The 72,089-nt window shown below is 41.7% G+C and overlaps 2 protein-coding genes across 2 annotated transcripts in view; both read right to left on the reverse strand.

Annotated features, from left to right (window-relative positions):
* Positions 1–658: 658 nt before the first annotated feature.
* Positions 659–42,862, reverse strand: sn (fascin domain-containing protein singed). Its single transcript, XM_089247637.1, has 5 exons — positions 42,725–42,862; positions 28,364–29,219; positions 7,597–7,753; positions 3,561–3,859; positions 659–2,015 (listed from the first exon to the last, which is right to left on the reverse strand). The coding sequence occupies exons 2-5, from the start codon at positions 29,208–29,210 to the stop codon at positions 1,810–1,812; spliced, it is 1,509 nt and encodes a 502-aa protein (XP_089103763.1). The 5' UTR covers positions 29,211–29,219; positions 42,725–42,862; the 3' UTR covers positions 659–1,809.
* Positions 42,863–50,113: 7,251 nt separating this feature from the next.
* LOC149071677 (bestrophin-2a-like) overlaps positions 50,114–72,089 on the reverse strand; it is a 28,170-nt gene continuing 6,194 nt past the window's right edge. Inside the window, exons 2-9 of the mRNA XM_089247797.1 lie at positions 71,148–71,282; positions 65,158–65,324; positions 64,908–65,062; positions 63,302–63,379; positions 63,058–63,210; positions 54,999–55,079; positions 53,521–53,672; positions 50,114–53,419 (exon numbers count right to left, since the gene is read on the reverse strand). Coding sequence (XP_089103923.1) covers positions 52,369–53,419; positions 53,521–53,672; positions 54,999–55,079; positions 63,058–63,210; positions 63,302–63,379; positions 64,908–65,062; positions 65,158–65,324; positions 71,148–71,282 — 1,972 coding nt within the window. The 3' untranslated portion in view covers positions 50,114–52,368. The remainder of the gene's footprint in view (positions 53,420–53,520; positions 53,673–54,998; positions 55,080–63,057; positions 63,211–63,301; positions 63,380–64,907; positions 65,063–65,157; positions 65,325–71,147; positions 71,283–72,089) is intronic.

Here is a 72,089-nt window from a genome sequence, read left to right on the forward strand (position 1 = left end):
CATGAAACATAGCATAAGTGGAAGAACGAAAGACAATACCCGTCTACCACTAAAACCCTCAGTGCTGAACTGCCCCCTCCCCATTAGAGGAGCATATATATCTGCCTTTGCACTGGAGTCCAGCAAATCACCACACGCATCATACTAACGGTTTAGCAAATACCCCCATAAATAAGACAAGATGTGAGGTGGTCTGTAGAGAAACTATTTATAGGAATGCTATGCCCACGGACACTGCGGGAATGGGGAAATCAGTTTTAAAAGGGCCGCAAAGCTGCTTTTGCACCAGCTAGTAAGTGCCCACAAAAACTAGGGAAGGTTTTTCTCGATTCATTTTGACATTCCTAGTAACGATGGAAAGTAAAGCCATTAAGAATATTTCATACTTTAATAAATTGGTGTTTAAGTAATCATCATACAAACCCCTCCCCTCTCGATGCCGACGAAATACTTGAATGGCTTCACTGTAGGTTCAAGCATCATCTCAGGCTTCATAGATTTTTTCTTGGCCCTTCGGTAATGGCTAAACCCTGCCACAGAAAATGTTGATGAATCTTGCTTTAATAACACAGTCACTTTTGTTTTAGTTTCTACAGCAGAAATCCATATAATAGCTTTTCATGAGAATAGATTGGAACGAAAAAATTTGAAATGTGTCTAAGGTCATGAATATTTGTCAATCAAGACATTTAATTACTAGGACAAATTACATATGGTATATATACCTCAAATTTACACAGCTAGCAAAATTTGAGTACTTAAAAAGGTCACGAGTTACACACACATCTGAAACAGTTGTCATTTCACAACTGCATACAAAAGAGGAAAGATTCAAATCGCTATAACGTATTATATTTAAAAAAAAAAAAAAAAAAATCGCCTTGTGCAGGTTATTTTTTACAAACTTGAATACATGTATAAAAAAAAAGGAACAGGATTTTTTTTTGGCAAATATATTCTGCGTATAAAATTCATTACATTATACAAAAAAATTTAGTCTTTGGCTATGTAAATTGTGACTCTTGCAAACTTGAATAAATAATCGCCAAAAAAATTTCCAATGGCAAAACATTGAATTATTGCGTCATATAAAATTGAAAAATACTGGTAATAATGCAGACGATTTAAGACAAGATATTACGATACAGCTTTGAAATTTGGCTATACTATTTTGATGTAGAACGGGCGTTTATATCAAATTGTTAAAGTGTAAAAATTTGAAAGTTTCATGATCAAAAATTGGGAAGATTTCAAAGCCTAGTCGCAAACATTCAGATATTTCTTTCTAACTTGACACCATTATGGCACATAATATACGTGTGTACGACTTATTGCATTTCTCTTGACCCTAGAATGTCTCATACACAGGAAACGAGGCCAAAACATGTCTGAGACGAGTGTTAGAAGCAGAGTGGTAAAAAATATTGAAAAATGTTTGTCTTTTCGTCAAAAAATGGTGTGATAATTCATGGCTGTATACGTATCAATAACAAAAATTGGCGATAAATATAAAGGTGTTCAAAAGTATCTTTAAAAAAAATTATTGCAAAAATTATGCGGCCACCAAACACCAAAAAATTGTGAAATATCGCAATAGGAATCTTCAGCATACAGGGGGGGAAGAAACAAAAAAAATTAACCATTCATCTCTACATCAGTTAAGGAAGGGTACCACTTATAACGCAAATTCTTCCGACAGTACTCTGGAACAAGTAAAAATCTAATCCAGCACACACAATGCACATCAATATTCACACGTGAGCAAATACAAGTTCACTTTTCAACTTTTTCCCCCGAAGTAGTCAGAAATCAATATTCCCATTGAGTAGCCGTCTCGGTAGAAGTACCGCCAGTCTTGAAAAGTCCGTTCTTTTCTGCCATTAGATATTCCCCAGATGTTGTCTTGATGCAGAGCTTAGATGGTTCTCGTAATTCAATATAGAATCCTTGTCTGTTGTCAGAATCTACCGCTATTGTACCGTCTCCTGTTACATTCCAGTATTTTTCGTTATTTCCTGTTAAGAGAGGAAAGCATCAATTCATTAGCGTGTTAAAACTATTTCTGTGTATTTAATATAGGGGTAAAATATCAAGTACACTTGAATTCAAATACTTTGCACTTTAAATGCAAGTTCAATGTACCCGTTTTATAGTGGATATCATCCAAATAATTTATATGTAACCATAACCTAATTAAGAGTCACTAGTTGTAATTATTTAATAATTATAACTTAATAATCAACTAACTTTATTGGTCTTCACGAGGAAGCTGATTTTATGATTAAATAATGAGCTAATCAATAACTTTTCATTATTTTATTACGGACAATATTTACACCGACTCATTCCCAGCATGTTATTTGCTCTCGTTGCCACCCTTGTACAACATAATAACTACTTGTTTTTCCGGTGTTGCCAAGATACATAACACTAATGAATTAAACACTATAATTAATTTTCTCAGAACAGTAAAAGCCTGCTTTTAATGAATGAAGCTGATACGAAACTGACTTACGAATTAATAATCATAATTCAATATTTAACTGATTCTATGTTATCACATTTTAGTATCAATCGTTTTGTGTCATTCTCTAAGATGCGTTACTGATTCATGCACGATCTTGCTGCCCACTTCTTGGGGGGGGGGGGGCACTGGTGCATGGCCGTCTCAATCAAGCATATAATCCTATCTATATCCCATATTAAATCTTAATTTGAATATAAAATCCTAAATCGCATATTGAAATAAATAATAAATCGTGAAATTCATAATCGATTTCATCCTCAATTTAAATCATTTGATTTCCATGCTGGTGGTAATAACCATACCACCTGGTCCGGATAACGGTTAATCGAAGTTTTACTGTATATACAGTCCAGCCCCACTGGATTCTAAAAGTAGTTATGTTTTCCCTACCATGTTTCATTTGATAGCTTTATTTTTTCCACAGCTCTCCGTGGCCTCCTTAGAATATACCAGGGTCACATGGGCCCCAGGTTCAGAAACAGTGATCTATGGGACATTATCAATCGGGTTGTTCTTCCTGTAGACCAGTGTTTCTCTAAGTGGGCAATATCGCCCTCTGATAGGCGATTGAATTGTCGGGACAGGACGGGGATAGAAGCTGTGAGGATAACATAAGATCCCACGAGTTAGTTTGAGTCAGGGCGATGAGAAAAAAAAAATTTCTGCACGAGGGAATGATGGAACAAAAATTTTGGGAAACACTGCTATAGACCCTAGCAGCTGCAAACTACTTCAGTCAGCATAGCTTCACATCCCTGTGAATAGGCCTACTTTCCAGCACCTTATCAAGTTCCTCCCAGTTTGTCTAACTACTGTTCGGGCTGCATATTATATGGCTGCTCTGAATTTTAACAGTTGGCTACATTAATGCGAGTCAGCTGTGTAAAATATTTACTTTTTCTATTTACATGTATTCTGCCTCTTCTTCAGTTCCTAGAAATCACTACCAGGTATCATTTGAACATCACCTCCCCTTGAAACTGGATAAGCATTCTCATATGAAACATTTAAATGATACCTGAGCAAAACTCACCCTTGAAATAACAAATCCCTTTCTCGTCTCTTTCCATATATATGCTCTCATAAGTAGCTTTGTTACATTCAAGCTTGGGCGATGCAGCACTTTTATAACCAACAAAGCCCTGGTCACACTTCAACACTAACGTATTCCTGTTGATAAGGTAGAAATAAAATTTTTCCATGTCCTCTATCTTGTCGCTATTGGCATAAAGATGGCCACTCTTCTTTGCGGCCACATACTTGCCATTGTTTGCCAGGAAGGCAACACTTCCTTCTGGAAGCCATTGCAAGTTGAAAAGACAGCTGGTCGATCTATGAAGAAAATATAAAACAAATCTATTCAGCAATAAAATTTAAATATACAAATGCAAACACAACAAATTGCCAAATGAGATGGCTGAAAAAAAGATGCCCATAAAAAAATATGGATGTCAAATATAACTAAAATACAGCAACTCAATATAAATAAAAGCATATATCTTGAAAATAATACTATATAATACACTGCCCATAAAACAAATTATGGTTGTCTTATCTAAGTAGGGATAACTTCTTGATTTTTCCCAATACATTTACTGTAATCCTTTCAAACATGTCAATTGCATTAGAAATCACGAACCCTGGAGATAAGCTATTCCGTTTATTCCCAACCCCATTAGTGAAAAACTCCCTTCAACATCAAACATCACAATTGACAATGTATTAATGACTCGTGGTCCATCCTACCCATCCCATTGAAAATTTTAAATAGTATGATCATACCCCGCAAATGAAATCTTTCTTCATAGCTCTTCCCTGCAACAAAGTCTATGTTCCTCTGTAGGTATGGTCTCCAAAATCTTATGGCATACTGCAGTCCAAGACGAACTAAGCCCCTCAAAGTGGAAGAACCACTTTAGGAGAACACAAAGACTCTCTTTAAGGTCTGGACACACATATCCGCACCGTGCCCGACACGTGCATCGTCCGAGTGTAGGCCATCACACGGTCAAAGAATAATTCTTTACTAAGCAATGCAGCCGTTCACACATATCCGCACCGTAGCCGAGCACCGTCACCGCGTCCGCACCGTCACCAACTAGTTTATTTTATATTTTTACGGTGACGGTGCGGTCTCGGGAGAGAGAGAGAGCGCAGATTTTTTAAAAAAAGAGAGAGGAGAGAGCTCATTTATTTTATGTCGCTTCTCAATTTTCATCAATTGCTGAATTATTAATTCCATTTATTTCTTGATTTTAATCAATTTCTGCATTATTTCTTTTATTAATTCTGAATTTTCATTGGTACTGAAGTAATTTCTTTCAATTATTTTTAATCCATCGATTCTAAAGTTTTCCTTAATTTCGGAAATGGTTTCTCACATTCGTTTAAAATTACCTCCATTAATTTTTGTGTTAATTCACATTTGTGTAGTTGTTATTTTTTTTGTATGGGGGGTATTTCTTAGCGTTCGTGTATATTCAGTATGCCGATTCCCTCTTTCCACAAAATATATGAAATCTTGTTAAAGAGAGGGGGTGTCCTAAACTTTTTTTGTGCCCGAAATTGTTTGGACACACCTGGCCCCGCTTCTGTGGTACTAGCGTAATATGTAGAAAACATATGGATAAACATTTTCACAACTTTGATGGGAAAACAAAGTTTTAAAATTATGTTTCACATAGCATATAACGAAATTTTGCCGGGGAGATTTTTGTTAAAATAATAATGTAAACTTGGAAAACTAACTGGGTTTAATTTCCGATGCTCTATAAATGAATCATTGTTTTGGTTTTAACATAAGTTATATATATAAATAGAAAACGGTTCGAAAATTTTTGGATTTTTTCTTATGGGAAAATATAGGAGGCATTTTAAATTTGGTACTCACATCAGATGCAACATGTTAAGCCATAAATGCTTAACCCATGTCCTGTGCTCCAAATGCGGCCCTCGGAAGCATTTGATGTGGCCCGTGACAACAAAAAACAAAACAAGGCTCTCGAGCACATTTCAAAATCACTTGAGCGACTAACGGCACACCTCCAGTTCACTTAAGTGGATCGTGATACATTTGCAGATTATCCTATTTGAATGGTTAGTGGCACATTTGCAGATTATCCTATTTGAGTGGTTAGTGGCACATTTGCAGATTATCCTATTTGAGTGGTTAGTGCCACATTTGCAGATTATCCTATTTGAGTGGTTAGTGGCACATTTGCAGATTATCCTATTTGAGTGGTTAGTGGCACATTTCCAGATCTCTCGAATGGCCCGCGGCAAGCTTGCAGATCACTTAAGCGACACGTGCCACTTCTTTTTAGATAATTTTGGAGGATCGAGACTCATTTCTGGATAACTTAAGAAGCCCGCGAAATATTTCAAAACAATGAAGTGGCCCACCACCTTCCAAAAAGTGGAGCACCTTTGTGCTAAATGTCTTTAAATTACTATCGAATACTGGTGAGGCTTTATCATTGAATCAAGCCCCCGCAAACTAAACACCCCAATTGTTATTGATTTTAATATCCATTTGCCATCTGCAGAGGAGCCAATTTTCAGTTTAGAAGATTCCATGAACACACACACACACACACACACACACACAGTAAAAGATATGCTCGCTCTTTGCTCTACAATATGCTCCTACTGAGCTGAGATACACTTCTTGGAGGTGTTATCTTGTTATCTGTTATGGGAGTTTGACACCACCTGCCCCTACAGATGATTATATTTATGATGGCTGTAGACTCTGAATAAAAAAAAAAAGAGTGTGTAGGTGAGGAAGAGACAGTACCCCTCTCCCCCACAGATTGTTTTAATTTCTATATGACTTTTTTTTTCTCTCTCCCCTTTCATCACTCCGTAAATAATCTCCTCTCTCCAAACTATAAACAAGAATGCATATAGTCAAACTAAGCAAATGGCCATCTTTTTATTTTCAGCTGCATTTAAAGATTCTATCCTTTTTTGTGGGTTTGTTACTTACAAAAAATCTATCGGAGATCAATCCAAAATAAAAATAAAATTAAAATTTCTATAAAAAACACATGCACACACACATATACAGACAGATAAAAGATTTATATACATGTATAGATTATTTACAGAAATGTTTAGAACAATTAATTATTGTTAATTTACTCTAGGGTTATTATATCCAAATCACTCTTGTTAATTAATTTACTGAACATTTTGATTACACCGAACTGGCTGCGTTAAAGACTTGAAGCAATCGACACAGCTTCGTAGTCAGTATACGGCAGCGACACGGGCAACACACGGAAAGGTGTGGTCTGAAGAGGAACGAGCCGAGCCACGGCCAACTGACGCCCGAACTACGGTCCTGGCACGGTGCGGATATGTGTGTCCAGACCTTTAGAAAGAAACCAAGCATTTTACAGTTGATCTTTTGACCACCGTTGAACAATGTTCAGAAAACCGAAGCTGCTTGTCAATGAGAAGTTCAAAATCATTGATATCCTAGTTACATTCGGGATGATACCTCCATTCAACTAACCATACACTTGCCAAAGCCACGCTCCATTCATTTGCCCATGCTACAATCCTATTTAACCTGGTCTGAAGCAACTCCCTATCACTTTGATTCTCAACCCCCCACTATTAGTTTCATGTCATCTGCAAATTTGTTAATAATCCCATTGATACTCCGATCAAGTTTATAGATATAAAGTTAAAACAGAATGGGACCAAAGGCACTTCCTGGAGGGACTCCACTTGTGACAAATGTCTGACTAGAAAATTCCATTTGAACTCATTCCAATAAATGCCCTTTTCAGATTCCCCCGCCCCTGCTTCCTTTAAGTTTTTCCACAATTTGTCTTTTATGAATTTATATACCTCGCCATTGTCAGACATTAACGTCCCTGGCTATAAGCGTTTGAGCTACGAAAGAAGTAAAAAAATCTCTGGGAAACAGTATTACCAGACTATATATACGTATATATTATACTGTTGAAAACTATTTGACTATTTTCGTTCTGCCGTAAAATTCTGGCTTAAAAGAACATTCAAGCCGCCTTTGATATTGGTCTGTATGACTGACTTACCCTTTAGATGCATTTGCCTGAATCCCACCGCTGTTATCCAAAGACCAATACTTGTCTTGCATTGTTCGAATGTGCCAACTTTTCGAAGCTTCATTGTACTCCAACTGAAATGTCTCATGATCCGAAATCTCATCTTGATTGGCAGTGACATCAACTCCTACAAGGTAAATTGAAAACATCTCTCAGTAACATACTCATTTTTACAAGCGAATGGAAACATTCAACAAAACTTAAAATTTCTCGCCATTTTTTTCTCAATTACATTCTTTTAGTGCAGGGGTTCTTAACCCTTTGTTTTCCACGCCAATCAGATGAAGGCCTTCATGTCACCTCTGGTTAAGAACCACTGTTTTAGCAATAAAAACAACTCTACAAACTTATAATTTAAAAACCATGTCTGAAATTTCTTTAAAATTTGACTGAAAAAAATCAGAGAAATTCTTTCGAATAAAGTGAGTACGAATTCTGTTAATTCAACACAGATTAAATACACAAATGATGTGACCTTTACACTGTTTTCAAGCGTATTTATCCATAAAGGTCTTGACAAGCGCCAGGTTATCATGGCAACTAAAAAAAAAATCTGCATTGGCACTAAATATTTTGGGTGTGCGATGACTAAATTGGAATGCAAGGACAATGTGAAAATTTCAAAATTTATGTTTCTACCCATTCGCTTGTTAGCATAGGCAGAGATAGACTTGGAAGTCTGGGGAGGGGGGTGGGGCACGATGATGTCAATTCATATATACATTTATACATTAGATCAGTCGACTCCACCTTTGACACTTGCACCAGCGTCAAAGGTGGAGGCATCTAAAATTTTAGGTGCCTGCACAAATTTTATAGTCGCAATGGCGACCGGGTGCCTGGGATTTGTCAAGCACTGTTTAGATACTATTATATGATAATCATCCAAGTTCCCTAAAACTTGTATTGTGCTGTTAGCTTTTCACGGTAAACTACTGCCATTTGAAGAGTTGACCAACTTTTCCCGTGAATATTAAGAATACACCAACGAATTGGAATCATTCATTCTGACCACGATGTTTGAAGTGAACAGACGTACTTCTTCCGCTGAGCAACTGAGCATTAAGATTTGGTATTCAACCCAAGTGGGAAACTCGGTCAGCGTGACAAGTGGTTGAATTTTCCTCTGAAGACGGCACCCACTGGTGTTGAAATGCATTAGGACTTGTTATTTTCGTGTATTTGCCTTATTCGTCGGTGTCTTCTTAATACTGCCATTTGTTTCTCAAAATGTTTTCGTCTCCTAACGTTTTTCATATGAACAGAAAGATAACTGCATGGCATAAGCGAAGGTGAATCACTGAAGAAGTGAATGGGGAGGGAGGGGGTTATACGCATATTACTGCCATCAAATTTTGCTTTAAAAAAGGAAATCCTGATTGAAAACCAGTGCAATGACAGCTCCTAAGGCAATTTTTCTCCAAAACAACTCTCAATACATACTTTAATTGCATGTATTGAGTTGCTTTGGAGGAAAAATTGTCTACATAATTGTAGGCCATGTGTCCCCATAAAATTTATCTTTCAACTAGTATGGATCCTATAAGATGCCTTGATGGATTTCTTCTGTGTTCATTATTGTTACACAACATTTTTCCCCCCATTTTTCACTTTGCTTATTAAAGTTTTTAATCCATAATCAACGAGACTAGTCTAGAGGAGCCCGGAAATGAACCTTATTTTACAACAAAATATTACACTATCAAGGTACTGGGAAAAATGAATGAGGGAAGGGGGAAAAGAATGTTCATTAAACTTTCTGCCCCACCTTCAAGACTCCCCAAACCTAGCCCTAGAAGTAAAAATCAGCAAAATTGTTTTTAAATCACATGGCTAATGAGTATAAGATTAAAGCTGTAAAGCCACACACGCTCAATGGCCATCGGAGTCATCTTATGTGACCCGCGACCTCAAACCTAATTTTGTAAAAATGATCCAAGCGATACATTTACAGATCACTCAAGTTACCCGCGGCACGGTTCCAGATCACTCAAACGGCCCACGGAGACATTTCCGTATCACTTAAGTGACTCGCGGCATATTTAACCCATTGAAATCATTTGACTCCCTGACGTCGTCATGGGATATTTTGGCATATAAATCATGTGACATACGTACAGCTGTATGACGCCCTGAGGATATGTCCCCAACCACGCTGCTAGGGTTATTTAAATCCGATTACTCAGTCCACTTTAAGGGTATTTAAATATGGCATCATTGGGCTAATGATCACCAACAGTTAGTCAATGAGTGACCAACTGCACAATTCGAGAGTACTCAAGCGGCAAATTCCCATATCACTTAAGTGAGCCGCGGTATATTTAATGATCACTCGAGTGGCCCACGGCACATTTAAGTGGCCCGCACTTCGCTAAAGGTTGAAAAACGTAATCGTCCAACTCTCAATGTCTGATTTTAAATGAGTATCAACCGAGAAAAAAGATGAGAGCGCGGTTTCTTGGGAGTTCTCAAACATATGCGATGTCACAGCTCCTCACTCGAAAATAAGAGCGGGCTCTTCCTCAATGGATCCGACACCCAACGCGTTTCCTCCCTTTAATTACAACTGACACCTACAAAGCTCAAGATGCAATTCCGAGAAAGAAACGAGAGAGCCCACAAAATCCCAGTCAACGCCATCAAATAAAATGGGAAAAGACATCAAATGTCGTTCATGATACCATGATGTCCTCCTCACGTGATGTGTGAGAGGGAGCTTCGCCCTTTTTCTCATTTTTTTTATTATTATTCCACTCAGAATGGCGTGTTCACTTAGCGGTATACTGTAACACAGCATCGATCCGTTATTTCAGGGTCGACGCCATCTTCAATACGCATGCGCATTCCAATAAGCTAGATTACTGCCTCTTTTCCATGAATCGGGTTTTCCCTCGCTCGATTCCGATTCTACTACGACAGCCAACTCAACCCCCAGGCACGAAATCCCCCCTCTCCTGGTTATGCAGCACGCATAGCATATCCGTTCACGGTATGCCAATATAGATGGGCTATTCCAGCAGTACCGCAGGTGCCGCCCCGTGAAAACAGGCGAATATACAGAACCGATGGTTCGTGACGAGAAATTTCAGGACGAAAATTTCCAGCAAGACGTTCAATCAGGTGCTATAAACGGCTGCAAAGTCGAAAAATTGAGAAACATGTCGCGTAATTTCGCAATAATGATCATACTCGGCATCTTAGGAGAAGCGCATGACGTATACAAAAGCTGGTGGTAGAATGGTATCTATGGTTTGTTTTTTTGTTCAGTTAAGTCCAATGATACCTCACGCATTTGAACGTGTCTAGGAGTTTGAGTACAAGATCAGCCATATTGTACTGTCACGAAGATAGGCCTATACGGTATAGAAAAAAAAATTTCACTGGTATCTACGGTTATATCGCATCAAGAAAAAAATCCAACGGCATTTTTTTTTACATGAATGAATCTGACTTTAGGCAGAGGCGGCGGCTCGAGCAGGGTTGTAATTTTAGCAGGTGAAAATTTGTTTTGACCAGGCCACCGGCTAAAAATGGTTTTAATAGGCCAAAAGTAGATAAAACTGGTCGAAACTATTGAAATACATTGAAATGGTCTTAACTGATATAGTAACAGTTTTAACTGTTTTTTCATTATTAAATTTAAAATTAAGATAGGTTTTTACTTTTAACAAGCATCAGAATGTTTTATAAAAAAAAAACGGGGTTGCATCACCATGCAACTATAAAAGGGGGGGGGTGTCTAGTGCCCTGGGCACTGGATCAGGAAGGGCACCGAGTTTACTGTTTTCCGTTTAAAATTACGGGAAGGAGTGCCAAAATAGACTCAATTTAAAAAATAGAGCTTGTTTCCAGTTGCAACTGACAGCATGTTTTACAACTACTAGCCTATTTGAATTCACTTAATTACCACATTTATTGATTATTTTAATAAAATAAAAGTAATAGGAGAAACATTTTGAAAACTATTACTAAATCAGTTTTAAGACCATATCTGACCCACATCTAGATCCCACCTGGTCAAAATGTCAAAGCCTCCCTCTGTTATAAATAATCCTAATCCAAATATTCATACTTCATTTCTTCAGCAATTACTTTAATTGAGCATTAAGTAACTACTTTTTAAGAATTAATGAGAAAAAATTAGAAGTGACAAACTATTATCGACCAGGTCGATTTAAATCACCCCTAGTTAAAACCGACAACCCTGGGGGGCTTGTGACAAAATTTCCATCCGCAAGAGACGTCTTTTCGGCGATCCTACAATGTTATAAGCCGCATCACGAGGAAAATACAATGGCCCAGTGGTTCTCAAACTTTTGCCAACCGCGACTCCCTTACCCCAGTAAATGTTCATCTCCGCGGTTCTTCAGAATAGTTTACAGAACCGATTCAAAGAACTGAAGTCATACATTAACATCGAAAGTTCACTGCGACACCCCTGACCAGAGGCGTACGATGAAAGGGGGGGGGGCAGTACGCCTATGCGCCCCCTCCCCATCATCCCTTTAATCTTGCCTTCAATATTATAAAGAAGCGCCAAAATGCATGCTTGTCCCGGCGGAACCAAGCATCTAGTTGTTGCCCTAAAAGTCGTTATACGCAGTACAGAAAATATATTACATGATCTATTGCCCACGTGTAGGGCTGATAGGGCTCCAGCCCTCTCCCGAGATGATTCTTTGTTTTTTCATACTATGGAGAGGCCCGTGAAAAATCTGACTAGACGCCCGCTAAAGATCCCAGTCTAGGGACCCTGCAGTAGGGAGTGTCAGCAATTGTGAGCTTTGGCCTGAGTTGTGGGGGGCAATGACCACGACTTCTCTCGCGTGGATTTGGTAATATGAAAATTCTATCTTACGGCCCTTTTAAGAGCTCAATTTCGAAAAATCCCTTCTTTAAGTGAGCCTCTACTACTAAACCATACATGCACCTCGTCCGTATTTCTCTGCGGAACCTCTAACGAATTGGTAAATGTTGGAATGTGCGTGTCCGTGTTGTGAAGCTAATGTGAAGCTTGTTGGTGTGTAATGCTTGTTATAGTGCTGCCATCTGCCTCCTATTTTTCGAACTATGAGTGAAATTGTAATGATTGAAGATTTTACTGTTGTATGCCTGTTGCTCTCTGGCGAGACTTTTTAATGGGGAGATCGGCTTGCATTCTCACCTCGAAGTTGGGAACCACAGAAAACCAACTTCAGCCGACCACCACTGTGGCGACGATGGGGGTTTGAGCCCGGGCCCTCGCGATGAGAGTCCGTCACTATGGCCACTCGACCACCACAGCGGCTTAGTGAGCCTCTGCAATATCAAATAAAACTACTGACCAAATTTCATGTTCATAACTTCAGCAGTTTCGGCTCCGCGACGATGAATGAATGTATCAGTTCAGTAAAGACACGTTATTTTATATAAATAGGCAAACAGTCCATCTCACTTACGTTTTCCAGCTTTGCACAACTTGCGTATAAAAAAATTTTCGTGATCCCAACTCAAGATTTCCCGTTCAAAAAAGTGTTATCCCACTCGAGTGTTTTTTCATGACGACTTTTTGAATAACGTTATAAGCGGTATCCACTGTAGATGTATTTTAATGGTGTCTAGTGATGATAATGTCGCAACATTTGATGAGTAATTGGACGGTATAAACTTCAAAAAAGATCACGGATGTGTACAAAAATGGACCATTTTTCCATGTGATATTTCAGATATGGATACATATTAGATTTTAATAATTCACTATGGCAGCGGTTCTCAACCGGTGCTCCGCGGCCGAAAATAAAAAAGAAACCCAGTAAATTTTTGAAAAAATAATTATAAATATTTTTGAATAATAAAAAGTCAGTCAGTAACTTTGATGAATAAATAGAAAATATGCCTATACACGGGGCTCCGCCATAGAAATTATATACCCAGAAAGGGCTCCGTGGGTCAAAAAAGGTTGAGAACCGCTGCACTATGGTATCGTCAGCACAAACTACTACGCTATTATATAGATTTTTCCTTTTCATATAGAAAATCTTGGAGAAGACAGTCCAGCGCTTGCACAGGAGCAAACGAGGCGTATATTACCAATAGGTAATGTAGTGACTGTAACAGACAGACCATTTTCCCGATTAGTATGGTTTTTACGGTCTGATGCAGATTCAACGATATCACACTATGATGTAAGGACGTCTTCGAGTATCAAGCTGAGATGAGTACCACAGTGAGGAAAACGAAGTTATCACGTCCAAATTTCACGCCTCTTGTCGATGTGACAGCCCACCCAAAGCGATTTTTTTTCAAGTAAAAATAATTTTTTTTGGGGGGAGGGGAGGGAATCCGAGTTTACAGTTATCTGAGCTCAGTTCCATTCACCTCGGATTATCGATTCTATTGTACTTTGGTATCGATCCACCAGGAAGACAAAAAAAAAAAGCTGTATGTTAAAATGCAGTATTACAGCATGCTCACAGTTCTCCCCCCTGCACATGAAGAATGGAAATGATCCGACCACATCCGTCCTCGATGCCGTCGAAAAGAGGAAGTTCATTTTGTTATTCTTGTGACGGGAAAATCATTTTCCTCTGTATTTGGTGCGGCAAAAAAAAAGTCCATTTTATGCGTTTTGTTGCAACAGAACACGACCGACCTTGACTGACACACAAACGACAAAAACTTCAATTACGGAATTCTTACAGTAATTGATGCCTGTGCCGCGCTCCAAGTTTCTGAGCTGACACCTCTTCCCTTTTCCACTGTTGCAAATCACTTTTGAAAGAAGCCATTGTTGAACGCACGTCTTACGATAATCGAGACGGGGCAGTCTAAAATTCTGGCAGGCTCGAAGTATTTTTTGGGGTCATCGAGCCAAATTCAAGTAAAAAAACAAACGAATATCATTTAGGTATTACCAATTACAAGCAGGGGTTTAGCTATGACAGGGCCGCAACTAGAAGTTTGATCACCCAAGGCAAGCGCGCATTTTGACGCCCCCCCCCCCCCTGTAATGTCGAAGGAGAGGTTTCGGAATGAAATTTGCCCCCCCCCCCCGGCTCCAGAACCCGGTGCATGAGACCTACCTGCTCCCCCTAGTTATGATTGCCGGTGGCATTTATACAGACCATAACAGTGATCTTTTTGGACCTTAAAACCTGGGGGGGGGGGGCTGTTTTTTCCGTATTTTATGGACGATGGCGGTTAAACGAGTGACGGTTAATCGAAGTTTCACTCTAATTAAAAATTGATAGAAATGCGACACACACGTAAAACCTCCCTTGCAAACGAAGTCAGTGTGTCACTGTTTTCATCCACCTTTTTATAAACATTTCGTTTACTGTAAATTTACTGAAAAACATCAATTCAATGAATGGACGGTCTCTTTCCTGAATGAGGGTGATGGGGGGATAAGACGGGGGGGGGGGGCACAAGATGTGGTCCAATGTGGTCATGGAAGAAAAAAAGGCTAAGAAGCACAGGTGTATATCTTATATATAAAATTGATTTTGTGTGTGTGTGTGTGTGTGTGTGTTCTCTATACAAATCTACAATTTTAGATCGATCGTCGCCAAATTTTGCATATATACCAAATGGGACCCGACTTGAACGATAGGCTACTTTAAAATTTCGTCAGACCAGGGCAAATGCCCCAAATGGGCAAAAAACTGTCCGGCAACAATGGTTTTTGGCCTCAACTATGACTTTCCGAACGTTTACTTTGGTTACCGTGGTTCCCTAGCGATGAGTTTCAGACGTGTTTATGTCTTTACAATGGTTTGTCACTTCTTTAATCCTGTTAGTATATGTATAATAGTTTATGCCTTTATAATGGTTTGCCACATTTTCAATATACTCTCAGTCATGAGGCTTTTTGAATACACGTCATAATCATCATCAGCATCGCTTTGAGAGTCAGGAAAAGGGTGATCCTCATAGAAATCAGTGCTAAAATTGTCGATTTTACTGTAGAAATGCGGAAATTAGTGCTATTTTCCACCCCATCAATAATTTTAAAAATTGTATTGAATTCTCGATTTTTGAAATATTCAATTCGCTTAGAGATATACGAAGCCCAGGAGATTAAATATGAAGTAATTAGCCAAACCTATACTTTTGAGTTGGATATTCGAGCAATATCATTGATTTCATTTATATCTTCTCAAGTATGAAAATTAATGTCTCCATATTGTCTCTTTTGATATTTATTTGCATAAATTCATGTGGGTTAGGATATTTTAAAATTAATTATGAGCCCGTGAAAAGTGCATCGAATAAATTCCACAGCTTTAACTAATGATTTTTGGAAGCTGGAACAGACAGATGGATAACTTGAAGTTCGGGGGGCGGGGGGAGGGGATCGAAATACCTAGCGCCCCTTAAAAAAAGAAAAATATATATTCATTTCTACGTTTCTGTGTAAATCTAGATTTGTTTATTTCATGAATCGCGCAGGTCGCCATATTGGTTAACTTGGTCACGGTTTGTATGTCCCTCAAGAAAAAGAGGGAGATATCACGGGATCCAAAAAAGCCTCATTGAAGAAAACCCGGGCAGCGCCGGGTATTATAGCTAGTATACTATATGATGTGATGTAGTGATTACTTAAGTCACTCGGCCGCATTTTACTGGCAAACCGTTGATACTACAAGCATACTTCCAATTAGAAAAAGCACCCAAATTACGTGTAGACCTCAGATACGTCATTTATATTGGAAGGGGCCGTATAGTTATTAAAATAGAAAAAAAATTTATTTGGCCATCCTGTTCTGAAAACCCCAATTAAAGAAAGTTTTAGCCATTTCTCTCCTGAGCCTAACAAAAAAAAAAAAAAAAAAAAAAAATCACGTTTCTAAGTGCAATATTCGCCGAGGTATCTGAATTTTAAAAAAAAATCGCTGAAAAGGTAAAAGGTGGGAAAGAACAGCATAATGAACTTATCCGTTAATGGGGCCATTCAAGTATTACGTAAGCAGATTTTTAGCCATTTTTGACCCCCCCCCCCTTGTGAGCAAAATTTCGTCAGCAGCTTAGTATATTTCATATCTTCAAAAAGGGTGGTTGATGACGTAAGCAATCTTCAAATTCCCCCTCCCCCCTTGTCATCAAAAGTCAGCAAATCCGAACCCCCCCCCTCGATGCTGACGCAATAATTGAATGACCCCTAAATAATTAACGGATAAGTAATCGTTGAATTCAAATTTCTCAGCGGATACTGCAATTGTAGATTCCCCCCCCCCCCCAGGAGACACATTGCAATAACTTTATAATTGGGTTTCTTAAAACCAGAGAAGTTTTTTTTTTAATATCAATTTCTTTACATCAACTTCTTCGAATATGAATGAAGTATCCGAGATCTATACGTTATTCGGATAATTTTTTTAACTGGAAGCATGCCTCTAGGATCAACAGTTCACCAGCAATCCAAGGTACTTACCCTGTATACTACACCACTGAATCGCGAAGGCGTGTTATAAAACCCAAGTTGTTTAAACGCATATGTACACACGGACACGTGCGGAGACGAGTCCATGATCACACTCAGAGATAAGCAAACAACAAAAAAAGGGCTAAAGATAACACATTCGTCCATGTTTTTACATTTCTTTCTCCCAAAAGCGAATAACAAATCTTAACCATACCGAGCTTAAAAAAAAAAAAAAAAAAAAAAAAAAAAGGGCTCGAGGAGCTAATTAGCATGAAAAACACAGGCCTCGACCCAAACCAATTAGAGCCCTTCCTTCCCGAGAAAAATATATAGCAAAATCTCCCACAGCCATATATGGCGAGCATCATCATCAACAGAAAACTCGGCCATTAATCAAACGGTTTTATTAGCCCGGGCCAGGGGGGGTGGCCTCATTCACTCTCGACTCGAACCTGCGAATGCAACGGGAATACGTATTCATGTATTCTTGCACCCATTCATTCACGTAAATATATATAAAACTAGAACAGCTGCTTTGGCTCTTTATATTATTGCAGACTTTTATGGTCTCGAGAGCTTTGCAACGATGACTCATCCTGCTCGTGGATGGATGGCCGTAATAATGGCAACAAACAGGGCCACACGCAAAACAATCGTCCTGCATTATTAGTGCGAGTTTTTTGCATCCGTCATTATTGTTTGGGCAAAATACATCAGTAATTTTATATCACGGCTGCTTATAATACAGGACACTGACTTGCCAATTGTGGATATGTCGAGTGTGGCATATAACCTCCATTCAATTTGGATCGACCCAGACTAATTTAAAATGACGAATGCTTGGTAGCATTCTGCATAGGTATGCCAGATTTGGCCTCGTTGACAAGCATTTTAACGGGCGAGTTTCCAAATTATTAATCCATTAAGCGGCTTTCAAAATTTCACTGATTCGAAATTATGAATGGCCACAGTGTGGAAATCACTGAATCCTCTGCAAAATATGCCACCTGTTTTCAAGAATATATTTTTTATCCGATCCAGCATAGCTGATAAATGCCGTGCCACCAGCTGCAATCTGCTATAGCCGATGTTGGTATAGCCTATTTCACAGGGGTGTCAAACTCGTGGCCGCATGCGATCACCAAAGCACCTAGTGACGGCCCTTGATTTCTCAACGAGAATTTCTCAATTTTTTTTAAAAATCGAACTTTTATGAATCAAGAGATTTTTAATTACTTTTTTCCGATAATTGGCGTCCCCCTTGAGATATAATTTAGAAGCAAATGGCTCAAGGTCTAATTGAATCTGACACTCCTGACTCACTTGAACATTTCGTTGCATCCACACCATTCAAGTTTGTCTATACAAATATTGTACGAATGAGAAACTCGTCTGTTCGGGATTGAATACTCATCTGATATACCGATTGTTCATGCACACACGTTCAGGTTTGCTTACGCAGGTAAACTTGAACGTGTGTGGTGGACCAATACCTCCTAGACACTACGTCTAAGCTATCTGGAGGTATTGGGTGGACACGAATATTATCTGGTTATCTACGGCATAAGAATACCCAGAATATTTTCGGGGGTGGGGGGAAGAGGTTCAAATGTTTTTTTGCTTCTGAAGGGGTTTTTTACGTTTTTCCTGCGAAATAAGATTATAATCTCAGCTTGAGAGAAGGGTTCTAAACAGCCCCCCCCCCAACTTTTGCGTACGCCAGTGATATATGGTATATAGTGTTGTAACATACGATATATTTAAAATCAGTAAATAATAATAGCGGGGCTTTTTTTTTCCAGTTTAGAGGAAAAGCACCAGTATAACACTAAAACAAACATATCTCGGGAAACATAAATACAGTATGCTACGGTCACGCATACACTCACAGAGAAGTCATTCCTGCATGTACCTCATGTACTGGGCACCCTCCTTAAGCGGATTCATGGTTTTTCCGCCAGTGGGCGAAAAAAAATTTGCCGTCCTTCATCCATTCTAGTCGTTTTCTCCAGGGTTCTAGTCATATTTTAAATCAACTGATTTAAAATAAAAAAAATCACTGATTTAAATCAATTTATTTCAGATTTGAAAAATGTTTTAAATCAAATAAAATTATTTATGCCTTTTAAAAGTTAATATTTTCTTGTTGTTCTTTATATATATATATATATATATATATATATATATATATATATATATATATATATATTAAATATCAGAGACACCATAGTCGTACTGTTCTGGGTGATAAATGGTTACCCAAGATTTACAATGATGAAGTTATGGGATGCATATCTGACGGAGAATCAGACGGTTTGCATGGCAATCGATGGATGGACGAACATCCATAACGAACCAATTGTGTGAGTAAGTGTTATCAAACAGTGTGGTAAAGTCATCCATGTTGATACTTGATACAGATTGACACACATCCGGCACATATTATTTACAAATTTGATTTTTTGTTCAGTGAAATCAACAGAAGAAAACTTCAAAAATGTAAAATATCAAGTTTTGTTACAGACAATAACTGCAAATATGGTTTCTTCCAGAAAAGACTGGGTGAGAAGCTGGGCTTTTCGGAGCTTACATATTGGGTGTAGTGCCGACATTTTAAACCTGCTAGCCAAAGATTTGGTTAAAACTGATGTAACAAAGCATGTTGCACGTACAATATATATTTAAATATTTTTGCAATCATCATATCTCGAAAGCATGGTATCATACAGAAGGTGGAAGTGCATTGATACTTCCTGTAGATTCACGATGGAATACTTATTGTCATTCTCTTGAGTCGTGTTAAAATTGGTCAGCTGTTACCAAAGTTTGTGAAGACCCCAGGTAGTAACTCGCTTGCTTTGATATATCTCAGATAGTGTAGTAAATAGACAAGTAAAATCCTAAATACTGGTTTAAAAAGAAATGTCGAAGACACGATTGCGATTTTGAAATCCATAGCCAAAACTACTGATTTTGTACAAAAGAACAACTGCTGAATGGGTATTCCTAACTAGCATGGAAAAAGCTGCAATTGAAGATCAAAGACGTATCAACATCAAACAATAAAAAGGTCTTGTCTTCAGCATGTAAAAATAGATATGAACAATCGCATCAACAGATGCACACTTTGATGCATTTATTCTAAGCCCATCACTCATCGGTGTTAATTTCTAATACGAGCATAGATGTCACAAAAGAAGAAAGAAACAAGGGTCTGGGGGAATTTATCAAACATAACTGTGGCTCTAGGTTCCTGGCAATTGCATTAAAATTTTTGCGGAAGTTGCAGCCGTTTTTCATGCCGAATTTTTTTTTTTTACCCTAAGGTTGTTAGTACAATATCTCATTTTGAGTGGTGGATAAGTTTTTATAATGTGTTATGGGTAAAGATGTAATTACAGAGAGTGATATGCGATTTCTGAACATACTAACCACAGCCAAAGCATCGACTGCCTGTGCTGAAAGGATTTTTTCAGCACATTTGGTGTAGTTCATTCTAAACAGCAAAACAGATCAGGAGTTGACAAATCATCAAAACTAGCGTTTCTAATGAAGCAAATGAGCAATTATTTAGGGTAAAGTAATTCAATATGATATACGTAAGATTATTATTTAAGATTTTTTCTTAATAAAATGTTCTGATATATTTCGCAAGTATTTTTTTGATCATTTATTTTGCAAATATATTTTAAATAGTCGTTATTTGTATAAATTAAAATTTCTTTAAATTTTTTTTCATATTCTAAGAAAATGTAGATTAATGGCTAGTGTGTTAGGTATATATTTAAATATATATTTTGTAAAAAAAAAAAAATCAATAAAATCGAAAAAAATCAACAACCCTGGTTTTCACTTATTCCTCCAAATAAGCTGCCCTAAGCTATAACCCGCTTACCCCTTCCTCCTCCCCGTAAACATGCCTCTAAGTCACTCTTTTGATCTTTTACATGCTTTCACTCTAGTCACTGCTTTCGTCCCCCGCTCACCAGGTCACTCTTTTAGTCACTACGTGCAGTTTTGGTCACTCACATGCTGGCACACTCTATAGAGGGATTTCCAACGTAAAACATCTCACGGAACCCTGATAATGAGGCTGATCCTCGAGTTGTGCTTGGATGGAACTCGCACGTTAAGATCGCCCCGGGTGTATCGGAAAATGTATATAAATTCTGCAATTTAAGAATCCTCACTGTCGAGAATATCACTAGCAGGGCTGGACAAGTCCCATGCTTTAGGTCGTCATGGCGACTAAAAATTGGCACTAGAGCCTAAAATTTTCTTTGTGTAGCTACTGAATGAATGCCAGAACTTTGCCACTGGACTTATCCGAGATCTCTTCCAGCCCAGCTTTTTGTGTAGCTACTGAATTGCAGGCTGAGAGCAGCACAAAATGTTTGGATTTTATAGCAGCATATCTGCCAACACAAAAGAGGGTCACCGTGCCCCCTGAAAAAGTCAAAAGCATCATTATTTTGGACCTTTTTCTTCGGGTAAAAATTGTTTTGGCACAATAAAAATTGTTCTGGAGAGAAGATTTATTATTTTTTTTTTTTGGGATTTGTCCAGTCCTGATCACTTAGTGGATAAAAGGTTCCAGAAAAAATATCCTTTTTACAATTTAAAATTTCCTGATGCAATGAAAAACTACATGAATTCATGAATTTCTCGAAGTGAAAAAATGTAATGTCACTGTTTCGAGTTCTTTAACCGTTTCGCTCACAAGAGATTGGCGAGAAATTCGGATGATCTCGGACGAATCGGCGATAAATACGATACAAGTTTTGATAACCTTGTTCTAACGTAATGGCATGTTAGAAAAAACAAATGAAAGTAAAATAGTATATTACTATACTCTCTCGATATATAGTACGTATGAAGTATATTTCTACTTTTCATCCTCACCTACCAGTTTCTTTCCCCTCTTATGTACTTGTAAACTGAAGAGCCAAAAAAACTGGTACAGGCATGCGTATGCAAATAAAGAGATATAGAACCAATCAGACTACGGTGCTGCGGTCGGCAACGCCTATATAACACAACAAGTGTCTGGTATAGTTGTTAGATCGGTTACTGCTGCTACAATGGCAGGTTATCGAGATTTAAGTGAGTTTGAACGTGGTGTTATAGTCGGCGCACGAGAGATGGGACATAGCATCTCCGAGGTAGCGATGAAATTTTGATTTTCACGTACGACCATTTCACGAGTGTACCGTGAATATCGGGAATCCGGTAAAAAATTAAATCTACGACATCGCTGTGGCCGGAAAAAGATCATGCAAGAACGGGACCAACGACGACTGACGAGAATCATTAAACGTGACAGACGTGCAACCCTTCCGCAAATTGCAGCAGATTTCAATGCTGGGCCATCAACAAGTGTCAGCGTGCGAACCATTCAACGAAACATCATCGATATGGGCTTTCGGAGCCGAAGGCCCACTCGTGTACCCTTGATGACTGCACGACACAAAGCTCTACGCCTCGCCTGGGACCGACAACACCGACATTGGACTGTTGAGGACTGGAAACACGTTGCCTGGTCTGACGAGTCTCGGTTCCAATTGCTTCGAGCTGATGGACGTGTACGGGTATGGAGACAACCTCATGAATCCATGGACCCTACATGTCAACAGGGGACTGTTCAAGCTGGTGGAGGCTCGGTGATAGTATGGGGCGTGTGCAGTTGGGGTGATATGGGCCCCTAATACGTCTAGATACGACTGACAGGTGACAAGTACATAAGCATCCTGTCTGATCACCTGCACCCATTCAAGCCCATTGTGCATTCCGACGGACTTGGACAATTTCAGCAGGACAATGCGACACCCCACACGTCCAGAATGGCTACAAAGTGGCTCCAGGAACACTCTTCTGACTTTAGACACTTCCGCTGGCCACCTAAATCCCCAGACATGAACATTATTGAACATATCTGGGATGCCTTGCAACGTGCTGTTCAGAAGAGATCTCCACCCCCTCTTACTCCTACGGATTTATGGACAGCCCTGCAGGATTCATGGTGTCAATTACCTTCATCACTACTTCAGACATTAATCGAGTCCATGCCACGTCGTGTTGCGGCACTTCTGCGTGCTCACGGAGACCCTACACGATATTAGGCAGGTGCACCAGTTTTTTTTGGCTCTTCAGTGTATATAGTAGAACCTATTTAACCTTAGAATAGAAGCTGTTTACCTCTTCATCACGGGGATCAAAAGAGAACTTTTTCCCATAGGGTTGCAACAAAGTTTCGTGGTGGTGAAGGAAGACGAAAACAGACTTGTCTGAATTTATTCTACTGGCTTTTGGACGCAATATTACGTCCTTGATCGTAAAGTGGTTAGTCGTCGAAGAAAGTGGTCTGGATTTTTTTTTTTTAAACAACACAATTTCGTTAAAATACGAAATAACGCTTTGCGAGTGTCAGTCACAAGAAAGTTTTCTTTAAAAAGTTGCCCGGGATAATTAATGGGTCCCGTGGCGTTGATCTCGTGTTCGAACCCCTAACAATCGTAATAAAAAAAACTCACGTAACCCTAGGGTTCCATGGAAAACAAGTTGGAAACCAATGAGCTAGTGCTCAGAAGTTGCTTTGCTGTACCGGAAGCGACGAAAACTTCAAGAAATTCACTTCAAATGGGAAGATTTAAAAAGAGCGTACTTTTCATGGTGTGCTTCGTTCGAGTTCTTAGCGTCAAAAAAAAAGATAAAAATATAAGCACTAAGAAAGAAAACTTGAAATAACCTTTGTGGTGATGTTGGAAGGCATCTGCACAACAATAGACACGTACCATTCATATCTGATGGATAAACGCGGATTAATATTAAGATGACGTGCTGAAGTAAATACATCTTGAAAGTTCTACGACCTTTACACGAACAAAAGGGCACGGCGAGAGAGGAAGGAGGAAAAACGCTTTTGTGCTTGATCAGTTCTATTCAACACAAAAATCCGATGCATCACACAGAATTTACTCTTCCCCCCCCCCCCAATCTCGTAATGACAAAAGATCCATCAGCGACTTCAAGGAATTGGTATACCAGTTCAACAAGATGGAGCTCAAAAATCTGACCTGAATAAGCACGCAATGTCTTCATTTCAGCATGCAAAAATAAGAAAAGGAGGAATTTACCCAGCAGCACCTTTTCCCCCATTCGTCAATAACATTTACTTGTCGCTGACTAACTTATCTTTGACAGAAGTCGCGAACGCCTACCAATATACTGCTTTGCTCAGCCCCCCCCCCCCCCACCTTCCCGAGTGAGAGTTCGAACCCCTTGAAATTCTGAGCAATCGCTGGGACTGGACAACTTCCTCGCTAGTCGATGGTATTTCTCGAGATCGGTCACGGGCTCGGTGAAATCAGCCTGATATTGAGGGGCGTAAAATTATAATGAAATTACGAATAGGGGCTGTACGTCACGGCAGTTGGGGGAGAGGACTACGAAAGATCTTATAAATCTATGTGGGAGAAGCAGCGAGAAAAATTCTCTTCACTCTTTCCCAAGGTTTGCCCTGTAGCATTCTTTCCGCTGTATACAGCGGAATGTATACATAATGCATCCGCTGTATACATAAAACCGCTGTATACAGATGTTGTGGGTTTCGGAATGTACTACCACTACTCAACCGCACATGCGCCTCGTAAACATTCCCCTGGGAAATTTCTATCGAATTCGTACCTGCCGGAATGTATGTTCCCAGTGTATGTGTGGTAAAAGGCTTACATCCCGGAAGGGACAGCCTGGGTCGTGTCTGGTCTGACAGTATATGTGTGGTCCTAACGTAGTTTAACGCGTTTCCCCCATATTTTAAAGTGAAAATGGCCAATGCCTGAATTTCCATGTAAGTAAGTTGAAGGCATGCGCGGATCCAGAAGGGGGGGGGGGGGGGGCGATCACCCTTCCAAGAAATGGGGAAAATTTTTATCTGTTCCGTAAAATACGGGACGATTCAACGAACCTAAATGGTAAATCGCCCTTCTCAACACATCCCCTTAGATAGGAGCCTGGTTGAAGGTAAGTATTCTCTCTGTGGGGTATTTTTAGAAATGGGAGACCCGCTCTCATTCACACCGATGCCCACACGACCACACAGTAACTTTAGAATGTGCTGTATTATAAATAAGGAGCTCCGGTTAGGGCCGTCTTAACAGCATCATGGGCCCAAGGACCAGGTGATTTTTCTGAGGCCATAACTGGCAAATTCTAGAAAATTTCAACCGGTTCTCATTTTTGTGAGGCCCCCTCTTCCCTTGAGATGCCCCCGGGTGAGCCCATGCGTTAAGACGGCACTTGCTCCGATAAGGGAAAAACATCGGTTGAGGACGGTGGGAAGTGCATGCTTCCCTTCCCCCAAGTTGTTTTGAGCCTATGCTGCTGAAAATACAGATGTGCAATGGTCAACGCAGAGGCGATTCTAGAGAAATGCGACCCGTGTATTTACTACGTATCATCACACACGAGGGTGCAACTCTAGGAGGGGTGCCGAATCCATGAAAAAAGGAAATAATTGACAGAAAACTTGAAATTTTAAGGCTATTTTTTTTTTCACTACGAATTTTTGATAATAAAATGTAAGATATGTCAAAAAACTGATAGTGGGTGAAATTTGCAGCATTTCCCGGTCTTTTCCACATGCAGCTTATACGCCGGAGGGGTCCCGACTATGTTTCATATAGGTGAAAAAATTTTCAAGGGCAGCCCCTGGGTCAATAAATAGTAAATGCTTCCGATCGGGATCCGCTTTCTCCATGGACAGACATATCATGCATGTTCCCATTAAGGGAAATGTTAATTACATTTATTCGCTGGCCAACTAATCATGTCGAACCTAGTTGTGGGGGGACCCCCTCCCCCCCAAATGCATGCTTTCCCTCAAAGTTTACATAGTAACAATGTAAAAACCTGGAATTCCTCTATAACGAAGGGATTTCTCTGGTCTCTTGGAGTTCGTTACAACGGGATTCGACTGTATCTACAACCATTGACGGTGGTCAACATTTTCTCACTCATCTTGGGGGGGGGGGGGGGGGGATGCCATCGTAATCCTTGAAATCGCATTGTGTGTGTGTGTTCGAGATACGCGTTTCTTTTTAAAAGATAAATTTACTACGTATCATCACGAGAGTTCTCAGAAACTGGATTCCCGCTGCCCCCATTGTTTTAATACACGTCAGTCGGAACTCTTTTTCACGCGACGTGCTACAAAAGAATGATGCCATTCAGCTATTACGCAACTGACATCAAACAATGGCACGTCATACCTACATCAAAATTTCCTCGTCACATTTCCCCTCACCGAAACAAGTAGCGTGTATCCACCTTCAAAAGGATCCGCGGCTGGCGCTCGCTAATGACCAAATTTTATTGTCAAATACGGGCTACTTCATCAACTGTAACATGACAACTCGTTTGTCGCTCACGGACACCGTGGTTGTTCCATACCTTAAGTACCGCGTGTATAAGAGATTGATAAGTCATCTATTGACGTTCAAAACCCAACAACCCCGCGAACGGCACAATGGTGTTTGGCAAGGAAATTTAAGCGCCAGCCAAATTTATTTATATATATATATATATATGAAGCAAAGAATGATTTTAATCTAAAAAAAAACACGGCCCTAAATATTTTTCCAACCTTTCCGGACTTTATATATTGTTCCGGATAATTTCTCTTACTAGTCCTTGAAATGAGCTGAGGATATAACAAAATGCAGGACGTCACAGATATATTCACAGAGATTTTGACGGATCGTGACCTACAAAGAAAAGTTCTCGTCTTGGGGGATGAAGTCCAACAGACTGACTATAACACTTTTGTAGGGGGAAGCACTGTATATAAAAGGTGGTTCTGTAAATTTCTGGCACGTTCTCGCGATCTCCACTTTTTTGCGTTGGCAACACATCGCCGAATCAGAGCTTTGACCAAATGTGCCAAATTTGTCGTCAACTTGGCGCGATTTACAGAGAACAGCGCAACCGATTATTTACACGTGAAAGATGACATTGGTAAATAATCACTATTCACATAATTTTCGTAACAATATCCTTTCCCCTACGTTAAAACCACACTGCCATTAAACAAATCTTTTTGTTATACAATCTAATTTAGCAACAGATATTTTTAGGAGTTAATACCGATTTTCATAGTCGCCATGGCGACCGGGATTTTTATCAAGTCCCGTTGTTTGGCTGAAAGTGGTTTCAATCTACTTCGATACGCGAATACGAATCGGTCCCTCTTGGAGGAAAAAAAAATAACACAGTGACCAGCACACCCATGAATATTTAACCAATCAGTCAGTCTCTCACTTCCGATAGTAGATGACAGCACTTTCTTAAACCAAAAGACCAAATGTGGCTCAAAACAAAACTCATGTTTCAACCAAACGGAGCTCAATCACACGAGTTCCCCCCCCCCCGACTCGCCCCAAGCACGAGTCGTGTGAATAAAAATTGACAATGTCTTCTAGACGCACGCCAGCCATCTGCATCACGGTGCTCTTTTAAACACCAAGAGTACTTAATGCTTGTGTCCGATTCCGTGCTCACGAGCACACTTGATCAATTCCCTCAATTAAACACCCTGTATAAATTCAAGGATCGCAATTCTGCTTATTTCAGGCATATGTTCGGTTCGTCAAACTTGCCATAAGGGTGCTCTCGAGTCGAAAAAACGTTAAGGGCCTCTGATGTACGTTTAGTGCACAAAAAATGTGCCGCAGTCTTTCATTATAATTAATGTGGCACACAAAGTATAGTTCCTTTTATTCATTCCATCAAATCCCTTTTTCAAAAAAACCTATAGAATCCCATATTTAAAACCACCACCCCCCATACCCGTTCCATCGTCCCCCAGGAAGAGAAATCGCCCATCTTGGGAAACATTGACGAAAAGAGGGGAAAGCTGGTAGTGCAGGAGTACACAAAATTCCCTGTTTACAAGCCATGAAAGGCGACTACGGTCCTCCTTACACGGAGATACTGATATCGTTCAGATACCAGAAAGACTGTATCTAGGTGACCCAACATAACTTTCTATACGGTGCCAGTCCGACGAGGAAATTAAAATAGCCTATTGGCAACTAGTTGACTAGCGACTTCGCATACCAGTCTCTCAATTCTGAGAAGAGACTTGTTTCTTTCAAACCGAGCACTACTCAGGTCTATCACCATCTATGGACGATTTGCTACCTTGTGAGTTGGGCCGGAACTGTGCGTGTGTACCTAACAGTCTGAGTATGTAGTGTTTGATTTTTCAGTGCCCGGGGGGGGGGGGGGGAAGCCCATGATGATATTCAAAATATGGAGGATATTGCATCAAACACTCACCTTGTTTAACAGATACGTATTTCCCGTTGAATCCAGCGAAAGAGGCTTGAGGTATGGAGTCCTCCAGGGAGAAAAGTTCGTCCTTCGTCACCGTCTGGGACCTGGTCCTGAGGACCGCCTTGCTGCCGATGGGAGACACGTACCTCGTCTGGGAATCCCTGAGCGCGAGGTACCCGTTGTGGAACTCCAGGGTGAAGAGACACTCCTTGGGATTGCACGTCTCGGACAGCTTGCCGTCCCCCTGAAGGTACCGGCCGTTCGAGGTGTGAACGGCGTATTTGCCGTCGTGGAACTCCAGCGTGAAGAGCGTGTCCTCGCCCCAGGGCGTGTTGGCGTCCACCTGGATCTCGTCCATCTCGGCGGACAACCTGGCGTAACGACGGCGCCCAACGGAACGGATGTTGATCTGGGGCCTGGCCGCCAGGTGGACGGTCCACAGTTCGGCGGCGCCGGGACTCTTACCGGCGCAGACCAGCTTGTCGTTGCTCGCGCCTAGGAAGTAACCGCGGATGGCGTTCTTCAGAGCCCAGCGGCCCGTCGCGTCGTCGGACACTATGACCTGGAACTTGGCACCAGGCTGCTTTTCGGACGAATCGCAGGTCACGTTACCGAACTGGTCGACGGCCAGGTACTTTCCCAGGTGGCTCTTCAGACAGACGGCCTCCTCATCGCCGCCGAACGGCTCCAACATCCACATCTGCTTCTTCTTAAGAGCCGTGCCGTTCGCGTTGACTTTGCAGCCGAAGGTCTCGGCCGTCAGGTACTTGTACTGGGCATTCAAAAGCCCAACGTTCCAGTGCAGGCCGTTCGGGTGGTCACCCGACGTACCGTTCATTTGATTGGACATCTCCGTTACCTACAGAGAATATAGCAGTTGTTAATACAAAAAACAGTACATCAAAAAAAGGAAAAAATACACCAAATCATAGCACTGGATTCTCTACAGCAGTGGCTCTCAACCTTGGCAAGCCCACGGGCCAGTTTCATTCATTTTTGTGAGTGGAAGGCTCAGTCAAACACAAGACCAACGGCAAACAAATGAGGAAAAATGAAATGGCTGATCATACGCGGCCCGGTATGAATGAGGTCAGGGCCCGGTACTGGGCCGCGGCCCGGCGGTTGAGAAACACTGCTCTACAGGGAGATCAGGACTTTCAAATTGAAATACAATTTAGGCGCCAAGCATGTTTTTTCTCTCATGGAAAAAAGTTCCTAAATGATGCTCTTCCGACTTTTCCTGGACTTACGACCCTTTTTCATGTTGGAAGATCCACCGTGTCATGAATTCGGGGAATTTCGTGCAAACGCCGAAGTTTCTCGGGAAGCAGTTGAGAAACGCCGGATTATATATTATTACACCGCGTATGCAAACTTTCCGATGTCATAACAATAATAAACTTCTCAAAAACGATTGACCCTTGCGTGCGTTTACGATGATGAAAATTGGCTATTTAATATTTCACGGTTGCGATTACGTGCAGCCAGAAACCCATCAATAACATCATAAAACAAAGGAGACACACTTCGCTGGCCAGTTCCTAAGAAATGTCACGAACTACTGACCCTTGAAGCACCAACAACGCGTGTCCGAGCTTTTTTTCCAAGTCATCAAATTCATAGCCATGTCCCAAATGGTGCTCATTTTCAGAAAGTACATCTCAATCACGAGAAGACTCACACTCACCAATAAAATCGCGTCATCGAGAAGCATTGTTGTAATTTTGACCAGTCAAAACCTATTTCGACCAGGACATTGGTCAAAAGTTGTTTCAACCTGCAAATGTGGTATTTTAAAAAGTAAAACTATTGACACTGAAATGGTCTTAAAACTGAAGTAATGATATCTTTCAACTGTTTCTTTCATAGGGGCCATTCAAGTATTACGTAAGCTGATTTTCAGCTATTTTTAACCCCCCCCCCCCGTCAGCAAAACACTGTCAGAACACCCTTCTTCCCAGCAAAATTTCGTCAGCAGCTTAGAATATTTCATATCTTCAAGCATATCCGAACCCCCCCCCCCCATCGATGCTGACGTAATACTTGAATGACCCCATATCGAATTTTAAATTGAAATCAGCTTTTACTTTTAGCAAGTATCAGAATATTTTTGTTAGAAAATAGGGTTGCATTCATTTTGACCGAGGGTGGCCTTCAACTACTACAATTCCGACTTATTGCTCAATATCAGTCTTGCTTTATATAAGATTCTCCATGGTCATCTAAACATTGATGCTTCAGGTATCCTAGTGTTATCTCCAATATAGCCTCGACTATCCCCAAAAAATACAACCAACCTATTTCTGCTTCTACTGACTGCTTTGTGAATACAGCTTCTTTCCTCATACCGTAGTTGGCGAAAAATATCGTATAAATATATAGTTATCAGTTTTGATCATTTCGAGTGGTTCACCATAAGTGTCTCAAAATGGTCGAAAGAAACAAACAGCAACCAATTTTTCCTTGTTAAAAATGTTTTGTCTATTTTAAATTTATTTTTTATCTGCTTTACATATTTTAACTTCATGTTATATTTTTATGTACGGTTGAGGTGGAGGTTATGGACAGTTTAGGATACAAGGGTTGTGGGCAATATGGGAAAAAAAAACATGGTAAATGCTCTAGTTTTTAATTTCATGTCCAAAACCTTGCCGACACCGATTTGTGTAGGGGATCATTCAAGTATTACGTCAGCATCGAGGGGGGGTTTCGGATTTGCTGACTTTTGATAAGGGGGGGGGGGGGGTTGAAGGTGCTTACGTCATCAACCCCACCCCCTTTTGAAGATATGAAATATTCTAAGCTGCTGGGGGGGGGGGGAAGGGGGGTCAGTGTTTTGCTGACAGGGGGGTCAAAAATGGTTGAAAATCTCCTTACGTAACACTTGAATAGCCCCTAAGTATTGATTATTCTTTGGTTTTTTTTATGGCTTCAATTCATTTCAAGTTACCACTTTAACGACCGCTCACGAGATTTCTCATGTTTCAATGCTGAGACGTAAAAGATCGGCAACGCGATTTCTCGATTTTTAATTTCTCTTATATGTATTTGTTTTTCATTTCCAAACGAGAAAATCGCCGGTCTTAAGAGTAAGCCTACGGGAAATAATATGCGGTCATTTAAGTGTTAATAGTACATCTTTACTGAGATACAATTAACTAATCTGCATTAATAGAATCAATTAAACGGCAGTCTCATGTAACGACTTTTCAACATCTTAACAAAAAAGGATAGCTGGAAGGGGAAAAACTGGAAAAGTAGCTCAACTTCAGAATTGGGGCAGCTTTTCCCGCTCGCCGAAGACAAAGTTCATTCAAGAGCTGTCAGTTTTCTGTAGAGACCAGGATTTCTCGAATCGAGATTATCGCCTCCAGCCACTGGATGACTTGGTCGAGAGTTAGCTATGACCGTAAAAAAACTTACCACCGCACCATTTTCATTCACATCGCGATAATAATAAAAAAAGATTGTTACGGGGGGGGGGGGGGGGGGGAAATCCATTTCAAACAATTTTTGAACGTTATTACAAGATAAAGAAGAGGGTCAGCTATATTTTATTGAAAAAGTGAAGTGGTTAACCTCTGGGAAAAAGGTTCTTTGAATATTCTTCCGACCGTGAAGTTGGAGTGAGAGAGAAAAAAGCACCATCGAGACTTGTTCAGCAGCTGCCATCGCGTTTCGCACCAATGAATCAAAATTAGATCCTAAAAGAGTGAGGAGCCATCTCCACATATGCTGTTCCTCGAAATACATATTTTATATATCTGTATGACGGCGGTGAAGTTCATTTTAAATCAATATTGGGATAACGCTATTGATTTGCAGTACTTTCGTTACAATGCACATAGGTATATACGACACAAAGTCCCTTATTTCAATAAATAACGGATATTCACATTATAAAACAAGGGAGCTCCATAGAAACACAAAAAATCTTTAAACGGCTCTCCTGTAAATTTTCTCTTTTGTGACCCTTTACCTCCAGCATGAAGATATATAACTCACTTATCATGGCTAAATACAGTCGTTCCCGCTTAAAGCTCAGAACTTTTCCCGCTTAGTACGACTTATTTTCGTGGTCCGAACTCCAAGTAATTCTCATTTATATTTCCCGTTTAACACTTTATATCCTTACGGTTACATTGAAGTACCAGGTTAGATAATTTGTTTTGAACTAATGTTTCAAAAAAACATTGTTTTTTTTGTCTTTAATTAGAACTAAAATTGACCTACTAAATAATTTACATCATAACTATTATTATCGCTACATTTATACTTATATTTTAATTTATTATGATTTTCTTCTTATTCTACTGTTCATAATGTCGGATATACGTTTTTTTGAAAAACGTTATAATCAGGATCCACTGTATAATAAATATTCCAGCCACAGACGAATGAACACAAAAACCATTTACGGTAGCGGTTCTCAACCAGGGCTTTGACAGATCAAAGGAAAATTTACGCGCCAGCCAAATTTCTAAATCAAACATGGGGGTTTTTGCTCAAGAAAAACGGTTCTACACAATGTTTTCTTCGACTCTATTCTGGGTGTCGATATTCCTTTCTCGTGCTAAAAACGAACGCCATGAAATCAGAAAATTGTGTTACCCATTGACTCCAATTTAGCAATCGCTTATGGGGAATTTTAGGCGCCAATACACCGATTTTCTACGCATCATGGCGATTTGCCAAGGCCTGTTCTTAACCAAGGGTCCGTGGAGGGGCTTCGGGGAGTCCGTGAGCGCTCGGATGAGAAAACAATTCACTTGCCTGGTGAACTTGGGAGACAATTTTTTCCTTCCGAAGTTCATTTCGGCACATACGTCCATAAAATCTCTTTTCCTAACCCTTTAAGCGGCAATGACGAGATATGTCACATCCAGCCTCTCATTTTAGCATTGACAAGCCCAGATATTTTGTAAAAATGATTTCTCAATGGAAAACCTTTTCCTACATCCCCTTAGTCTGCTCCTGCTGAAAATCGGAAGAAAGCCTACTTCATTACAAAATATATGGCATTTTAGGAGTAGAGGGTTAGTGATTTCTAGTTGCATTCACTTATTGTTTCTACATTTTTATGTGCTGAAATATTATTCTATAACGGGGGAGGGGGGGGGGGAAGAGATACGTGGGTAATGGGTAAGTGGCCATCGAATTAGCGAAGAGAGGTCTCTGACCTGTATCTTACTGCAGGGCCGGAACTAGAGGTGGGGAGCAACTGCCCAGACGGCAAAATTTAGGTGGGAACACAGAACACACAAAAATCAAATTTTAAAGTTGTGAGGGCGGCAATATAGTTTACCTCGAGTGGCAAAAATCCTAGTTACGGCACTGCTTACTGGGCATGACGAGTCCGTGGAACATAAAAGTTAAGAACCCCTGATTTACGGAGATCCGGAGCAAGGAAAAAAAACAGTTCTTACCACAGCTGTTGGTAGCAAGGAATAGGGCAATGGACACTCCTAGCAACGAGTAGTGTTATTAGGGTTTTCCGAATGACATGATAAAATCGGACATTCCGCGGCAAAACAAACATCAACGTTCGACACGCCTGCAAGAGATTTCGAACGCGCCATCCGAACAAATACACACAAGAAACAGCAAATACCATCACATAAAAACGTCAGCATTTTTCGCCTACATTAAATGTTGTCAAATCCATCTGGAAACACCCTCCACCCCTACGCTTTAATTCCAGTAGGTAAGACGGTAGCAGGTAATAAAAGCTACCTGTAAGTTAAGTCCGATAAACACGAGAGAGGAAAAAAAATACGTGGGATTAAAAGGGGAAGGGGGAAGTAGGATTACACACGTTCTTATCGGGCTAAGATTACCTTGTCACAGGGAGAGGGATATATGTAAAGCCTCTCTTTCACACAGAACCTGACAAGAATTATTTCCCCCTCCCCCCTCATCCTTATCTGCCCCAAAACACACAAGATTAAGCTGTTCGACAGCCAAGACATCGGTCGTGTCATCAGGTGACGTCCCTCTCCCTTGTTTTTATCGGATCTTCCTGCGGCTTTAAATGCGTATTTTATTTAAATACGCGGTCAAGTTACCTTCAAAGACAAAAAAAAAAGCCTCCGTAATCTAATACAGGGCTTGAAGAAGAAAAAACATGCCAGTAACATTTTCTTAGGGGGTGGGGGGGAAGCGAGCATTTAAATTTTTTTCGACAAAAGTCTTTTCGAAAATGACCCCTTTTCCTTGACTTGGTGACAGGACCGTCATTTCAATTTTTCCTGGGGTGGGGGGGGGGGGGGGCAAAGAGCATATACTCGATATATATATACACACATCATTGACAACAAGTCATTAATTGTGTGTAATACACCATTAATCACCCCCCCCCCCAAATGACGGGCCTGCTTGGTGACCCCCTTTCCATGTTACCAGACAGGCATAATTTCTCAAAAATTTGTTTTCCTCAGACAGGGGACTTTTACTCAGGATCGATCTTCCTGGGAAGTAGGAGGGGGCACAAGGAATTTCTACCACAGAAATTTTGAGTTAGGGGCCATTCAAGTATGTTACGTCATCATCGATGGATGGGTGGGTGGGGTTCCGATTTGCTGACTTTTGATGACAAACGGGAGAGGGGTTTGGATAATGCTTACGTCATCAACCACCCTTTATGAAAGTATGAAATATTTTTAATTGCATCTTACTCGGTGCGCCAAAAACGAGAAAAACCTTTCGATAGTTTGTGGGCACTTGAAATAACATCCCCCCCCCCCAACAGTAATAAGTGCCCTACAGAGCCACTTTAGTGATCTCTAAATGTTTCGCGAATCCAAGTGATCTGGAAATGTGTCCGGGCCGCTTAAGTGCTCTGGAACTGTGCCACGCATCACTCAAGTGATCCGTCATTATATGTCGCGGATCACTTAAATAATCTGAGAATGTACCGCGGGTAACTTGAGTGATGTAGAACCGCACTGGGGGCCACTTAAGTGCTCTAAAACTACGTCACATGTTACTCAATGGATCTCCAAATGTGTCACGGATCGCTTAAGTGTTCTGGAACTGTGTCACGGGTCATTTAAGTGATCTGAAAATGTGGCACTTACTACATTTTTACAAAATTAGGTTTGAGGAGGGCAGGCCGCATCAGATAACTGCCAGGGCCATATTTGGTCCGCGGGCCAAGTGCCTTTATGCGATTTATCATTATATGGCTTAGAGGGTGGGTCGCAAAGATAAATTTTGAGTTCATAGCCTTCAAATAACATTGGAATTAACAGAAATTGATTATAATAACAAAGGTATTCTCTTCTGAAATTTCAATTTTAAAAAAAATATTTTTTTTTTGCATTAAAAAAATAAGTTTTTGTTCGTCGGGGGTTCACGAGCTCTCCCCCCCCCCATGCCCCTCCCCCGTGTACGTCTCATCCCACCAATATGCGTTAGGATTCAGTGGAGCACAGATGATCACGAAATTTTGCTGACAAGGAGGGAGGGGTGTCAAAAATGGCTAAAAATTTGCTTACGTAATACTTGAACGGCCCCTTATCAACTCCCAAAAAGTATTTGAACTCACAAAAATTGACTAAAATATCATTCAAAAGGTATTTTATTTCGATATTTTCATTCCTTAGAAAATTTTTTTAATTCTTTTTAATTTTTGATTGGCTTGGGTTGGGGGGGAAGGGGGGGGGGGAGAACGACGACCTAACACCCCCCCCCCCCCCCTCCCCTAGCATAAGCGTCTGTCCTCAAACCCCCCCAATTTAGTGATCTCACACATAGAACATTTTTATAGGCAAATAGCAATAGACCATACAAATGAGTCTCAGAGCTTTGTATGGCCCAGGGTAAGATAGCAAGGTTTTCGGTTGTTAAATCTTCACTGGAGCCCTAACAGTACACTGTAGGGGGACCTGTGTGGGAGATCTTAGAATACAAGTTTCCGACTTTAGAAGCTTGGAGCATTTGCCATGCTGACTATTTGCATAGAAGCCTCGTTTGATGGATTGTTGATTAATTACGCTTCCGGATGGAAATTCGCGTCTTGGATACTGAGCACCACCGAAATGAGTCAAGTCTGTCGAAAATAGCCGTCACCAGCGAAAAAAAAAATTAACCAACCACATCAAAAACCTTAATGAACGGGCGGGTGCCCTCCTCACAGAAGAGTGAGACCACGTGTAAAGCACCTCCACCCTTCTTGAAGGCATTTTTGTAAACATCGCTCTTGGGTGGTTTACCAAGGTTGCAGTGTCGGGTTCACGCTATGCCACGGTGACTAATTTTTAAAAAGTAATTAAGGCAAGGGTTTTGGTGCTCCACCTGGATCTGTTTTCAGAAACTTCGGGTAAACCAAAAAAAAACAAGATAAGAATCAAACTGGGATTGATTTATGCAGGGGCAAATGGGACATTAGCTCGGGGCTGCCAAATTTAGGAGCCCCAAACTGAAACAAATACTTACTGACCAACCAAAAATCTTCGACACTAGTCTTAGGCTCCCTACTGCTTCCTTCACCCGGGGCACCTTCTGGTCAAAGTCAGGTATCAGGTAATACGAGGAAACGAAAAGCAAGTCCTTTTTGTCATGAGGCATTGATCTTCCAATCCGACTGCCCACACATTGGTCGAAGAACGAGAACAGTCACAACACAAAGTGTTCTGGAAATGCCGGTTCTGTTGTTCTTGGCAAATATTCGCTAAGAAATATTGGGCCAAGCTAGGAAAGTGTGTAGCCAGCCTATGCCGCCGCTTCTTTGCATCAGCGGAAGGCAAATATTTGCGAATGACTATTGGACCAGCTTCGACAGCAGCACGAGTGGCGTGGTGGCAAAATGCTCGTCAACCACCGTAAAGGTTGCTGTCACGGTCCCAGGTTCAAACCCGAGGGAGGATATATCGAAGATATTCTCCCTAACGAGCTTGAAGTGACCACCGATAGACTGCACAATCACTTCCAACCCATCTCATTAATGGCAGTAAATTGCAATATAGCGATATGGCCAGAGTCGGTGTTTGGTAAAGTAGCCTTCAATTTGCATGACTAACTGGTGTGCACGTCATACAAATAAATCAACGTGAAAAATGACTAGAGCTGTTTGTATGGAACTTATGCGCGTACAGGGCGGTGTGTTGCATCGCTTGTTCCAGAATAATAGCGGAGCTGGCATATTCAGCTCCTACACAAAATTTTTTCGGTAGCCCTCGAATAGCCCCCCCCCCTCGGTTTTGCCCCGATTTCGGCACCAATGATTCTACAACATCCTGCTATTCAAAGCAACATAAGTATAATCCTTGAATGGAGTGTCGACTAGGTCGTCGTTGACCCATTGGGATGGAGGCACCTGGTGAGGTAATTTTCAGACAGGCACTTACAGCCTGGTAAGAGGCCACCAGTACGTCACTTTACCTGAGGAGGGGGGGGGGTCGTTTTTCAGCTAAGACCAGCGTGAGAGTCGATCAAGGAATATCTCGTACTTACGAAATCGAGCACCAATAGACGGTTCTCAAGCATCGTAGTGACCCCCCCCCCCCCCACAAAGTGGAATATGCCAAAAAGTGCGACGTGCGTCGCGGAACGGTTAGAATTTCAAGAAAATAATTTCTGTGTAGATACTAAAATGGAAATTTTTTACGTAGAGAGAGAGAGAGAGAGAACATTAGAGAGAGAGAAGTCGGCTAAGGGCTCGTTGCAGTACAATGCAAAACATTCTGCTTGGGGGGGGGGGCGTAACTAAGATTTTTGTTGGGCATCACTGTAAAGTTCCATGGCCACTGTGGTGGTCGAGTGGTTATAGTGACGGACTCGAGATACGAGGATCCGGGTTCGAACCCCACAGTGGTGGTCGGCTGAAGTTGGTTTTCTGTGGTTCCCAACTTCAAGGCGCGAATGCGAGCCGATCTCCCCGTTAAAAAGTCTCGCCAAAGAGAGCAACAGGCCTACAACGTTACAAATATTCAATCATTACACTTCACTCACGATTTGAAGTATAGATGGCAGCACTGAAATATCATACACAACAACACTAGCTACACACTCAGACTGTTAGGTGTACACACTCACTTTGTGTTCCAGACTCTGCCACGAAGCTGGGCTGGAAGAGATCTCGGCAACGGGATAAGTCCGGTGGTAGAGACCCTGGCGTTCATTCATTCATTCATTGTAAAGTTCCATGGTTTCATAACGGTGTTTTAATAACTCCCACCTAAAATTTGCCGCCCGAGGCACAACGCCCCCCCCCCCCGTCTCTAGTTCCGGCCCTACAGTAGTCTCTCGATAATCCGAGGTAGATGGGACCGAAGCCACCTAGGATTATTAAACAAACTAGGATCATTCGAACTATAAAAAATGCTTCAAAAATGTTGGTTTTACTTTTAAAAAAAAGGCATATACAGTAGAGCCACTTTAAAAGTTCTTTCGCGGACACCGGCGGTTTCGTCCGTAAAAGACGGGTGACCGCTAATCACGGGGTTTGGAATGCATACTTTTATTATACAAAGGGCCGTAAAAGAGGGGTGACCGATAAGAGGGGTTTAACTGTAATACTAATAGCATAGTATAGTAGAAAAATAGCATTCTATAGGCCAAACTTTGTCCTATTTCTCAGCGACCCCCCCCCCCCACATCGAATGTTAAAATGGTCCACGTCCATTCATGGGAGCCTTTATTATATTTTATTACACCAGTTATCGAATAGGGCTGGGGCCTGCCTAGTTCCTTTGAAACTGAAATTACTATACAATATGTACGTACTTTCTTTCAAACTGAGCACACCTCAGGTCTATCACCATCTCTATGGGCGATTTACTACCTAGTGAGTTAGTTATGCCAGAAGTGTAACTGTGTGTGTGTGTACCTAACTGTCGGAGTGCGTATATAATGTGTTTTGTTTTAAATGCTGCCATCTATATTTCAGAAGTGAAATGAGTGATGTGTTATGATTGAATTACATTTGTACTGTTTGTAGGTCTGTGGCGAGACTTTTTAAAGGGGAGATCGGCTCGCATTCCCGCCTTGAAGTTGGGACCCACAGAAAACCAACTTCAGCCGACCGCAATATGTGCGTAATACGTAGCATTCTTGGAGAAGAAGTTCGGTTCTTGGAGGGGAAAAAAATAGAGGATCTTAAGGGAAAATATACGAAAAATTTCAGTACCTCCAATTATCCGGAAACTCGAACTTTCGAGACTACTGTATATACTTGGTCTGATGGAGCAAGCAATGCCGTCGTAAAGCATGGGCCCGGGGGCCTCACAAAAATGAGATCTGGCTGAAATTTTCAAAAATTTGCCTGGTAGGGCCTCAGAAAAATCACTTGGCCCGGGGGCCCATGATGCTCATAAGACGGCCCCGGGAGCAAGCACATATTTTGGCGCCCCCTTGTAATTTTGAAGGATAAAATTTGCGCCCCTCCACTCAATCCGGCGGAGTAGACAAGCCTGCCCTCCCCCCCATTTCCCGCCCTGGCACTACACATCACATCTCTCACCGTCAGTTCTCACACACACACACACAGTCATCAACACACATGGATTTTCGCTCCCTTCTGTTCCATTGAATAACTATGATGAGACACCAGTCATCATCACAGATATATACAGAGAGAGAGAGAGAGAAAAAAAGCGTCTCGGAGAGAGCTATCATTTTTCTCCTCGTTGAAGGAAAAGGGCGGAAAGAAAAGTGTAGAGAGAACCATATGATGAGAGTGTCTTGTTACTCTCAATACCAGTGCGGGAGAAAGATCCGATGTGTGACAGACAAGGGCCCCAAAACATATGGGAAAAGCCTTGAAACGAGGCGAACTGTACCGGAATTCCAGTCTCGCGTCGTGCGCGGTGATGACCTCTCGGGATGACCCCCCCCCCCCCCCACGTCCCTTTTCCACCCATTATATCGTCCTGCGTGAGTCATTACAGCTTCTCTGCACGTTCCATTTTATCTCAACCCTTTTCTTTTCCTCTTCAAGCCGGTCATTTTTATCAGAGGCCGGATGACTTGTTGCAATATCATCACTCTTCTCTCTTACCACCAGCAGCCCTTTTTGCTAATGTTCTTTCTAAAAGGCAAATTCTTTCTTAAAGGCAAATAAAGGATTCTTTTGAACCTTAGAACCAGATGCTTGGGGTCAACAGATTCATAAATTCCATCTTCAGCTTCGGTGCTCATTTTTTTACAGATTCATTTATTCCAAGAGGGGTGGGGGGGAATGTAGGTTTCCATTCGATTTTGATGAATTGGTATCTGGTGATGAAATCATTCTTCAAATACGCCATGTGTCGATTAGGGGGCGTCTTCGGGGACCCAGGACCAACAAGCTGTCCCTTGCGGGATATCAGCAGTTCACCTTGAGGCTGGGCCATGCTGGAAAAAGGGACCCAGGCCCAAAAGTTTTTCTGCGCCCCCCTCCTTCTTGGGCTTGAAAATCCCGTACATACAACTTTCAGCCGCCGCCCCCCGCCAAATGCTTTCTTCATGTTGGCGCCTCTGATTGAAGTTTTGAGAAGTCTTAAAACAAAGAAACCTTTATCAAATCACGAGCAGCACCGTTTACGCCCATCATGCCAAGAAGACACCCGTATGACACCTGTAACATCGGAATTTTTACACCGATTACGTTACCTCTCAACTTTAAACCTACCCTGACCGCGTCCTGTGATCTAGGGCAGGCCTGAGAGAGGGCACCAGTAAAAACGGGACCGATCTCGCGAACGTACACAATTAGTTACCTCCCCCCCCATCCGATAAATTGTCCTAGATCCTCTCCCCACTAACAGACACGGAACAGCTAAGTTAGAACCCTGCATGATTTAGTTAACCCCCAACCCCACACACACACAAGGGAGGACTGACAAAGACTCTAGCCCTGGGACAATTACACTCGTTTTTATTCTTTCATGCTATAAATTCACTATAGAAGGGCCTGTGAAAAGCCTCTCTTCGGGGCCCGCCAAAGATCCCAGCCCAAGGACCCTGCACCCCAGTAGTAAGATCCACGGCCGGGGAGGAGCAGGCGGGTCTGGTGCCCCAGGCGCTGAACCAGAAGGGGCGGCACTGGCAAGATCTGCGTCTTTCACTATGGAGGTTGCAGTCGAGGTTCGAATCCCGGGATAAAGAACATCACAATTAAGTTCTTGCTAAGTACCTACCGAGACCACTGATTGATGGCACCCACACAATTCCAATAGGTTGGAAATCGCCGCATGGCGATATATGGCCGGAGTTGGTGCGAGGTAAAGTAGAATATGGGGCCCCTGCTCCGGGATGTTCCTCCCCCCCACCACCACATACACTTGCCGTACATGGTAGGCTCGTTTGTTAAGACGATACAGCATCTAGGAACTCGTCCAGGCATTCCGCCACCCCCCCCCCCACAACCAGCAGAACCATTTGCCCCAAGCTGGGATTTTTGGCGAACCTCACGGGCACACACCCTGCAAAAGTGAATCTGCGTAAAAACAAACAAAATGAAAATCGTCCCCGGGGCCGGAGTCCCGTTACCCACCTTGTGGACTGGTCTGGACCAATTACTTACAAGTTCGGGGACGTGGGGATTTTTAAAATTTCCGGCGGGGGGGGCAGTGCAATTCAGGCAGAGACGCGGAAAGTAGACCGTGCCTACAATACAAAAGGCAGCCAATTCCGGGGGAGCCCCCTTGAGCACACGACCAGTGCCGTCTTAACGCACGGCCCGGGGGCCTCAAGAGAAAAGGGGAGCCTAACAAACATAAGAACTGAAATATCTGAGAATTTTCCTGATAGGGCCTCAGAAATACCAATTCGCCCGGGGGCCCATGATGCTCTTAAGACGGCCCTGCACATGCCCCGTGTGCCTTCTCGGGGCAGACTTTTCCTTGCCCCCTTCGAACGAAATTGTTTTTAAGCAAAACAAATATTAACTTTAGTGGCGGGGGGCATTCGGCTCGGGGCAGTGCCTGTTATCCCAGCCTAGTAACGGGCCCGCTATCCTCGGAAGCAGCGCCGGAACTAGAGGGGGAGCAACTGTCCCGGGCGGCAAAATTCAAGGGGGGATGGGAGGCAATTTTAGGTTGGAACAAATATAATATCGTTATAAAAATTACCGAATTTTAAACTTTTGGAGGCGGCAGAAATCTTAAATCACGGCCCTGCCCGGAAGGGAGGCCGTGGGTTTCGTCACGTTCTGGTGGGGGGGAAATCCACGCGGATCTTCTCTTTCCATCGACCGCGCACCCCCCCCCCCGGAAATTGAACAACGCAAGGTGAGGGAATGGAGGAGGGGCTACGGGAAAAACCCCTGTTCACTAAAATGACAACCCCACAGAACGTTGAAAAAACAAGAATATCGATCTGGAATCGATTCACGAATAACAATCATATTTTTTCATTTGAACATGACACTAACATGATCCTTACCTCTAATTCCTTTTTCGTCCAAATCCTAGGTAAATTCCTCTGACAGTTCTAACAATGGACGCTTCTTCGTCACTCGTCTGGCGAATACTGTCGTCTGCGGTGATCGTGCGACTCTCTCTCGTCTGCTCCAACAACAACAACAAAAAGAACCTGCGTCTAGGCTTAAGGGTTGCCTCACCGGTCAAGATCCTCTAATATCGCCAAATTCGGAATCGACAGCCAATGGATTTGGCGACGGTGCACGATAAATGTTGAACCACAACTCTGATAATATAATCAGCATCTTTTTTTTAATTAGCATTGCATATTCCGCGTTTAAAAAAAAATTAATTTTAAAATATTTTATGTTTCTTAATGTTTGTTAGAAATGTGGTGCCCCCCCCCCCCATACTTAAGCGGGCTGGCTCCCTAGGCCAGAATTTTGCTAGGCTGGGCCCAGGCAAAGACTACTAGTGAGTTCTTCCCAAAAATGATTTTCCCGAGAGTTAATAACGTAAAATTAAAAATATAATATATGAATGATTTACGGCGCCCTCACACAGGCCCATAACTAGGTTGGGGTGATCGGGGCCCTAGCCAAATGGGGGAACCTCACAAAAAAATATACACCTATTTCGCATAACACATACCTTTCACAACCATTTTAGTTATGGCCCCTAGGAAAACTCTGCCCCGGGACTCCGAGTAGGTATCGAGTATCACTGGGCGCCCCTCTTCAGTGGAAAAAAAATTCATTGTTGCGATTTACAAGTGTGCCATTTGAAAAAGTCCTTATTGTAAGAGTATCATTTTGAAAAAATCATTATTACAAGAGGGACCATTTTGAAAAATTCGTTGTTCCGACTTGCGAGAATACCATTTGAAAAATTCATTATTGCAAGATTACCATTTTGAAAAATTCATTGTTGCAAGAATATCATTTTCAAAATTTCATTGTTGTGAGAGTATCATTTTGAAAAATTCGTTGCTCCGACTTGTGAGAGTACCATTTGCAAAATTATTGTTGCAAGAGTACCATTTGCAAAATTATTGTTGCAAGGTACCATTTGCAAAATTATTGTTGCAAGAGTACCATTTGCAAAATTATTGTTGCAAGAGTACCATTTGCAAAATTGTTGTTGCAAGAGTATCATTTTGAAAATTTCATTGTTGCGACTTGCGAGAGTAAAATTTAAAAATTCATTGTTTTCAGAGTATCATTTTAAAAAATTCATTGTTTTCAGAGTATCATTTTAAAAAATTCATTGTTGTAATGGTATTTTGAAAAATTCATTGTTGTAATGGTATTTTGAAAAATTCATTGTTGTAATGGTATTTTGAAAAATTCATTGTTGTAATGGTATTTTGAAAAATTCATTGTTGTAATGGTATTTTGAAAAATTCATTGTTGTAATGGTATTTTGAAAAATTCATTGTTGTAATGGTATTTTGAAAAATTCATTGTTCCGACTTGCGAGAGTACCATTTAAAAAAATTGTTACGACTTGCGAGAGTACCATTTAAAAAAATTGTTGCGACTTGCGAGAGTAAAATTTAAAAATTCATTGTTGTAAGGGTATTTTGAAAAATTCATTGTTCCGACTTATGAGCGTACTATTTAAAAAATTCATTGTTGCAAGAGTATCATTTTAAAAAATTGATTGTTGCAACAGTATAATTTTAAAAAATTCATTGTTGCAAGAGTATCATTTTGAAAAATTCATTGTGGTGACTTGTCATAGTGCATATGAAAAATTAGTATTATTTTCATATCATGAGTTTCAAGAGTATCATTTAAAACGTCATTGTTACGAGAATATCATTTGAAAAGTTCATTATTGCGACAGTATCATTTGAAAAAGTCATTGTTGCGAGAGTGTCGTTTGAAAAGGTTATTGTTTCAAAAGTATCATTTGAGAAGATCATTGTTGTGAGACTATTATTTGAGGGTAACATCTCTCTCCAAAACGGGATAGAGTTCGTGCAACGTCTGGATTTTCTTGTTGCCGAAAATGTTGTTTACAAAGTCATTGTTACTTGTACCATTGTTTCACAGATACCGTTGCGCAGATTTCTATGTCATTCTTTCCAGAATGTTATTTGAAAAATGCCATTGTGTCATTCATGCCTAGAATATAGCTTTGGCAAAAAAAAAACCATTGTTCATAAAGAACATTGAAATAAAGAATCAAGCAGTCTTTATAGTATGTAAGAAATTCATTTATTGTGATTTCATTTCTATATTTAAAAAAAATAGTCATGAATATGTTCTCAGTGTTGTTGAGATTATTATTGGCAAAATCCATTGTTGCGTGGAAGAGAAAACTTGAAGATAAAAAACCTTATTGTTGCTAGAGGCATTGTTTGTACAAAAATAAATTTAACAGAATTTAAAAAGTTACTTTTTGAATTTTAGTGTTTTTTTGGAGAAAGCCATTGTTGCCGGGAATGTAACCTGAAAATATTTTTCCCGTTATTTGTTATTAATAATTTTGTGTCAGAGGAAATGGGGTTATCTCGGGTAAGGCATTGTTGCGTGGATAATGGTGAAAAAAAAAAAACTTCTTTGTGGAGATCAATCAATTTAACATTGTTATGAAGTCATTGTTGCTTCTGAAAAATTTCACTGTTGCTTGAATTATTATTTCGAGAGATAATGTCATTACCTTTCAATATACAGTTTTTGGGGAAAAACATTATCGATCAAAAAAAAAAAAAACATTGGCGCGAAGAGATGAGAGATAAAGCGCCAAACCATAGCAACAGCAATCAATACACACACACAGAAAGAAAGAGCCGGCCGGCGATGACAGAAAAATCACGTGACTCAACAAACCAATCAAGATGGCGGAGGAAGATACAGGAATAGCGGGGAGATTCAAAAATTACCAAAATTAATTATTTCGGTACCCTTTTCAATACTTTTACGACAGAGTGAAAATGTTGACCTTTTTCATTGCATAAGTGCATGGGATCACCTATGCAATAAATCGCATCCTGTATTATACGCGACTAATTTCTTTCATATTATTTGGCTCTTGGAGGGGGAGAGCCATGGCCCCCACAAGGGGTGGGCTGACAAGGTCCCAGCCCTGGGGCCCAGGTCAATTTTCACAATTTTTTTGCTTTTTCACTCTATGAAGGGGGCCCCGTGGAAATCATGTCGGGGGCCCACAAAATATCCCAGCCTAGGGGCCCTGCTCCAGGATGTGCCGGGCCATGGGGAGGGCATCGGCTCCCCCTCACCATCCTCCTCTGGATCATTACCTCCTAGAAATGCATGTATCTATAGGAATGTCTGGATCCGCATTTGGATGGGGGGAAGCTACTCATATTAAGACGGCCTTGATCCTAGCCGAGTGACTTCTGTGGGTCCAATTTCCCAAGAAGATGACACGTGAGTAAAAGTGCAAACAGACGCGTCCTCGAGTTTGATATTAGGCCAATTTGGCTCAATTTCGACACGAGGAGTGCTTTTTTTCTCCCCTTGGTCTACATTAGAAAATATTTATAGACTGAATCAGGTTCATTTTTCGTTTGACGAACATCCCCTCATGTTCCGAGCCATAAATTATTACAGCATAATTTGTGGAGTGTGTGTGTGTCTGTCTCTAAGTCGGGATGGGGGTGGGGTGGGGTTGGGGGGGGGCAGTGCCAGTTGCCACCCAGGGTGCTTGCTATTCAAGACAGCGCGCCAATTCGAGGTTCACACAAGCTTAACATTCTTCTAAAATAATTTCTATTCAAAGACTTTGAAATTCGAACCACCCTAGGCCCGTAACTAGGCAGGGGCAACCGTCTCACTGTCCCGGCCCAAATGGGGGGGGGGGGGAAGCACAAAAATTGTGCACTTATTTAGCATTTTTATAATCGTTTCAAGGAGCTCCCAAGAAAAAGTCTGCCCCCCCCCCTCGAGTAGGCACGCTACGGCCCTGAACCCCACCAGGTTGTTAAATTCATTTTTGGCATTTAGTTACAAGCCATGGTGGAACCCAGAGGTGTATTTACATGGGAAGGGAGGGAGGGAGGGGGGGAGGCTTAGCGTCCTGTAGCCCAGGGCAGCTGGAATTTGAGGAATGAACGCTCAAGAAACTTAAGAAGAGGAAAAATGGCGGTAAAATTTTTATAGCTCACAGGCGGTAGACCATAAATCCCTCTCTGCCCCTGAAAGAGAGGGACTGGGTCAGTGAGTGGCCTAGGCAGTTGCAAGATCGTGTCGGGAGTAATAAAAGAGTGACCTAGAGAGCAAGAGACTTAGGTCGCTGAAACGATCAAACGAGTAACCTAAAGAGTTTGTGAGCATATGAGTGACCAAAACAGTGTGAAAGCTTGGGACTGATCAAAAGAGTGGCCGAGAGAGCAATGGATCAGGTCTGTGAATGACTGAAAGCGTGTGCAACCATGTGAGTAACCAAAACATTGTGCAAGCATGTGAATGACCAAAAGCGTGTGCAAGCATGTGAATGACCAAGTGCAAGCGTGTGCAAGCATGTGAATGACCAAGTGCAAGCGTGTGCAAGCATGTGAATGACCAAAAGCGTGTGCAAGCATGTGAATGACCAAAAGCGTGTGCAAGCATGTGAATGACCAAAAGCGTGTGCAAGCATGTGAATGACCAAAAGCGTGTGCAACCATGTGAAAAACCAAAACATTGTGCAAGCATGTGAATGACCAAAAGTATGACCTGGAAAGCGAGAGACTGGGTCAGTGAGTGATCAAAACAGTGACCGAGAGCGCGAGACACCAGGTCAGTAAGTGATCAAAAATACACCAAAGAGTGATCTTAAAGAACCTAATACTAGTTTCACGGCACCGTCCTAGGGGCCTCGCTACAGGATGTGGGGGCCATGCAAAGAACCTATTACCATAGGAACGTGAGGAACCAAGGCTATTTGAGCATCCCTCAATAAATTTTACAAGGGGCTGAGTACCTTCCCCCAATAATTAATGAATATAAAATGCAACGAGCCCCTTACCCCTCCTGCGTACGAGCTCTTGCGTCCCGTATATACGGCAGTGTCATCTTAACGCATAGGCCCACCCGGGCATGAATTTTCGAATTTTCGAAAGTAGATATATTACGCCAGGTGAAGAGACCTTAGAAAAATCACTTTGCCCGAGGCATCCCCACCCCCAGTCATCCCAGGATGCTCTTAAGGCCCTGATACACGGAACGACTGGCAACATTCAGTGTTTTATTTATGTTGGTGCTCTGACTATTACCAAACACAAGGAACGAATGAGGAGTCTTTATGGCAACCTGCAGACTGCGGCACACCATCAGGTGTGTATCTAGAGCAGTGTTTCCCAAAATGGGCAGTATCGCTCCCTGGGGGGAAGATGGAAAGTTCTGGGGGGGGGGCGGTAGAAGCTCAGGGTTTAGCATAGGATCCTATGGGTTGACTGAGTTAGGGGGTGACAAAAACATGTTGAGGAAGGGAGCAATGGAATGGAAAGTTTGGGAAACTGATCTAGAGCATAGTTTCCCAACTTTTTTTTTTGTCCCATCTCGCCCCCTTCAGTGAATTTTTTTCTCCCATCGCCCCCCAACGCAATCTAACCCATAGAATCCTATGCTATACCCGTAGCTTCTACCGGCCCCCCGGAACATTCTACCGCCCCCAGGGAGAGTTAATTGCCACGTCGGGAATCACTGATCTAGCGATTTGCTGAGAGGGGGGGGGGAGCGATTTATTGTTTTGGTTGAATAGTCCCGTATATTATGGGACAAGTAAATTATGCCCCTAATTTTTTGGCTCTTGGGAGGGGCGATTTCCCTTATCCCCCCCCGTATGCACGAATGAGCCGAATCTTCAGCTACGGATAAACACCGAGGCAGATATTTTCAGCTGCAAATAAAGCCGAGGCGATATCTCCAGCTACAAATGAAGCGGAGGTTGACCAGCAGGGAATGAAGTAGAGGCAGACTGCTTCAGCTGCGAATGTAGCCGAGGCAGACATTATCAGCTGCGAATGTAGCCCAGGCAGACATTATCAGCTGCGAATGAAACCGCAGTAGATATTTCCAACTTCGAGTGGAGCCGAGGCAAACATGTTCAACGTCGAATGGAGCGGAGGCAGACACCTTCAGCCATGCCCCCCCCCCCCCCACATCCTGGAGCAAGGCCCCTAGATGGGATCATTTCGAGGGTCCTTCCTTAGTTAATTTATAGTGTGAAAAGCAAAAAATGATGAGAATTGTCCCGGGGCCTCAGGGCTAGAGCTCTGTCAGCCCCGCCATTGTGGGAACCATGCCTACAGCTGCGGATGAAGCCGAGGCAGGCGCTGATGCCGGGCGATGTATTGAGAGGGACGATTCATTGTTTGGGTTCGTTGGATCATCCCGTATTTTACCAGGAAGTAGTGACCAGACGGTGTGACAATAGAAAATACCGATTTCTCTGGCGGCAGTTAACAGGACGTACACCAGACATCAGCTGGTGGCGACACGTACGCACACACACACGCATAGTTAACAACGCGACCACACAAAAGCACAGATTTCTTGGAAATGCGTACCATTGTAAGCGTCTTCCGGTTCAATCTAGATACTATTCATCGGTGATGATGAGCTCTAATCACTGACAGGTATTCTCCATTGGTCATGATGATTAGCGGAAAGTGTGTCCACGTGTGTGTTTACCAGGAAGTGAGACTTTCACGTAGTTTTCCGAACTCATCTGTTCGTGCCCCCCCCCCCCCCACAAAGGTGGGGCTGATAGGAGTTCCAGCCCGGGGGCGATTCTTATTATATTTTTGTTTTTGCACCCTACAAATATTCGCTCTTTAGGAGACGGTGAAAAATAGTGGGGGGGGGAGGGGTCCCAACAAAGATTCCAGCAGGGTTCGTGCTGCAGGATGCGGGGCCATACATCTGTTCTACCGTCACCTCCTCTAGAAAAAATGGATGTCCAGCCCCCCCCCCTCCATTACCCAAGAGAACCTATAAGGGTCCCCAAGGAATCCTAAGGCCGGGACCTGACTGCGGTAAGGGTCTTTTGCAGAGTTGAATTTTGGCTTTGGACGTGGTGATGGGGGGGGGGGGGATTACCCCTCTTGAAGGAAAAAGGAAAAGACAACCCCCTCCGAGAAAATCCTGCCCACGCTCGGTGGCCTAGAGCCCAGGGTGGCAATGACCTAGAGGGTGGACGTGGCTTTGCCACCTTTGCCGTCCCTCCCGACTGGCTTCTTTAGGCTGTATAGCCCACTTAGCAACCCGCCGCGTAATACGCCTCTTGCCCTATGGTGTATTCGTAGCTTTTAATACACCCCCGCCCGGTCTGTTTCAATGCGCCCCCCCCGTAAGGATATTGGGGCGAGACGATATCGCCCAATTTGGGAAACACTGCAGTAGGTGAAGTAGGTGAATAAGTAAAAAATGAAACACATTCTTCTCATGACGTCACACGTATTTACTGAACACTTTAATCACAATCTCATTTACCTAATACACGATATGCATTGGAATATTCAAATTAAATGCAAATTTTGGTACAATGTGCTAATATGTACAGTCGAGCCCCTTTATGACGCCACCCGATGTTGCGCCAAATCCGCTTAGCGTCAGAAATTTTCAGTCAGCAAATATTACATTTGTAGGCTTTACACGTTTAAAAACCGTGATTCGATACAACGCCGAACTCGTTATAGCGCCACAATTCTACGTTATAAATGGCGGGGCTAAATCGGGGTTCGATTGTATATGTATTTCACAACGTGATATGTACACATTACGCATTTGACTTTGCTTGATTAATTTACGTCACTGCCGCCACCAATGTCGTGTAGGACTTTCTTGAGCTAGACTAGTGGTTCTCACACTTGTGTCCGTGGCTCCTCGTGGTTCATCTGCGTCTCCCCAGAATAGTTTGGTAGAATATTTTTAGTTCTGAAAAAACCACTTAAAAGCAATAAATAAGTACACAAATTAATATCTTCAGCTGATCGTAACGCCCCCGAGAAAATTTGGCGACGCCCCTAGGAGCTGCGACGCACACTTTGAGAAACACTGGGCTAGACTGATGAATTGAATCTACATCATGAGTGAGAAATGGGTATAAAAAATGCAAAATGTCTTCCTTCGGGCAGAAGATGACAGTTCTCTGCTTACAGCGTGACAGTTGCGCCATTACACGAGGTTGAATGATGAAGGCTTTCACTGCCGGTAGCATGATGAGGAGATAGTTCCGGGCTGAGCCGTGGTCCAGTGAAATTTGTCCACGTCTCCAGAGGACTTCTTCAGTGGTGGCGGAGTCACTATTATCTCCTTGGCTGTTGCAGTGACTCGGCTGGCTCCTACCCCATGACTCAATAGCCTTACACAGACAAGGAGGTCACAGCTACTCAGTTCTTCGTCGTCGTCCCCCTCCAGAGTGGAGTTGTCAAGGATCCGGTCCGGGGAGAGCCGAATGAATTCTATAATTTTATTTTGTTTCTATACTGTAAATTTATAATCGAGAGGCCAATGAAAGATCCTGGTCAAGGGGACCAAAAAAACAGAAGAGAACCCAGATGGCGGGGGAGGGGCAGCTGCAGGATATAGAGGGGTAGTGATACATGCTTAGCAGTGCCGTCTTAACGCATGGGCCCACCCGGGCACGGCCCGGGAGCCTCAAGAGAATAGGGGCCTCACAAAAATGGGATCCGGTTGAAATTTTCTAGGATTTACCAGGTAGGGCCTGCAAAAAACCATTGGCCCGGGAGCCCATGATACTCTTAAGACGGTCCTGATGCTTAGCTCCCACCATGTATCACTATGCCGTTTCTAAATAGCCAACAATATCACAATAATCAACATTATAACGTCTAACAAAAAAAAGACATCAACCGGGCCGCAGGGGCTTCCAAAGGTTTGAGAACCACTCTAGATAGTGACTCGGCTCCCAACCCGACTCAAGCTAAACAGAGATCATAACTATTCAGTTCGCACCATGTATCACTATCATCTCTAGAGAGACAACCCAGAAGACCTCACTCTGATTCCGCTCCTACCACGATACGTACGACCAGGGACGTCGGAAGTTTTTCGAACCTGTGGGTGCTCGTCTTGGGTTTCATGTAGGAAATTTCGATTTCTGAATGAATTCTGGGGTGCTTGGATCCATTCTACAAATTTCCGTGGGTGTTCGAGCACCCGCATCACACCCCGGGCTCCGACGCCTGGTGCTGCGTGCAACTGAGTCCTTTCTAGACAGTGACTCGGCTTCCACCACCACCACTCCAGCCAAGAAGACTCGCAGCGACCCAAGTCGCCTCTAAACAGCCAAGCATATCATAGCGACTCCGCTTCCGCCACTGATGATATCACCCTAAAAAGCGGATTTCATAAGTCACGTTGGACCACGGCATCTCAGTGCAGAACTATCATAAACGTGGTTATTATGGCACCAGGTCAAATTCGATTGGTCTGCGTGATTGTCTAACCTGAGTCGCTTATTCCGTAAAATGATTTTGATTATGATGCATCTCCAGGTTCTGGGAGAGTCTGTGATGATAATGATGATGATGATGACTTGAAAATGTACTCAACACGATCCATCGCTCTCTGTATGTTCAGTCGTGATTAGTATCTCTCGTACGGCAGATGTCGTACGGCAGAAACGGAATCGGTGTTTTCGACCCGACTGGTGGGCGTGAAAATCTCGACGAGATCCTGAAACAGCTGATTACAAATGAACTTGACTCTCGGTCGCATCGTGTTCTACATTTTCAGTCTTTTTGGTGGGTTCTATCACGACTGCCGTCACTTCGTCGTCAAACGCCGACGCCGTGTCTTGATCAGTGGCGATTCCGCTCGCTCCGCCCTCATTTCTATCGGTGGTGACGTCGGAATCTTCGTCGCTGGTGTCGTCGTCGCCGTCACTCAACGAACAGCAAGATTCGTATCCCTTGAGTTCGCAATCCTTCCTATGTCCCTGCTGGTTGACCACCCTGTTGAGTTCTTCTAGGACTTTACTGGCCTCGTGGACCAGTTCCTGGACGTTGTCCGGAACCTGGTGTTCGTGTTTGTGCTGCTGTTGCTGCTGCTGCTTCGTCCTGTCGATGCAAGTATCCAAGCTGGCTAACGACACTGGCCTGGATGGTTCCTCTGGGATCGATGGCATGAAGGGCACGGGCTCCACCTTCTGCGCGGTGTCTTGGGAGGACGAAGATGGCTGCAGCTGGGGGACAGGATCGGCGACTTCAATCGCTTCGTAGCATTCGGTGCTCGGCGGCGACTCGCTCTGTTGCTGCAGCTCGGCGGCGGTGATGATGGATTCGGTGTCCGCCGAGAATACGCCGTTGGGCAACGCGCCCTTGTCTTCCGACTGCTGGATTTCGTAGATCTTGCTCCTGTGCCTCGTGAAGCTGCCGTGCTGGCTGACGCTGCTAGGCCTGTGCGAGATGCTTGAAGCCCTGCTGTGCGATGGACTAATAATTCTCCGCCCTACCAGGCTTGAAGCCCTGCTGTTAATGGACGTGACGCTCCCTCTTCGTCTGATCTTATCCGGGCTGAAGGCTGGGTTGATGTGTCCCTGGCTCATGGACTTGTTGCGGAAGCTGCCGCCGTCCTTGTGCTTAATCAGACTCTGCCTCATGCCGGCGTTGAACAAGTTCATCAACAGGGAAGGTCTGTACCGGACGCCGGCCCTCTTGACGGAATCGCAATCCAGCGGCTCGTTGTCTTCTTCTAGGAATGTCTCCATCGGCAGGAATTCTGCGTCTAACGGATCTATCCTGGAATTGTGGAAGAGGAATCTGAGTCTCTGCACCCATATATATATATATTATTATCATGCTTAAATTTAGAAATCCTAGAGAAATGCCTTTGTACTTACTCTAAATTGACGGCCGAACCCAGCTGCGGGTTGGTCAGATTGTTTATTGTGAACTTGGTGTGCGGCAGTTGTGGCTCCTGATCGTCCCAGAACGGGTCCTTCTTGAGCTTAGGATGCTTGGCGTGTTGGTAGTCGACGAGATCGTATATTACCTGGTGGAGAGACAAAGAGAGGAAACATTGTGTGCGGCTTGACACGATTTACAATTTTGAAGATGGGGCCCACACCGTAGGTGAGTAGCGGCGAGAGTCATGTGGACGGAGTATAGATTAATCAATCAACCTGTTTGTTTTTCCCCTTCAATGATTAATGCTTCATTTCTGGATCCTTCCGAGCCGGAACTTGACATGCAAGCAACTGTAGCGTCTAAAAATACGGGCGGACTCATCAAGCTGACATCACAGTTCTCGGTAATGGCGAAGATTATGGATAGTTACCAGAGGCGTATTTATGGTTTTGCCTCCTGTGAAGTACACGAATTTCACCGCCCATCTCTCATTCTAGTCCAATTTTCTTGACCACTCTTTCCGTGAATTCGCCACCCTGCGCTATAACCCGCTTGCCTGTTCCCTCCACCCCGTGCAAGTACACTTGTGTCTCTAAGTCACTTTTGGTTAATCTCATGCTCACACACTCTCTAAGTCACTTTTGGTTAATCTCATGCTCACACACTCTTTAAGTCACTCTTTTGGTCATTCCAATGCTCACACACTTTCTAAGTAACTCTTTTAGTCATTCACATGGGAGTGACCAAAAAGTTTCCATGCTCACACAGTGTTTTGGTCATTCACATGCTTGCACATTGTTTTGGTCACTCACGTGCTTTCAAACTCTCTAGGTGTCACTCTTTTGGTCACTCACATGATTTCACACAGTTTTGTCCACTCAAGTGCTTGCAAACTCTCTAGGTGTCACTCTTTCGTTCACTCACGTGCTTTCAAACTCTCTAGGTGTCACTCTTTTGTTCACTCACGTGCTTTCAAACTCTCTAGGTGTCACTCTTTTGTTCACTCACGTGCTTTCAAACTCTCTAGGTGTCACTCTTTTGTTCACTCACGTGCTTCAAACTCTCTAGGTGTCACTCTTTTGGTCACTCACTGACTAGGCCAGTGTTTCCCAAAGTGGGCAATATCGCCCCCTGGTGGGCAATGGTCCAGGTTGGCGATAAAAGCTACTGGCTTAACATAGGATCCTATATATTCGCTGAACTCATTAAGATGGTTCTCAGCGGACTGAGAACAAACGAACACAAACAAAAGCCAGACTAGCTTATATACTAGCCAAGTGATATTTCTGAGGAGCTACCTGGCCAATTCTCGAAAAATTCAACTACTTCTCGTTTTTCCGAGGCCCCCTTTTCTCTTGAGGCCCCTGGGCCGTGCCCAGGTGGGCCCATGCGTTAAGGCGGCATTGCATCAGACACTCAGTCATGCGATGTATGATAACATAGATGTGCAAGAACAGAGATTATGTCTTACTTTAGCGCTACGGTCTAGGATCCAGTTGAGTTCAAAATCATCTTCATCTTCTCCGTAAGGATTGACGATCTGCTCGGAAACCTACGCAAAACCATAGACATTAGATATTTGACAAATTACTGGAAATAAAGGTGCTTGAAAATTATCACATTATGGTCTATCTACCACGAGAAGACACTTGGCCATGTTTTAGGTCTATTAGTGTTTCTTCCCTATTCGTCAGAATTTCCCAGGAACATGTATTTTGAGAACAGTTCATCGCTTGATCTGATCAAAATTGCTATGGACCGACTTGATCGAAGAGAATCAACACTTCCAAAAAAAAAAGTGCTATGGGGCCGTTCAAGTATTAAGTAAGCAAATTTTTAGCCATTTTTGACTCCCCTCCACCCTCCTTGTCAGCAAAATTTCGTCATCGCTGCCCCCTACCTCCTAACGCATATTGGTGGGATCAGAAACGTACGGGGGGGGGGGGTCATATGGAGCTCGTGCGGCAACCGCCCCACAGACGAAAAAAAATATTTTTATGCAAAAAACTATTTAAAAAAAAAACTAAAATTTCGAAATAAAATACCTTTATATGTTATTATAATCGATTTCTGTTAATTTCAATGCTATTTGAAGTGGTAAGAACTCAGAATTTCTCTCTATAAGAAATTCATTGTGACCCACTTTTAAACCATATATGGTAAACCCTTGACCTGCGGAACAAATGTGGCCCCGAAGGTTATCTGATGTGGCTTCCCCCCCCCCTCAAACCTAATTTCGTAAAAATGAACTGAGCGGCACATTTACAAATCGCTTAAATAACCCGTGCCACAATTCCAGAGCATTTAAGTGGCCCGTAGCACATTTTCAGAGCACCGAAGTAGGCCTCAAAGATCACTTTCACATTCAAAGATCACCTAAGTAACTCGCGACACAGTTACAGAACACTTAAACGATCCGTGGCACATTTAGAGATCCCTTGAGTGACATGTGGCACAGTTTTAGAGCACTTAAGCGGCCCGGAAACATTTCCAGAGCACTTGAAGGATCCGTGAAACATTTAGAGATCATTAAATTGGCTCTGTAGGGGACTTAACAATAGGTAGAAAGTTAGTTCAGGTGCCCAATAACTATCGAAAGGTTTTTTTTCCCGTTTTTGGCGCACTGAGTAAGATGTCATTAAGAATATTAAATATTTTCATAAAGGATGGTTAATGACGTAAAAATCATCCAACCCCCCCCCCCCCCCCCTTGTCATCAAAAGTCAGCAAATCGGGTGGCCGCCTAGGGGAGTTTCACTGTAGCATCCAATTCTAATCTCAATTCACAAAAGCACCGCGAAACGTATCTCTGCGTTTGGCCTCTTTTGTTTGGTGATATCGTTGTGAGAATTTCGATATTGTTCTCTTTGAAACATTAAAAACTTTGCAGATACCGCAACCCTAGTGAAATGTCTCTCCCCCCGTCTTCCATGCAAACGATGAAAAGGTTGTGGCCAAGTGCCTTGTTTCAGGACAGTTAACCTTCTAAACGGTGAAGACTCATATATGAGTTCGAAGACAACTACCGTCATTTCGGCCTGAACTCATATATGAGTCCGAAGACAACTACCGTCATTTCGGCTCGAACTCATAAATGCGTTCGCCAAGAACCAGTTCCTTCCCCCGTCTCATTGTACGGTAAGTGACAGGTACACAGTGTCGTCAAACTACCCCTTCCTGCAACAATACAGTCCTCTCCTCCCCAAACTCATCAATGTTTGAAAAGAAGAATAGCTTATTGAGAAGAGAAGGATTACTTGGTTTGAAAAAGGCACAAATACCCACGTTGTAGTTGAAAAAAAGAAAGAAAGAAAAGGAAAGTTTTTACCAGTAAATTAGAGATTGTTAATTTATTTGACAAAAATATTTATTATTCATATCTGAATATTCGTTTGAATATATATTCAAACCTATGAAATTTAACCACTGTTCTGAGGTTTATTCCAAATCCAATAATTCATTCATCATCCACGCAGAAAGCTACAGCTTGTGCTAAGAGAACTAGTTATTAGTTCTTTCTCCAGTTATTACTAATTATATTTGAGCTAATTCACTCGTTAGTAGCTTGGTTAGGGCAGCGGTTCTCAACCGGTGCTCCGTATGCATTTTCCAGGGCTCTGTGACAGGTCGAGGAAAATGAAATGAATAAACAAAATATGATAAATCAATTAAAATGAAAGGCCCACGGGGCTCCGTGAGTGAAAAAAAAATTTAAGAACCGCTGGGTTAGGGTATCTTCGTGTATATTTTTTAACGAATGTTCTATATACCATTTGTTTTATGTACTATGATTTTTGTGTAATTTAATGTTCTACTGAAAGTCACCAAATTATTGAAGCATCTCATGGAAAAAAAGTCTCCAGGGTGGCTTCGTTAACCTCTTGGGCAGGCCTGTCATTTGGGGCGTCGGGGGGGGGGGGGGCGTTGCCCCTCCTGGCTTTTAAAAGTACACTAAAAATGGTATATACACACACACATTGAGTACATATGCTTTGCCCCCCTCCCCCCGTCGTCGTCGTTCTCGTTGGTACGTTGCGTCGTTTTAAAAGCCGTCCGTTGAACAACGTTTTAAAGGGGTTTCAATCTTTTTTGCTTTGAATTAATTATTATCTACTCTATAATATAAAATCCCAAACTCGAAAAGGGCCTGTTTCTAAGCAACAGAAATTAGTGACGATTTTATGTAACGAAAATCTGTTACGTTTTTGGGTTACGGAAGTCGGTTACAATTTTGGTTCAAGTTTTCATTTAACTCTTGCATATTGGGACCAACTCTTGCATATCCCCCATCGGGACTAAGTTATGTGTAAGTACCGAGAGGCTCCTACTTCCTACAGTAGGGGCCCCTAGGATGGGAGAGATAGCGGGCCCCAAACCAGCTTTTTCACGGGCCCCCTGTGGTTAATTTATAGTGTGAAAAATCTAAAAGTGATAAGAATCGTTCCAGCCCCTGTCAGCCCTGCCCTTGTGGGGGTCATGCCGACATTGTATAATATACATAAATCACCGGTGCTCCCAACACACGGGATCTTGGTACCTGGGGGTGGCATTGCACATATATCTTCATGGGGAAGTTAAAAAGCTTAATTTCCAGAGGCCCTCGATGGACCTCATTGTTTTCTTGCTGCTTTAAAACTGAAAAATTTCCGATAGCGGAAGCCCAATATATTTCCAGTCCAGCCCCCCCCCCCCCACCTCATAAAAATCTGCGAATTCGGTCCAGAGTGATTGCGTGGGGCGCTGGATTTTATTCGTTGGTAAAATGAATACAAATGAAAATTTGCCATGGCCCTCACAGGGGTATACCCGATAAGCTTCCAAGTCGGGGACCCCGTTTCATTTTGGGGGCCCTGGATGAATCTTATTCTTTTCTGGGTCCGGCGTATTTTGTTGGGGGCGATGGGTTTTATTCGTTGGTAAAATGAATACAAATGAAAAATTTTCGTGGCACTCGCAGCTGTGGAAGTCGGTAAAGCTTCGAGGTCGGGGACCAGGGCCGTCATTTAGCTTTTCCCACGGGGGGGGGGGGCAAAGAACATGTACTCAATGTATGTGTATATATATATATAACCCCCCCCCCCCCCCAATGACGAGCCTGTCGGGGACCGATGTGGAAATTGATAGGTTTCATTTTGGGGGCACTGGATTAATCTCGTTGTCTTTTGTTTAACATTGTGGAACTTGCAACAGCTGAAGTCCGAAATAAAAATGTATTTTGTAAACGTATTTTGTTGGGGGCTATGGGTTTTATTCGTTGGTAAAATGAATACAAATGAAAATATTTCATAGCACTCGCAGCGGGGGATGACCGACAAGCTTCCAGGTCGGGGGCCCCATGTGGAAATTGACAGGATTAATTTTGGCGGGCCATGGATGAATATCATTTTTTTCCGTGGAATTTTGCAACAGCAGAAGCCCGAGATGAATCCAGTCTGGGTCCCTCACTAAAATTCAGCGAATTGGAGTCTAGGGACCCTCGTGGAGAAGTTTTGTGGGGTTACTTGATGAATCACATTTGTTTTTTGTTGCTTTATTATTGTAAAATTCGCTTCTTCAGTAAGCTGGTGCTTTCACGTGTCCCTTTCTATAGCACTCTGTTGAAGTGGGACTAGATAAACAAAATATGTTGTGAAGAGAAGGGAAGGGGGGATTGGCCGCCAAAAGCGGCAGGGGGGGGGGGGCAGAGCCCCCCTAGTATTAAGATATTCTTATACAGAATGCATGTCATTTTACTTGCGAACCAGTAAATCCAGACTTGTAAATACAGCAAAATAACAGGTGCTTGAGTTTAAAAAAATCTCATCTCTGTTGTACTTTCAATTCTCTATTTTGTGCCAATACAACAGCTGTTTTATCGGACTTCTTAAAACTGGCTATTCTTCTAGTACCCACAGTAGGTACAACAGATAAGTGTGCACAAAATGACCATGGTGCAACAAAAATAAATCGAAAATGAAAGAGAGAGAGAGAGAGAGAGAGAGAACTAGTGAACGCTTTTTCTCAGAAAAGGAACCTGTATTGTATCAAATAAATGCCGAGGCAAGTTGGCAAACCCTTTTTTTTTTGTCAAAATGGTTGATGCAAAGATGGAATGTCCTGTTTTTTCTCCTTTATTGTGCTGTTACTAATAGTTTTCTTTGTAAAGATTCGCGATCCCCAAAAAAAGTTGAGGAATGTAAACTTCCTGGAAAAGGTGCAGAAATCTCTCTTGTGATAAGATTATCCGCCTTAGGCGGTGATAAACTTGGAAGTCTGGGGGGCACGGCCAGTATTGCTGTGGGAGCAAGGTGATGATGATATCTATACACATATACATTAGACTAGTCGACTTAACCTTTGACGTTGGTGGGGAAGGGGGGGGCGCAGTGCACCTCATGCCACCTCCCCGTATCTCCGCCCATGTGACCTGCTACTTTTTGAATTCGAATTCAGTCATTTCCTTGGATTCCATGCCATTTTTCACAAAAATAAAAAATACCAAACTATTACTCGATTCTCGAGTAAAATGACTTCCCCTCATTCAGTTTTTCGCTCGATATAATCAGATAACTCAATTTTTTTTTAAATAAAGTATTTCAACATTGACTATTGTTCATTTTGAGGCATATTTCTGGAAATTTTTAAATGCATATTTTTGCACTATAGCTGCGTTTTCTTTTGTTTAGCATATTTTTCATTTCTGACTTATTTCTGAATTCCGAAATGGACGATTTTTCTTTTTTTCCTGGGTGTATTTCCTCTCAGGGAAATTTCCCCACTTTAAATACATATATAAATAAATAAATAAATAAATATATATATATATATTTTAATTATACGTATATTTTTCAATACTCCCCCCCCCCCCTACATATTCTGAGCCTTTAGGGCAGGCATATTAACGCATTTTTAAGGCACATATTTTATATTTCATGCATATTTCGGCATTATAATATGAGTGTTTTTGCTTCTTTTTTTGATTTGTTGGAACATTCCAATTCATTTTTTATCTCTTTCAAATGCATATATAATTTTTTTTTCAATTTTGCGTGCATTTTTTTTTCATTTTTGATGCCATAATTCGGGAATATTCAACGATGGTTTCAATTTTTCGCATATATACATCCTTTCCAAAAAAATTAGAACACCCAGAAATTTACGAGAGCAGTTCATGAAATATTCAAGTTGGAAAGCGCAGTTCAAGGTTGTAGCAGTACAGTTTAATTTGCGTTTTCCTTTTCCATCATGATCATATCATATGAGCATTCATATCTTGAGCATATCGGTGTCAAAAAATTTGCATAAAGTAGATTAAACGCGTCGTAAAATACCAAATTAATTTTTTCCTCTTTGTTTCAAAAAATTGGAACACTCCGAATGCTGTTTGAGAAAATTAGAACATTTGGCTTAAAACCTATTACTGTATTACATGAATTTTTTCATGCAAATTTACATCAACTTGATCGAATAAGAGTTTCATGTCTTTCCTCGTTATGTATGCAAACCTACAAGCATTCAATGTTCGCAATACGGGTAGAAAAACGGGAAATTTCTGAAAAACGCAGAAAATTACGAATGTATTTGCTAGGACTGTGGGGGGGGGGGGGACGCGTGCTGATATCGTACGAATACATTGTGCTGTGGCCATCTTTGGTCTTGGCCATGGATTTTATACATCAAGACATTCAATTTATGCCTCAGCTATAAATCCCATCTTCGCTATCGGCTCCCCGATAGCGGTTTGCAATTGATCAGTTTTTATTAATTTATTTATTTTCGCTCGAGTCCGCAATCTCTTGAAAAGACTAGTATCAGGTACCATCATCAGATATCACGAAACCATCGAAATATCGATGAGGTTTGATACACATTGGCGAATTCTTGATACTATCTGCGTTTTTCATCTTCAAACGAAGTCTTCAGAGGAAACAAAAAATAGAGGCCAATGGATTAGAAGGCATCTCTGGATAGAGGTGTGAACGTTAGGCTCTCTACCTTTTGATTCCAGAAGTTGAAGACGTATGGTATGGAGAAAGAAATTGCATTTTCTATCGTGATTTTGACTCTTTCTAAGCTATTACTTAATTGCTGCAGCAAGTCACATAGGTGGAAAGATGAAAATGTAAATTACAACCATACCCTTAATTTGAGCTTTCCAACTTGAGCTGTTTATGAACTGCTCACGTAAATTTCTAGGGTGTTCTAATTTTTTGAAAAAGATCGGGTGTTTTTATTTCATGGTATATTTCGACATTTTTAAAAATGCAGATTAAACTTTATTTTTAGTGCATGTTTTAGCGTCTAATCCGGGCTCTAGTTACAACTTTCTTTCCCGTTTTGAATTCCAGAGACTTTATTTACTTCTAGTATTTGCGTATTTAAACATTTTCTCAGTATGTTACTTGTTTTCATGTTTTTTTTTTTTTGTAACATGATTTAATGCACCAAATTTATATATTTCAGAGAGAATTCTTTTATTATATTCCGATGCAAATGACTGTATATCTAATATGCGTATTCAATCTCACTAAACCTACGCTCATTTTTGAAATTAATTCCACGATCATAAGATATCATGGAAAAAAAGAAATGAATATTCAAAAAGAATGTGAGTAAAGCATTGAGAAGCAGTTTTATACCCGAAAGTTTTGATAAATTAATTATTTAATGATGTTCCAAGGTTGGGAAGTAGCTGTAGTTCTGCTCGAATAGATTTGTATCAACTGACAAATATCAGTTGTTACAATGCCTTGCCTCGAATTGTAGTAATTCCAACAACACTGATTTAATCAACGCACATTATTTACGAAAAAGCTTTTCGATTTTCAAAAATAATTCACATTTTAGGTGAACCTCAAAATCGCGAGAACATACTTCAACACTTGCAAATTTAAAAAATACAATTAAAATATTAAGGGGCATATATATAGAATGCTTCTCGAGATTCAGAATATTTATAGTGTTCAACTTGAAAATATTGGGACATTTTCAAATACCTAGTGGATGGATTAGTAATTTATTTTTAGTACGCTGTGACATTTCGTTACTAAGTTAATCATATCAATATTTCACAAGCGAAAGCAAGGAAATTTTATTGCCTGTTAAAGCTAATCTATATTGATAGAGTTATTTACCATAGAATGCTGAGCATCTATAAACACGCTACAATAATTTCGTTCAAAATTTTGAGTATATCCCGCCTTTATGTGTTTTTTATTTAGTTCGGAAAATAGAAAAACTTTGGAGAATGAAAGGAGAAAGTACATTTCTGGGAAGAAAGGGTCAATCACTGGGCGTTACCAGCCTGTCACTTCGGTTCAGCCCCCTCTCGACGGCTTATCATGCATGCCAATTACCCATTGTCACATACTGGGGGGAAAGCATTCTAGAATCACGTGACCCTGTGGTCATTTTGAAAAGATTTTGTGAAAATAAGTAGCTTTTTTTGAAGAGGTTTTGTGTTCGACCCTGAGCCGTCGATAGGGTTAAGTGAAATCTAAACATGGAGGAGCAAATTAATTGTCGAATTAGTGTTTTTATGTTCAAATTACCTTCAGCCATCCGACGTAGAAGAAGAACTGCAGGAAAGTGAATACCGGGATGTACAGATCGACCTCGTGCTTCTTCAATCCGCTGCCGGGGTCGAGGTACTGACGTCCGATGAGCAACGCTATAGCGTAAGTGTAAGTCGCCAATGTCACCACCTGAAGAAAAAATGAGAAGTTATGAAAGTTTAATTCTCAAGGATACTCCGACGATAACTTCGGGATAACATTATTTCCATGTCGTCATTACCTGAGTATACACCAGGGGTACGCTTATCCAATCGTAGCTGAACATTTTGCCGCAATCGTTTCTGAACACCAGATATTCCTGAAATCATACAAGAAGAAAAAATAATATCTTATGTGCATGAATTTTTTCCCCTTATGTATAGAGCATAGTTTCCCAAGTTTCTTGTTCCATCTCCCCTCCCTCCTTTACAAAAAATGTCTCTTCTCATCGCCCCCAACCAGAACCTCCTAGAGATAGAAGGCCTCCGCACTCAGCTTGTGACGTCAGTAAGCAGTCCATTTTCCTCAGAATATTCAGGGGAAAAAAAATTCCCTGCTAGTATCATCGTCATGAGGAAAAGAAATGATCGGGTTCAGAATTGGCGATTTCTATGCCCCACATCCAATCACTACGTGGTATTTGTGAGCCAACCAGGAAGATTCTACGCCAAAATAAGAAGAAACGAAATAGGATGATGTTTTTCAAAATGTGGCAAACAACTTGCTATGTAGTCTGAATGACGTTTATGGCGTTTATTACAGTGCAGAGGCCTTCTATCTCTAGGAGGTGATGCCCCAACTCAAGCAAACCCAATCGTATGCTAAACCCTAAGCTTCTACCGCCCCCCCCGGACTATTCCATCGCCTTCCTGGTACAGAGTGCAGGGGGGCGTACGCAGGATCGACCTTCGGAAAGGGGGGTGCGCAAAATTTTTCTTATCAGGAAATTTTGAGTTACCAGCCTTCAAAAAGCATTTAAATTAACAGAAATCGGGTGAAAATATCTTACAGTGAAAACAGTTTCTTTTTATGGATATCGCCAAGAAGCGCGAGAGGCGATGAGTAGCCAACTGCTACCATTTTTAATCATTTTTTGCAGTTTTAATAATTGCATTTCACCGCTAATTTTTATTGTTTTCATGTGTTTCTGGGTGAGATGAATGTACTTAAATTTTTTGCATAATTTTTTGAGGGCGATACCGTGGGACCGTTTCCTTGTTAAAGAGGCAGAACCACAGTTTTCTGTTCAAAGTGACATCTAATCGTTTAAAAAAAATGCCATGTCCAGTTTGGGAAGAGCTATTAGCATAGGCGGAGATAGACTTGGACGTCTGGGGGGGGGGGACGGTCATTATTGCTGGAGAGGCGTGATGATGACGATTTCAATTCATATATACACATGTACATTATATCAGTCAACTCCACCTTTGACGCTGGGGGGGGGGCTCTTCCATATCTCCGCCCAGGCTACTAGTTGTAGCGATGACTATGACGTCGCACTTCACATCAGGCCCGTAGCCAGAAATTTCGATCCGGGTGGGGGGACCAAAGCGATGGAACAATAGATTTGGCCATCTTTTTCCCCTTTTTTTCGGACATTTTATCACATTTCGTGGGGAGGAGGTCGTCCTCTCCCCCTCGCTACGCCCTTGCTTCCCACAAATATGGCGAATGGGTGAGCTAAGACACTTTCATATACGTATATAGAGGACTTTAGGGCGAGCCACCCTGGGGTTTACGAGATGAAGCATGTACTCGTCAGAACACCATCTGGTGAATTAAAAATATCGGGCCTGTGAGAACAAGAACATCATGATAAGCAGGGCTACAACTAAGGCGTATCTTACCTTTACGAGTGACTTGAGCAGTACGGAATCCTTGATCCTGCCTTCCTTCCTGGCCCTCATGGCCAGGGCCGTGAACCAGTGTCCCGGAAGCCACCATTTCCCGTAAGGTCCGGAAAACTTCTCGTAAATGGTTTTCTCTTCGGGCAGTATAAGACCTGCAAGATGTATGCATATCATACGAGGGGAAATAAGACGTCCAACTTCCCGTTCGCTGTACTGAATAATATGTTTGGGTCAAGTAGATAGTTACCGGCGTGTAATAGGTGGTCGGTTGTCGGGAACCGTTTCTTGACTGCCGTGCTCACCGACTGGAAAGTGAAGATCTGAACCTGCATCAGATAACGACCGAGACCACGGCGGATCATTCGGCTTCGCTCGTCCGAACCGTGCACGAAAGTCGCTATCTTGTGGCAAACCCTGTGGGATGAAATACAAAAAGATCAGTACTATAAGGTCCTGACCAGACATCCCGTTTTCCGGGGCACTCGTGCTTGTTTTTAAAATCAGTTGATTCTTGCTTTGAATTCTCCTCCCGCATAGTAGTATTAACTTGATTCTATTGATTATTGTACTTGTAGAATTTGATAAAATTACACTATATACATAATATAAGGTAACTAACTGTTCAGCTAAAAGAGAGTTGAGGAATTTGTTAGTTCTGAGATATTTTTACTTAAGGGGCCGTTCAAGTATTACGTAAATGCGTAATTTACCCCCATCGGCAATACAGCACAATAACAAATACACCACCACCGTAGGCAATAGAGCACAATAAGCAATGCACCACAATACACCATAAGCACTGCATTAGAATAGTTTCTTATTATTAGAGTAATTGGAATGTGAATAAGCAATATGGCACGTGATTCACTAAAATACGTAATGCATAACAATGCGCAATTGGCCAATATTTACAGTGCACCACAATAAGCAATGCAGCACAATACCTCATGCACCGCAATACCGCATAATATGCGATGCGCATCGCACTAAACAAAGCACCATAATACGCAATGAGCCACAATAACCCATAAGCACTGCATTACAATAATCAATACAGCACTCAGTGCACTACAACACGTAAAGCATCACAATCAGTAATGTAGTAACGTGTGTAATCAGTAATATTGTACACCACAAGTAAGCAATGCAGCATAGTATGCGATGCATCGCAATAAGCAATGCAGCATAGTATGCGATGCATCGCAATAAGCAAAGCACTATAAAAAGCACTATAGTACGCAATGCACCACAATACGCATTAAACGAAGCATTACAATGAACAATACAGCACGCGATGCACTACAATATAAAATGCACCGCAATCAGTAATGCATCATTATTTTTGCAGTGCCACAATAAGCAATGCAGCACAATGCGCAATGAGAAGCAAGTATTCATCCTCGACTCAAAATGAAACCTGTCAATTTCCCCATAAAGAGATCTGTCCAATGCCTCGCCCTGGGTACCCGGACCCTGTGTGTTGGGAACCCTGGTGATGTATACATATCTCTGAGTACATGCACAAAATTTGATCCCTACAGGTCAAGCGGTTCCCGATGTCCTCAGAAGTTAAATGAAAACTCGACCCAAAATCGTAACCGACTTCCGTAACACAAAAACGTCACCCATTTCCGTAACATAAAATCGTCACTAATTTCGGGGTTGCTTAGAAACAGGCCCTTTTCGAGATTGTGATTTTATATTATAGAGTAGATGTTTGTGTGTGGGGAACGAAAGAGAACAAGTAGGGTGAGGGTGAAAAGAGGACTCTGTATTATCTATTATACTTTTTATAAAAAATAATTTATAATTTTTATAACTATAATTTTCTTAACTTTATATACTTTTTCTTTCCCCCATTCCATTTTCTAACATGCGGTTAGGTTAGGGCAGTGATTCCCAACGTGGGTGTTAATACAAATACAAATACAAATACAACGCCACAACAGGCAAATTGCCCAACGAGGTGGCTGACTTAAGACATTATGGATCCCCGAGCCATTTTTTTGGAGGCCCTACCTACTACTGCTACACCACACATGCACCCCCCCCCCCGCGGAACCCCCCAACGAACCCCTAACAAATCGGTACATGCGGGAATGTGCGTGTACGTGTAGTGCAACCTGACGTAAAGTTTTGTTTCTGTGTAATGCTTGTTATGTGTAGTGCTGTCATCTGCCCCCAGTTTTTCTAACTATGAGTGAAGTGTTATGGTTGAATGATTTACCGTTGTAGGACTGTTGCTCTCTGTGGCGAGACTTTTTAACGGGGAGATCGGCTCGCATTTGCGCCTTGAAGTTGGGAACCACAGAAAACCAACTTCAGCCGACCACCACTGTGGGGTTCGAACCCGGATCCTCGCATCACGAGTCCGGCACTATAACCACTCGACCACCACAGCGTTAACGTCCCCTTGGGGGAGATGGAATGTTCCAGTGGGGCGGTAGAAGCTACGGTGAAAAACATAGGATCCTATGGGTTAGATTGCGTTGGGGGCGATGGGAGAAAAATATTTCTGAAGAAGGGGGGCGATGGGACAAAAAAAGGTTGGGAAACTATGGGTTAGGGCAAGGTTACCAGATTTATCGCCGGTTTGTGAAATATAGATAATCCAAATTTCTTGCCCAAAATCTTGTACGTGAAGTGGTTAAAGCTTGCTAATGTGATATGAAGGAGATCAAAGACCTCTTTGTTTTCCGGATCCGTAACGAAACAAAAACGTGTTCGGATGATATCACGTGATCACATAAGATCGTAAATTTTACAGTTTTCTTTTTCCCGTGTCGCCGTTAAACGAAATGCTATTATTTTTTGTTATGGATCTTTCGTTCGCGTGTTTTTCAAAGACAGCGGCGATAACAAGAAACCATTTCCTGTTCGTAACACCAGTTTTGTGATTTGTTGATGACAAGTCACGTGATCCTCTGGCTCTCCATGATGGGTTTTCAATGGAAAATAACTAAAACAAGATTCGTATAATTCGTGCTATTTTTATGAATAACTCATAACAAAACTATTTCATTTTTTATATGTGTATGTGTGTGTGTGTGTGTGTGGTGGGGGGGGGGGATCTTTTCTCGTGGAGGTAGTAAATCAATGGCCGACATGTTTGTGATTCGCGCTAATCCATTTTATGACTTTTTTTTCAAGCACTTGGTCAGAAACTTCCGAAATGTGGGGTCACGTGATTGATTATGAATTCGTCTTGTCCATGGGTATTTGGAAGATGAAGTGTTTAGTTTCATAGTCGAATTTGGGTGACGTGCTTGAAGTATTATTGCTAATATGTAAGAAATGAGAAAAAAAAAAGGATGAGAAGAAGAGAGCAGGTTTTTTTCACTCTTTCTCTCTCTTCCAGCTAGTCTTTCCTTGTGTATATAATACTTGTACTATTTTTTTTTACTCATCAAACCGTAGTGAGGAAGAAAACGAAAAATATACTGTAAAGGAAAATACTGTAAGGAAAAATACTGTAAGGAAAAATACTGTAAAGGAAACTGTAAAGGAAAATATTAAAAAAAATCCTTTTATATATATACCAATTTTTTCGTTTACAGGGTTGTGAAGGAAGAGTCTCAAAAGAAGGGGGAGAGAGAGAGGGAAATAGAGCGAATGCATTTCTTCCATTTACAAGAATAAGAGACATTTCGTCCCTGTACGTTAAGGGGTAAACGAGCTGAAACTTCGCCATTTGGACCACTGCATGCTGTTTAAGGTGGACATCATGAACCCCTCCCTCCTCCACCTCCCCAACAAAAATGATGCTGACAAGGATCATTAGAATTGATGGACTTGGATGGATTTCAATTTAAATTGAAATCCATCCAAGTCCGGGTGGCTTATAAACAATCCCTACATTTCTAGCTACATTGTAGAAATTTAGCGCATCGTGACTGGCTGAAATTAGTGATGAACCATTACGTCACTCATGGTGACAAAGTTTTGCTGGCGATGTTTAACAATAGATACATTTAATTGCAGGAATCCAACATCCACCGTTGGAGTAATGGTTATAGTACGAGACTCGTACCGAAGGTTGTGTGTTCAATTCGGTCTGAAATCCATCCAAGTTGGACGGGGGAAAACCCCATCTTTGCTGTCATTTACTGATTTACTAAAAAATGTTTCCATTTTTGTTTCTGACTTAATCAAATGCGGCTCACTTAAATCGAGAAGACAGTAATAACGGCTCCAGCGAAGTTAGGGCGCAGCTATCATTTACTGATTCAATAAAAAATGCTTTCATTTTTCGTTAATACACTTTGAAATTTAGTGTTGCGCCCAAAACTCCGCCTCTTGTGACGTCTTGCAAGTTTTTTGCTCGCACTAACCAATAACCGGCGTGCTAATGCTTCCTGTGTTACTAAGAAAGTAGGGATTGTAATTACGTGTCCGGGTGCTCGGGACAATTCTTTTTTTTTTTCCCATATAACACAGTGGTATAGTGTTATAGTAAGTTGCCCTGGCTACATTTCATTCCCTATTCGGAACATAGATGGCAGACCCAACTTCACGCTCATGCGCGCATTTGCGGCACAACTCACTTACCCCTAAAGGCGGTAAAACGGTAGTAAATTACCCAACGGTGATATATCGGAGTTGTGTTGGTATTAATAACTCTGGCACTGTACATAACTCTCACATCGAAATTAAAAGTACATTAAGGGCTATACATAGGTCACCTGGCGGAATGCACCAATTCGTCACAAATTCCGCATATTAAGCTCGAGAACTCACGCGACCCACCACTGAGGGGGGGGGGGGGGTATACAAAATACCTGATGAGAATCGACAATTGAGAGAGCAGTCCAACCCAGCACATGAGGCTTAAGAAAGTGCAACTCACGTCTTCATCATACAAAGTAAAGGCCATCAAGTGCAACTCGCACCAAAACTAAATTATGGTTTTTGGGAGCAATGTGCTCCAAAAAAAAGCCATTCATCCCAACTTGAATTGTCCGGGGACTCGCTATTTATTGAACACCTACTCATACCACTAATTCACTACGGCTTCGCGTAATTCGCATAAAAAGCCGTACAACTCAACTAATCTAAGTTTAACGGACGAATGAAATCTAAGCTCCTGGGCCGCTTGACTGAGTTTAATACAACTCTCGATGGGCATCGCAAGTTTTACATCACTCCACGGCCCAACGCGACAATTATGTTTACAACTATTTATAAACCCTACTTTATTTGCTTATTTTATGGAGACTAGGCTGTGCTACATCTCAGTTTTTGTTAGTTTCCTAATTGCAACTTTGCATTTTGGGTCCGTACACATATGTTCCGTTGAGGAACTAATCTTCCGTTGTTTTTTGATTAAATCTTGGTGCACTGGTACATTCTAGCATTTTGTAGCTAACTATGCCGAAATTGTTACATATTTCTCCCCTTTTACACATCTTGGCTAAGTGACCAAATCTCCAGCATCTAAAGCACTGTAGGGGTTTCATGAATGCCTTATTAGTGCTTTTGTGTCAGCCAATGTAAATCACGTCTTTGCCCATTATTCTCTTAAATGAGATCGGCTCTGCTTAAAGCACCCAGCTGTATCCACCGCGATACCACACTTCCTCATACTATGTTTGCGAGGTGCATGTACGGGTTAGTATTAATAAATTATTTAGTCCAGGAACTTTGCAAAGTCCTTGAGAATCGGAAGTCACCATGTGATAAATGTTCAGTAAGTGCCAACGAACGAATTTTCGTTGTCATTTGTAATGTTGAAGAGTTCGCAGTTCGCTATTCTCCGTGAAGAAAATTTTGTTTTGAAAGGGAAGCTGACTTGCGTCTTTCTTCCTTTCAAACCGAGCACAATTCCGTCTATCGCTATGAGCAATTTACTATCAAATGAGTTGTACCCGAAGTGTGTACCTAATAGTCTGAGGGAGTATCTAGTATTGTACGTGAAATTTTTAGAGCTGTCATCTAGTTTTTAAATTATCAGTGAAGTGCAATGACTGAATATTTGTACAGTTGTAGGTATGCTGCTCTCTGTGGTGAGACTTTTTAACGGACAGATCGGCTCGCATTTACGTCTCGAAGTTGAGAACCACAGAAATCCAACTTCAGTCGATCACCACTGTGCTGCCGGTGGAGGTTCGAACTCAGAAACCTCGTGATGTAAGTCCATCACTGTAACCACACGACCGCATAGCAGCTGCTGGCTCGCGTCTACGATTCGGGACAGTTTTGCGACAAAAATAAATAAAATGATCAGGTTGTGGTACTCACTTGTCCGGGAAAGGTATGCAATCGAACTGGTTCCACCATCGTCCGACGACGAGGGACACGTAAAATCCGAGGACAAACGACAGCGGGATCAGGTCTATAAACGCCTCACAGTAGATGACGACTTTCTCGAAGAGCCTGAATTATAACAATTTACAAAACGAATGTGAATAATAATTATTGTTATTCATGATGTAAAGCTAATGTCTTGCACACAATGACTTTAACTCAGACACAATCGCTGTCGACATTCACGCTTAAAAATCCGATGTTATAAGTAATGAAGATGAAAAAAGAAAAAAACAATGGTAGGTAAGAATCGCAACTGCAAAAAAAAACTCCCGATGTTCGTTATTAACTAAATAAAGCCGGGTTTTCCTGAGAAAAGTTTTTCTACGGTGCGTGCAGCGTGAAATCGCTGATTGGTTAAAAACCTGAAATTTACGTTTTTTAACCAATCAGCGCTTTTACGCTGCACACGGTGCAGAGTCACGGTGGCAATGCTTAAGGCCCCTTTCATACGAGGCGGGCGTGTACATGTGTGTGTCGCCCGCATCTTTCGTTTGAATTTCGTGCATAAAAACTATTTTTTTTCGCAATTTTTGTAATTATTTTTCTCCTTCACCCCTGATTCAGAGTGCCCATAGGCAGCCTAGAGCCATTCTTTGGTGATTTAATCTAGAGTCCCATAGAATATATGGGACTGTAGAATGCCTTCATTTCGATCCTCACAAGTAGTCGATGGGAGAAAATATCTTAAAATATTTTCAAAATATTTTGAAAAAAAAATCTGTCTTTTCGGAAAAATATGAAAGAAAAATTCCAAAAACACATCCAATGATGTTCCAAAAAAGAAAAAAAAAATTCAGGAGATATCAAAGACTTTGCAAGTAAGAAAAAGGGGAAGGGGTGAAGACTTTCAAAATGTCTGTGCGTAGAAATATT

Source organism: Pholcus phalangioides, unplaced genomic scaffold, assembly GCF_987345545.1.
Source record: "Pholcus phalangioides strain wild (caught in Gottingen) unplaced genomic scaffold, Ppha-v1.0 ptg000018l_1, whole genome shotgun sequence".
NCBI classification, from domain to species: Eukaryota; Metazoa; Arthropoda; class Arachnida; order Araneae; family Pholcidae; genus Pholcus; species Pholcus phalangioides.

Excerpts from the sequence above, each read along its gene's own strand:
- sn (XM_089247637.1), bottom strand. The coding sequence starts at position 29,210 with ATGTCCAATCAAATGAACGGTACGTCGGGTGACCACCCGAACGGCCTG. Across the intron at positions 7,754-28,363 it reads ATACGTATCTGTTAAACAAG|GAGTTGATGTCACTGCCAAT; the intron begins GTGAGTGTTTGA and ends TTTACCTTGTAG. Across the intron at positions 2,016-3,560 it reads AGGGATTTGTTATTTCAAGG|GAAATAACGAAAAATACTGG; the intron begins GTGAGTTTTGCT and ends CTCTCTTAACAG.